Source organism: Hemitrygon akajei, chromosome 11 (assembly GCF_048418815.1).
Source record: "Hemitrygon akajei chromosome 11, sHemAka1.3, whole genome shotgun sequence".
NCBI classification, from domain to species: Eukaryota; Metazoa; Chordata; class Chondrichthyes; order Myliobatiformes; family Dasyatidae; genus Hemitrygon; species Hemitrygon akajei.
Genome location: NC_133134.1, coordinates 130,617,558 through 130,686,554, shown reverse-complemented (window position 1 = coordinate 130,686,554; position 68,997 = coordinate 130,617,558). Strand labels below are relative to the sequence as shown.

Below are 68,997 nucleotides of genomic sequence, written 5' to 3'. Positions count from 1 at the left end.
ATAAAAAGTATTCACCTCCCTCCCCCAAAGAAGTTTTCATGTTTTATTGATTTACAACATTGAATCACTGTGGATTTAATTTGGCTTTTTTTTACACTGATCAACAAAAAAAGACTCCTGTCAAAGTGAAAATAGATCTCTACAAAGTGATGTCAAGTACAGGTAATTACAAATATAAAACACAAAATAATTGATTACAGGAGTGTTCACCCCCTTCTACTTAGTATATAGTAGATGCATCTTTGGTAGCAATTACAGCCTTGAGCCTGTGTGGATAGGTCTCTATCAGCTTTGCATTTCTGGACCCTACAAATTTCCCCCATTATTCTTTACAAAACTGCTCTGTCAGATTGCATTGGGATCGTGAGTGAACATCCCTTTTTACATCCAGACACAAATTCTGAATTTTATTGAGGTCTGGACTCTGACTTGGCCATTCCAGGACATTAACCTCATTGTATTTAAGCCATTCCTGTGTAGTTTTTGCTTTATGCTTGGAGTCATTGTCTTGCTAAAAACAAATCTTCTCCCAAGTCACAGTTCACTTTCTTACTGCATCAGATTTTCCCTGTATTTTGCTGAATTCATATTACCCGCTACTTTCACAAGCCTTCCAGGGCCTGCTGCAGTGAAGCATCCCCACAGCATGATGCAGCCACAGTGGAGATGTGTTTTTGATGATCTGCAATGTTTGGCTTATGCCAAACAGCATTTAGTCTAATAAAAAGCTTAATTTTGGTTTCATCAGACCAGAGAACCTTATTCCAGTTGACTTCAGAGTCTGCCACATGCCTTTTGACAAATTCTAGCCGAAATATCATGAGTTTTTCTTCAACAATGGCTTTTTCTTTGCCATTCTCCATAAAGCTGCAACTGGTGAAGCACCTGGACAACAGTTGTTGTATGTGCAATCTCTCCCATCGCACCCAGTGAAGCTTGTAACTCCTCAGGAGCTGCTATAGGTCTCTTGGTGGCCTCCCTCACTAGCCCCCTTTGTCAGTTTTTGAGGACTGCCTGCTCCAGGCATATTTACGGCTGTGCCATATTCTTTCCATTTCTCGATGAATTAATCAAGGGAGATTCAGTGACTTGGAAATTTTCTTGTATCGATCTCCTGACTTGTGCTTTTCAATAACCTTTTCACAGAGTTACCTGGAGTGTAGTTTTGTCTTTGTGGTGTAGTTTTTGCCACCAGCTGTTGGACCTCTCTCTCTCTCTCCGTCTTGTTTTACGGCAGTTGGCACCCAGCTTAATGGTGCATTACCGCCTCCTTCTGTTCCAGAGTATGCGATGGACTCACATTCTAAATCCCTTCACCCAATCGCACACATACACATACCCTAACCTACACTTTATCCTCCTCATCCTAGTACCCTATTTCTGTTTATCCATCATATCCTATAAAAAACCCCTGTACCCCTTAAAAAAGCTAAAAATACCTTGACCTGTGTTCTCTCACCCATGCCCAGCAACCCTTTTAATGTGAATTCCTGCACCCCCAATTCCCTTAGATTAATTCTCATCATCTCTCTCTGTATCCTATACTTCCTGCAACTCAGAACTACATGTTCTACTGACTCCTCTTCCTGACATTCCGCATACAATCCTGTCTGGTGTTTCCCTATCAATTTCAGTGTTTGGTTTAGTGCACAGTGCTCCAGCCTTAACCTAATCCACACAATTTCCTCTCTTCTGTATCTACTTCCTACCCTAGTAACTGCAACACTTTTTTGTATTTGATATAAATGCCTCCCTTTCCCCTCCCTGTCCCATTTTTCTTGCCACATTTGGTTAATTTTTTCCCAGATTACACACTTAACCTCTGCTTTACTGATTCTAATGTGTATTTCTATATTTTCTTTCTTTATTGCCCTCTTTGCCAACTCATCCACCCTTTCATTGCCTTTCACCCCTACATGAGCTGGAACCCATAGAAATTTAACCTGACCTCCCTGATTTGCAACTCTTGTGACTGACTGAAGGACTTCATGAAGTACATCTTGCTGGCTGTTTGAGTGAGAAGACATTAAACTTGCTAGTACTGAAGATGAATCTGAGCATATCAATGCTTTGACTAGTTTAGTTTTCTCCACCCAACACAAAGCAACCAACACTGCCATCATCCCACTGTATACACCGCTAACTTATCAGATGTTCTTCTGCTGATTGCAATTGCTTTTGCTGGTATAGCCACCCCAAACCCTGTCACTCCTGTCTCAGGTTCCTTAGCACCATCTGTATAGACCTGAGTATAATCACTATACTTTTCCATCACATGACAGTTAAATGCACTTACCAAATCTGTTTTATATTTTCCTTTCCTTTTTGCCTCCAACAAATGCCAGTCTACGTCAGGCCATACCAGCTTCCATGGAGCTACAACCGGATAAACTACTGAAGGACTTATCCTTAGATCAAACACTCCACATGATCTAGCAATATCATTCCCTACCCGACTAAAGTTTTCCCTCTGAAACCTTCCATTTTCCCAGGACTCCTGCAACACTCCTTTATCAGGGTGAGAATCATTGTGTCCCTGCAAATTAACCCAGTAGTTTGCCATCAATTGCATCCTTCTTAATTCCAAAGGCATTATTCCCATTTCTACCTGCAGGGCTGATACTGGTGATGTTTTAAAAGCCCCACTGCACACTCTCAAAACCTGAGCCTGAATCACATCCAGTTTCCTTATAAGAGACCTAGCTGCTGATCCATATGCTACACTTCCACAATCCAACACAGATCTTACTAAAGCCACATACATTCTCTTTAATGCTGAACAACTTGCTCCCCATTCCCTACCAGTCAAACATCTCATCACGTTTATTACTTTTTTACATTTCTCCTCAACTTTCCTGATATGGTCTGCCCATGTTAATCGTGAATCAAATATAACTCCCAGAAATTTATATGATCCAACCCTTTCTAAATCAATCCCATACATCCTTAACTTCTTCCCTACTTCAATTCTTTTCCTAGTAAAAAAAATACAGTTTGAGTTTTTTCCACTGAAAATCTACATACCCAATCATAACCCCACTCTACCACTTCATCAATTGCTCCTTGTAGTTTCCTGATTATATGCTCCGTGTTCCTGCCTCTTTTCCACAAGGCCCCATCATCCGCAAACAGTGACCTACCTATATCCACTGGTATCTTTGTGAAGACATCATTGATCATAATGATGAAAAGTAAGGGACTAATCACACTACCCTGAGGTGTGCCATTTCCCACTATGTACTGTTTTGATAATTCTGATCCAATCCAAACTTGAATTTTTCTACCAAACAAAAAATCTTTAATCCAATTAAAAACTCTAACCCCAACCCTCATCTTGTGCAGTTTAATTAATAATCCTTCCTTCCACATCATATCATAGGCTTTTTCAATGTCAAAAAACACTGCAGCTACTGATTCTTTATTTGCCTGGGCCTTTCTTATTTCAGTCTCTAACCTTATCACTGAGTCCATGGAATTCCTTCCCTTCCTAAAACCACTCTGATAACTTGCCAGCATTCCTCTCTTCTCAAGATCATACGATAACCTTTCAGTTATCATCCTTTCCATTGCCTTACATATATTTGATGTTAGTGCTATTGGCCTGTAGCTAGTGGGTTTTGACGGATCCTTGCCAGGTTTCCTTATTGGAATTACTACTGCTTCTTTCCATGCACTTGGTAATCTTCCCTCCTCCCACACTCTGTTATAAAAATGCAGTAACTTCAAGAGCACTCCTTCTCTTAGATTTTTGAGCATAACATAGCATATTAGATCTTTCCCTGGGGAGGTTGGTCTTGATCTCTTTATTGCTCTCACCATTTCTGCCAAAGTAAATGGATCCTCAATTATAACATATGTTTCTTTCCTCCTGTTTAACACACCTGGGTATTGACTCATTGTTCTTTTCCTTCTCCTTCTCCCTTCTTCAGACAAATTTTCTGAACTATGTATCTTTACAAATGACTTGTCCATGATCTCAGCCTTATCCCTGCTGGAGACTGCTGTTTCCTCCTCAGATATCATTACTGGATACTCCCAATCCCTTCTATCTCCCCCCATCCTCTTAATCATCCCCCACACCTCTCCCACAGGTGTTGTTCTTCCTATTTTGTTGCAAAAACTCCTCCAACTTGCCCTTTTAGCTTGACGTATCGTTCTTGTCACCACTGCCTGTGCCTTCTTATACTGAATCAAATGCTGCATATTATGGGTTCTTTTAACTAGCCTGAATGCTCTATTTCTGTTTTTTACAGCCTGACAACATTCCTCTGTCCACCATGGCACTATTTTTCTATTCATCCTATTTTTACTCCTGAGTATAGATCCTTCTGCTGCCATAATAATTGCTGAAGTCACCTGACTGTTTAATTCATCTATATTTCCAGAAATGTCAATCTTTGTCAATGCTTCTTCACTTAACTTCTGGAACTTACCCCAATCTGCTTTTCCAAACACCCACTTTGGGACTCCCCCACCCGGTCTTAATTCACCTCTTTCACCCACTGAACATAAAACTGGGTAGTGATCACTGCCTACTGTTGAAGCAGTCCAAAATCCCCAGTTACTAATGCCAGCCAAGACATGAGACACTAACGTGATATCTAATACCGATTCAGTTCCTGTTGTTATGTTTATCCTTGTTCCTCTACCATCACTCATACATACCAAATCCCTTTCTTTCATCGAATCTTCAATTACCATTCCATTTGAATCTGTAATCGGATCCCCCCCATATTGTGCTGTGAGCATTGAAATCTGCACACCACACTACTTTATGCCTATTTTGTCCTTGTATCCTTAGTAGGCTGTCCAAATCCAACCTTTTACATGGATTGTAGTAGTTAATTATAACCACTCCCTCCCCTCTCTCCCATATTTCCACCGCTATGTATTCCTGATCGTCTCCTTTTTCCAGTACTCTATACGGTATACCTTGCTTGATTAATATAGCACAACCACCTCCTCCCCCTAGATTTCTATCTTTCCTTATCATTGTATACCCATGTACCACAAAGTCTAAAGCCGGTTTCAACCAAGTTTCCTGAATACACACAACATCCGGTTTTACAACCATTTCCTTAACAAAGTCCTTAAATTCCTGGCCATTGGCCAGTAAACTCCTTGCATTCCATTGCAAAAGAATCACCATAATGAGTACTAACTAACCCATGACACTTCCTGGCTTGACTGAGTAGTGAGGTTCTCCCTCACTTCTTCCCATGTCAGTCCTACTAACCCTAAATGGTTTACTGCTGCTTTGACCAGCAGCTGAACTTTGTTACTTTTTGACTTTATCTCTGCCGTACTATTAATGACTCCTGCAATGAATGTTACTAGAGCTTTTTTTCCCACATAAATCCTGTAATTTACTCTTCGCTGCATCTCTTGCATCCCTATTGCTCTCTGGTCATTAGGAGCATTATTCTGTTCTCGTGACATTCTTACAGTTTCTGCATAAGTGATCTTTCTTTTCACTCTTATTTCTTGAATTTTATTCTCCCGTCTCATCACCTCACACCCACTATACGCCACATTATGAGCTCCTCCACAATTACAGCATTTTGGTTGCACTCCTGTTCCGCACTTTCCATATTCATGATCATCCCCACATCTAGCACATCTCCTCTGCCTTTTACAGTTTTTAGCTATGTGTCCAAACCTTTGACAATTATAGCACCCCAATGGCTTTGGCACATATACCCTTACTGGGTAACTCATGAAACCCAGGAACACTTTCCTTGGAACTCTTTCTTCTTCAAATTCAATCAATACTGTTTCACTTTCCTTTTTCATTCCCTCCTTTGTTGTTTTCAGTCTTAGAACATTAATTACTTTCCCCTCTTTGATATTCCTCTTCAACTCCTCCATGTTTATACTCATTGGTACACCCGTGATCACTCCTTTACAACCACCATTTCGTGCTCCCATCCTCCCTGTATATTCCACCTTGCATTTTCCTATCTCTTTTAGCTTGAGTGCTTTCTCAAGTTGTTCCTCATTCGCACATCTTACCAATAGATTGCCATCATTAAGGACTTTTGCAAATACTATTTCCACTGTCATTTCTTATTCTTTTATTCCCTTTGTCTCAGTTTTCATTCATCCATCCCCTCAGTATCTCCTTATTCCCTTTATTTCTCCCTTCACAATAATCCATTTCTCCCCAGCTGCCTACCTCTGATCCCAAATCCCTATCCCGCTCCTTCTCCACTCCTCTCGCCTTGTCTGCCATTACCAGACCCAGGCAACCCCCTCCCAGCAATTCCCACTCCTTCCCCACTTCCTTTCCCTCAACAAGTTCCAAACCACTTTCACACATGCACCAACTGAGTTCAGAGTCCAGTTCCAACTCCAGGCCAACCCCCCCTCCCCCCCTTCACTGGCCAGGCTGTTGGATCTTTCGGATACAGGTATATTTTTACTACAATCAATTGAAACACCTTGGCTGCACACAGGTGATCTCCATTTAACTAATTATGTGACTTTGGCTCTTCATGAATAATCACAGAACAGATGAGGTTCTCAGATGATTATCTCATTTACATATATTTTCAAAAGTGTCATTTCTAGTAAGCTTTGTATTGGTTAGATCATTTTATTATAATTACAATATACAAGTATATTTAAGCAAATTTAACCTATTTGCTAGATCAGTTTATACTTTTGTTGTCACTGATACATCTGGCTTTCACTCCAGCAGATGGCAATATTTGAACATTATTTTCAGCTGGAAATAATAAAGCATCTATAGAAACATGATCAACAAATAACAGTCTGAAATATGGATGTTACAATTTGTTGGAAAATCTTATTTTAAAGAAATTAAATATTTGGAGGATAATTAGCAAGATCTACTATTTCAGATAACTTCAACCGGAATTTAGAGGACATTAACACTGAATAATTATCAGTCATTAAGGTCTTTGGTTCTGGATTTCAGTTGAAAAACAATTTTCCTTTCAGCAACCTTTCTTAAGTTAATGAAAGCACCACACACATATCTTTGAAAATATCATGCTCCTGAAACAAGTACATAATGAAACAGTATACCGGTACTCAGAATTCAAAATGAGGCAAAGTATTTGTACTGAAACTTTTGCAGAAAGTATTTTCAAATGACACATTAATTTACATAAGTTTGTGTTATCTTTTTGATCCTGTCTGTTTTCCCAGCTTCCCTAACACATTTCTTAGCTCAATCCATGTGATAAATCATTTTTGTTTTTAATTAAGCTATGACTTTATTATTAATTAAGTCAGTCCCCAAATGTGTATGTGGAAGTTGATATACCTTTTGTACTGTTACAAATTTTAAACTGCAAGATGAATTCCTAGTTTTCATTTTCTTAAATTCTGTTACTCTAAATACACTAACTCCTGGGCTTCCAGTGGGTACAGGTATTGATTTTAACCAATGTTTTGATGACAGACTTTGCCATCTTCATCACAGCTGATGCCTGGGCACATCTAGTCCAGTGGTATACTGAACTCCCATCATCCGTCCCACTGATTGGTTGAGGACTAACCAATCCAGTTTCTGCTTGTCCCAACTTGTTTAAAATCATACTCCAGCACTTGGAGCAAGACTTTTGGCTTTGTTAAAATACTTATTCTCTAGCCTTATTTCACAGGATTGCCTTTTTGATAGCACAAAACTACTGTGCTGCGCCAATGGCTCTGAGTAATAACTGGAATACAATTTTAAACAAGGTGGGACAGTGGAAACCTGATTGGTGAGTTCCCCCCACCCTCGAAGTTTTCATGTTTTATTGTTTTACAATATTGAATCACAGTGGATTCAATTTTTTTGACACTGAACAACAGAAAAAACTTACTTATTAAAGTAAATACAACAGGATCTAAATAATTACAAATATAAAATACAAAATGATTGCATAAGTATTCACACTTTTTAATATGACGCACTATATCATCACTGGTGCAGCCAATGGGCTTTAGAAATCACATAGTTAGTTAAATGGAGATCACCTGGTTGCATTCCAGGTTCCTGTGGGAGAGGTATGGGGAATGATTAAGAGGATGGGAGGAGATAGAAGGGAATGGGAATATCTAGTAATGATATCTGAGGAGGAAACAGCAGTCACCAGCAGGGATAAAACTGAGATAATGGCCATGTTGTTTGTAAAGATACATAGTTCAGAAAATTTGACTGAAAAATGGAGAAGGAGAAGGGAAAGAACAATGAGTCAACATCTAGGTGTGTTAAACAGGAGGGAAGAAACTGATGATATAATTGATGATCTGTTTACTTTGGCAGAAATGGTGAGAGCAATAAAGAGATCGAGACCAACCTCCCCAGGGAAAGATCTGATGTGCTATGTTATGCTAAAAAATCTAGGAGAAGGAGCGCTCTTGAAGTTGTTGCATCTTTACAACAGAGTGTGGAAGGAGGGAAGATTACCAAGTGCATGGAAAGAAGCAGTAGTAATTCCAAAAAGGAAACCTGGCAAGGATCGGTCAAAACCCACTAGCTACAGGCCGAGAGCATTAACATGAAATATATGCAAGATAATAGAAAGGATGATAACAGAAAGGTTATCAATGAGCTTGAGAAGAGGGGAATGCTGGCAAGTTATCAGAGTGGTTTAGGAAGGGAAGGAATTCCGTGGAGTCAGTGATAAGGTTAGACACTGAAATAAGAAAGGCCCAGGCAAACCACTGCAAGAGTCAGTAGTTGCAGTGTTTTTTTGACAAAGAAAAAGCCTATGACATGATGTGGAAGGAAGGATTGTTAATTAAACTGCACAAGATGGGGGTTTGTGGGAGAGTTTTTAATTGGATAAAAGATTTTTTGTTTGGTAGGAAAATTCAAGTTTGGATTGGTTCAGAGTTATCAAATCATTACATAGTGGGGAATGGCACACCTCAGGGTAGTGTGATTAGTCCCTTACTTTTCATCATTATGATCAATGATGTCTTCACAAAGATACCAGTGGATATAGGTAGGTCACTGTTTGCGGATGATGGGGCCTTGTGGAAAAGAGGCAGGAACATGGAGCATATAATCAGGAAGCTACAAGGAGCAATTGATGAAGTGGAGGAGTGGGGTTATGATTGGGGATGTAGGTTTTTAGTAGAAAAAAACTCAAACTGTATGTTTGACCAGGAAAAGAATTGAAGTAGGGAAGAAGTTAAGGATGTATGGGATAGATTTAGAAAGGGTTGGATCATATAAATTTCTGGGAGTTATATTTGATTCACGGTTAACATTGGCTGACCATATCAGGGAAGTTGAGAAATGTAAGAAAGTAATAAATGTGATGAGATGTTTGACTGGTAGGGAATGGGGAACAAGTTGTTCAACATTGAAGAGAATGCATGTGGCCTTAGTAAGATCTGTGTTGGATTATGGAAGTGTAGCATAAGAATCAGCAGTTAGGTCTCTTGTAAGGAAACTGGATGTGATTCAGGCTCAGGCTTTGAGAATGTGCAGTGGGGCTTTTAAAGCATCACCAATATCAGCCCTAAGGGTAGAATTGGGAGTAATGCCTTTGGAACTAAGAAGGATGCAATTAATGGCAAACTACTGGGCTAATTTGCAGGGGCACAATGATTCTCACCCCGCAAAAAGGAGTATTTCAGGAGTGCTGGGAGAATGGGAGGTTTCAGAGGGATAAATTTAATCGGGTAGGGAATGATATTGCTAAAGAATGTGGAGTGTTTGATCTAAGGATAAGTCCTTCAGTAGTTTATCTGGTTGTAGCTCCATGGAAGCTGGTATGGCCTGACACAGACTGGCATTTGTTAGAGGTAAAAAGAAAAGGAAAATATAAAGCTGATTTGGTAAGTGCATTTAACTATTGTGATGGAAAAGTATAGTGATTATACTCAGATTTAGATGGATGGTACTAAGGAACCTGAAACAGGAGTGACAGGGTTTGGGGTGGCTATACCAGCAAAAGAGATTGGAATCAGCAGAAGAACATCTAATAAGTTAGGGGTGTATACTGTGGAGATGCTGGCAGTGTTGGTTGCGTTGTGATGGGTGGAGGAAACTAGACAAGTCAAAGTGTTGGTATGCTCAGATTCATCATCAGTTCTAGCAAGTTTAAGGTCTTTTCACTCAAACAGCTGGCAAGATGTACTTTATGAAGTCCTTCAGTCAGTCACAAGAGTTGCATATGAGGGAGGTCAGGTTAAATTTCTATGGGTTCCAGCTCATGTAGGGGTGAAGGGGAATGAGAGGGTGGATGAGTTGGCAAAGAGGGCGTTAAAGAAAGAAAATATAGAAATGCACATTAGTATCAGCAAAGCAGAGGCTAACTGTGTAATCTGGGAAAGAAACATCCAAATGTGGCAAGAAAGATGGGACAGCGAGGGGAAAGGGAGGCATTTATATCAAATACAAAGGAGTGTTACAGATACAAGGGTAGGCAGTGGATACAGAAGAGAGGAAATTGTGTGGATTAGGTTAAGGCTGGGGCACTGTGCACTAAACAAAACATTGAAAATGATAGGGAAACACCAGACAGGACTGTGTGAGGAATGTCAGGAAGAGGAGTCAGTAGAACATGTAATTCTGAGTTGCAGGAAGTATGGGATACAGAAAGAGATGATGAGAATTAATCTAAGGGAATTGGGGGTGCAGGAATTCACATTAAAAGGGTTGCTGGGCATGGGTTAGAGAACACAGGTCAGGGTATTTTTAGCTTTTTTTAGGGATACAGGGTTTTTTATATATAGAATATGTTGGATAAGCAGGAATAGGGTACTAGGATGGCCAAAGAAGGAAGGATAAAGTGTAAATTAGGGTGTGTGTGTGTGAATGGGTGAAGGGATTTAGAATGTAAGTCTATCATCTGATCCACACTCTGGAGCAGAAAATGGCAGTAATGCACCATTAAGCTGGGTGCTAACTGCCATAAAACAAGCAGAGGAAGCATCCAGGGTGTTTCAATTAAAAATACACCTGTATCTGGAAGATCCAGCTGCTGGTGAGTCAGTATCCTGGTTAAAACTACACCATGAAGACAAAAGAACATTCCAAGCAACTCCTTGAAAAAGTTATTGAAAAGCACAGGTCAGGAGATGGATAAAGGAAAATTTCCAAGTCACTGAATGTCCCTTGGAGTGCAGTTATGTCAATCATTAAGCAATGGAAAGAATATGGCGCAGCTGTAAATGTGCATACAGTAGGTTGTTCTCAAAAACTGAGTGACTACAAGAAGAGGTCTAGCGAGGGAGGCCATCAACAGACCTATGACAACTCTGGAAGAGTTACAAGCTTCAATAGCCGAGATGGGAGAGACTGTGGCCAGAATAATTGTTGCACAGATGCTTCACCAGTCACAGCTTTCCCACTTTTTATGGGAAAGTGGCAAAGAAAAAGCCACAGTTGGGGGAGGAAAATAACATACATGAAATCTGAGCTAAAGTTTGCCAGAAGGCGTGTGTGAGATTCTGAAGTCATCAGGGCAAAGGTTCTATGGTCTGACGAAACCAAAAATGAGCTTTTTGTCCATCCGACCAAATACCATGTTTGGCATAAGCCCAACACCATGCCTAATCAAAAACACACCATTCCTGCCATGAAGCGTGGTGGTGGCTGCATAGTGCTGGGGGGTTGCTTCACCGCAGCAGGCCCTAGATGGCTTGCGAAGGTCAAGGGTAACTGGACTGCAGCAAAATACTGGGAAATGCTGATGCAGTCTGCAAGAGAACTGCAACTTGGAAGAATTGTTTTCCAGCAATACAGTAAACCACCCCCCCCCCCAAGTATTCACCCAAAGCTACACAAGAATAGCTTAAAATCAACAAAAATTATGTCCCTGATTGGCCAAGTTCAAACCTCAATCCAACTGAGAATTTGTGGCTGGACTTGGATCATGCAAACTCCCAGAACTTGAACAATTTTGTAAAGAATAATGTTGAAAAATTGTAGTGTCCAGATGTGCAAAGCTGATAGACTTATCCATGCAGACTCAAGGCTGTAATTGCTGCCAAAGTTGCATCTACTAAATGCTGACTTAGTGGGGTGAGTATTTATACAGTAAATTATTTTATGTTTAATAATTTTAATAAATTTAGACCAATTTTTAGAAATTTATTTTCTCTTTGACATGAAAGAGACTTCTGTAGATCTGTGTCAAAAAAAAAGCCAAATTAAATCGACTATGATTCAATGTACTGTGAGGTAAGATTGCCTTATAATTTCTGGCATTTGGGAAAAAGAAACAATTCATTGGCGCAGACAAGATTCTGGACTGCATTAAGACTGAGAAGATGATTCGTTTGCTGGAGAGTCTAGAACAGGAGAATGCAGTGTTAGGATCCGTGAAGTAAGGAAAGCATTCTTGTAGTGCTAAATATCCATTGGTATATTTTGTGGCATGTTGTCAAAAACTTAAGAAAATTAATTAAGTTACGTTTTTACTTGACACTTACCTTCCGGCTCTATCCCCATCCTTTATTGAATTTGATATAGTTGGTATGGTTTAATAATTTTACCTTACCCTCTTAATTGTTTGAATACACTCCGAGGTTCTGTAGCTTTCCTCCTCACTCTCAACTGCAGTATATGTATATGATATATGTCATCTTTTACTCCAGTATTTCCTTTATGTATTCCAACTTACAGTTCTATTATTTCCTTTTATTTGTTTTCTTTTAGCTGAATATAGCTTCCTTGACTTAAATTGTTTCAACTGTTTCCTTGATTTGCTTTGCTTCACATTACATTCTTCTCTGTTCAAACTTGATATTCAAAAGAAAATTAATGAAATGTGTAGACATTCAGATAAACAATTTACCATCACATAACACTGCTGAATCTTCATCATAGCTGACAGTCCATTTCGTCATTCATACTGGATGTGCACAATGTTTCAGTGTTCCAGGTGATACAAGATATATATTTGTTTCACACTTAAGTGAGATCGTTGATCTGCTTGGTGGGCAATACATTTATTGATACTTCAACATTATCGATTGACGATGCTATGCTTCCAGTTAGCATCACCAGTGTAGTTACTTTGGTGGTCCTGTGTACTTGACTATCATCACTTGAAATAAGAAGATCAGCTTTGGAAGTCGATCCTGCTGAACCTTGAGATTTTGTATTGTTACTGAAATATTCAAATGTGTCTGTGCATGTATTGCAGGCATCATATCCATGTGCAAATCTATTTGGATCTCTGAAGGAATTCAACGTGATTGAATCACAAGCTGTTTGTAAAGTAAGGTCCACTTCATTGTTCCAATGTCCACACTGTTTCCTGCAGAGACTGAGTAGATGTGCCCAGTCTTTCCTTAGAAAATTCCGAAAATTTGGTTTAAATATAAGGTGGACAAAGGGGTTATATAGTGTTGAAGACTTTGCAAATAAAGCAGACAGAGCAAATGCTAATGGTGGAACCTTCTCAGCGTTGCCAAGTGCTGCCCACATGGCTGTTATTGCATATGGTGTCCATGCTGCTGAGAATCCAATGCACACAGAAACACTCAACTATAGAATAAGAAGAGAATGATAACATTGTTAGTTAACAGATTTTTGAAAATCTATGACTAGCATGTTTCTTTACTTCAGTCACAGTGGACAAGCAGTCTCATTTGTGTTTTTGTGCAGATGTTAAAAGAATAATGCAATTTTTTTAAATGAATGCATCTGATTGGTTCTGATAGCATTTTGGCAGCTATTTATCAGCAATGAAGGAGAGCTACCGTAGTTAAGAGTGGTGGCTTTCAGTTAATTCAAAGAAAAGAAGCTAGTATGTAACAGAGTTCTCATCTAATAGAACTATCTAAAACATTGGGAGGACTGGAGATGACACTGGACTCAGGTTTTAGATGGAATGTCAGAGTGTTGGCTTTATCTAGACAGCATGAGGAAAGAAAAATGCAAAGGACAAAAGAATTTGCCTGAATTTTCCTTCATTAGATTTAGTAATTCTGTTAATAATTACAACTTAGTTCTTCCACTAAATCTAAAAATTTAGTAACCATGTGCAGCAATCTCTGCTGGATTTTCTTTTCTACATTCTTATCAGGTTATGTTTAACACCTAAGGCAAATATTGGAAATGCTTCCTATTGAATATCAGCAAAAATTGATCAAATCTCACTGCCCAGAATCACAGCCCATAGCTTTCCTGTGCCGATATTTTACTAGATTGATTGAACGGTGTTTACTTGCCTTGCTGAGCCAGTGTGGTGAAGTACTCGGAGTGACCAGAGTTTCCTGTGGCTTTCTGTTAAAGCCCTATCCCCCAAAATACCTCAAAGGCTTTGACAGGCAGCAAAGACCATTGCCATCTTTTCCAGTTGTAAGGGGTTTAAATGCTTTTTAAATGTTTTAGAGAGAGTCATATAAGAAATCTTAATCAATCAAGTAAATAATTAAAACTATTGAACATTAAATTGACTTAAACATTCAACTTGGGGAATTAAGACTTAAATTGAAAAGAGGAAGTTGCATTCCTATTCCCATGACGAGGAATGAAAACCCAATAAAGCTGTAAAGAAGGTAAACACTGGGTATAACTGAGGCCCAGTTAGGGAACCCAGATTATTTTCTTCTCATAAATGAAATGTGCATAAAATCTATTCTCTGAATAATGCATCAGAAAATGGAAGGATTGTGTGTCAGTCAACACATACTGTTGCCCACTTAACAACGTAATTCACTCCTTGATGCACTACGTAGAGTTCTCACCTCAGGGTTTGTTAAGCTTTATGTGTACTTCAGTCAGATATTGTTTACGATGTTGTCAAAAAGGAGGAACAAGAGCAAAGAATCCAGTTTGTCAAATAGTTAGTTGGTTAATTCCATTTTACCCTTTGTGCATGAGACTTTAAGCTTGATGCCAGCAGTAGTAGAAATGTGCACTCAAGGCCCAGCTTGCTGTTAGGTTGGGTAAAGAACGAGACTGAACATAGGAATTCATAAACAGCACCCTATTTTCAGACTCAGCAGCCTATAATTTCCTGGATTACGTTTAGTGCCTTTTTTTAAACTGCGGAGCAGCATTGGCTGTCCTCCAATTCTCTGGTACCTCTCCTGTCACTAAGGATGTTTTAAACATCTCTGCCGGGGCCCAAGTAAATTTTGCACTTGCCTCCTGTAGAGTCATTGAGTACAGCTTGTCAAGCCCTGGGGTTGCAAAGACCTAAGGTAGCAAAACATCTCCTCCTGTAACCCGAACAGGATTCATGAAGTTGATGCTGCTTTGCCTTACTTCTATATACTCTGTGTCCATCTCTTGAGTAAATACAGATGCAAAGAACTCGTTTCAAATATCCCCCATCTGTTTTGGCTCTGATGCACCATCAATAACTCTTGGAGACGTGAGGCGAGATACAGGCTTTTATTGGCTGGAAGAAAGAACAAGCAGCAATTGACCACCACACTGCATCCTGGAGACTGAGGCCGGGGCGGAGTCCCCAATTGCCTTTATACCGGGGTCCGTGGGAGGAGCCAGGTCAGTGGGAGGAGCCACAGGAGCAGTCAGTGGGGGGGGGGGGGGGGGCGTGTCCAGACAGGTATATGTAGTTCACTACAGGCTCCACTACCATTCTCATCTTCCAGAGAACCAATGTCCCTTGTCATCTTTTTGCTCTTAACACAACAGTAAAATCCCATAGGATTCTCCTTCACCTTGTCTGCTAGAGCAACTTTGTGCTTTCTTTGTGATTTCCTTAAGTGCTCTCCTGCTTTTCCTGTTTTCCATAGGCTCCTCATTTGTTCCATATCTGCCAAGCACCATTTTTTTTTTGCTTAACCAGGTCCTCAATATCTCCTGAAAATCAAGTTTCCCTGCACTTATTATCTTTACCTTTTTATTCTGACAGGCACATACGAGCTTTGTATTCTCAAAATTTCATTTTTGAAGGCCTCCCCCTTTCCAAGTACACCTCTGCCAGAAAGTAGCCCATCCCAATCCACAGTTGTCGGATCTTTCTGATGCCATCAAAATTGGCCTTTCTCCAACTTAGAATCTGAACCCGTGGAGCAGACCTATCTTTTTGCATATTTACTTTGAAACGAATGGCATTGTGATTATTGGATGACAAGTGTTCCCCTACACAAACTTCTGTTGCTTGCTCTGTCTCATTTCCCTAATAGCAGATCTCTCATTGGAACCTCTATGTATTGATGAAGGAAACTGTCTTGAACATATTTAACCAGATTCTATCCCATCTACTCATTTTAGAGTAGTGGATTCCCTGTCAAAATGTGGAAAGTTAAAATGACCTGCTATAACAACTTTGTTTCTTGCAACAATCTGCAATCTCCTTACAAATGTGTTGTTCTACATCCCTAAGACTTTTGGATGGTCTGTAATATAGCTCCATTAACATGGTCAGACCCCAGGATATTGAGCTGCCAGACCTGCCCCTCCTGCAACTGGCTCACTAATGACTACAACGTCATACTTCCAGGTGTTGATCCATGCCCTGAGCTCATCTGCCTTTCCTATGATACTTGGATTGAAATATACACAGCTCAGGACACTAGTCACACCATACTCAATCTTTTGATTCCTAACTTTGTCTGAGATCTTACCAACATCTTCCTCTACAACCTCTCCATTAACTGTTCTGGCACTCTCATTCCCAGCCCCCTGCACTTCTAGTTTAAACCCCACCGTGCAGCATTAACAAACCTTCCCACTAGGATATTAGTCCTTCTCCAGTTCAGGTACAAACTATCCCTTCTCTATAGGTCCCTTCTTCCCTGGAAGAGAACCCAACGATCCAAAAATCTTCTGCCCTCCCTCCTGCATTAATTCCTTAGTCACATGTTAAACTGTATAATCTTCCTAGTTCTGGCCTCACTAGCACATGGCACGCGTAGCAATCCTGAGATCACAATCCAGGAGGTCCTTCCCTTAAACTTATCACCTAATTCCATGAACTCTTTATGCAAAACCTCATCACTTCTCCTACTATCTCATTGGTACCCACATGGACCATGACCTCTGGCTGTTCACCTTCCACTTGAAGAATGCTGAGGACTCGATCGGAGAGGTCCCGGACCCTATCACCTGGGAGGCAACATACCTTCCAGGAATTTCATTCTTGCCCATGGAATCTCCTGTGCATTCCCCTAACTAACAAATCCCCTGTCACCACAGTTCACCTCTTTATCACCTTCCCTTCCCTTCTGAGTCATAGAGCCAGACTCAGTGCCAGGGACCCTACTGCTGTGACTTTCTTCTGTTAGGCCATTCCCCTCAAAAGTATCCAAAGTGATAGACCTGTTGTTGAGGGGGATGGCCAAAGGGGTACACTGCACTGGCTGTTTAACACCTTTCCCCTTCCGGACAGTCACCCAACTTCCAGTGCCCTGCATCTCTCTACATTCTAACTATCACCCTTCAGCCTCCCAAATGATTGGAAGTTCATCCAGTTCCAGCTTCAATTGCTTAACTCGGATTGTTAGAAGCTGCAGCTGGATTCACTTCTCACAGTTGTCATCAGGGGCACTGAGGTCTCCAAGCTGAGCAGATAGAAAGAATGGAAGGAAAAAAAATTACCAAGAGCTATTCTTCATTTTTTTTTGCTTTCTCTGACTGAAGCCTCAAAGAGCTAAAGCCTGAAGATCATCACGCAGACAATGGCCGCTGCACTTAATCTGGCTTTGCTTTAATTTGCTCTTTCTAATCAATCCCAAACGCTGGTTGACGGTCAAAGATCAATTATGCCGCTGCAATCCAACGCAGCCTTTTTCTACTTGGTCAGTGGACCTGATTGAAATACCTTCAATCTCAAACCTTCTGATGTCCGGGTTGATCGCTGATCCTTATAACACAGGAAAGATGGTACTTGTGAAGCAAAACCGATCATAGATACTTGATAGCTGGCAATTTCTGGCAGGGCTGAAACTCAAATATAGAACTGTAGGTTGATGGTTAATTAGATGGTATTTAAAGAAAAATCTGTCCTCACTCTTGCTGTAGTACATAACAGCATGCTGTAGCCATGAAAGGCGAACTATGAGTGAAGCAAGAGCTGTCTGACTGAAGCAGTTGTTAGGAAGCTGATCAACTTTAATTAATTCCAACACCCCTTGATAGGTGGGAAGGGCTTTAAACCACATGTTTATTGCAATTTACTGATTGACGTTTCCAGACTTACCTTTACAATTAACTTGTGGGCATTGTTTAAGTTTCTTTGTGGGGACATGTGCCGTTGTACTGCTCTTCTTGAACCATTTACCGTTAGCAGGATGAGCGTGTACGATGTCATGATTATACCACTGGGGACAATGTAGCAAAAGACAAAGAGTACAATGATGTAGGACATTGCCTGAGCGTCTGAATTTGGTGCTTTCCAATCTATACAGCAAGCAGTCCCGTAAGGCTCTGGTCCATAATGGCCCCATTCTACTAGAGGAGAAATGGCAAATATTGAAGCATATGCCCAAGCAGAGGTAGTCAGGAGGCAAGCAAATTCTGATGTAATTCTGTTCCCTGTTACAGAATAAAATAAAAAGGAACACTTAATTAGATTCATAATGTTCAGGACATTCAAGATTTAGCGGCAGAATTAGGCCATTCAGCCCACTGAGTCTACTCACGGTTGATTTATTCCAGTCTCTGCCATCTCCCCATAACCTTTGATGCCCTGATTAATCAACCTATCAACATCTGTCTTAAATATACTGAATGGTTTGGCCTGCACAGCTGTCTCTGGCAATGATTCACCACCCTCCGACTAAAGAAATTTATCCTCATCTGTTTTTAATGGATGTCCCTCTATTCTGAGGCTGTACCCTCTGGTCCTAGACTCCTTCACTGTAGGAAACACTTCTGATTTTTGAATTTTCTCCTCATTTAGAAAATGGTCCACACCTATAGTCCTTAAAACAGGTGGACATTGAATGGTCCATAAACATCCAGCCTTTTTATGCAGCCCATGCAATCGATCCTATTATAAATTGCTACCATTTCTTTGGGGAATGTACTACATAACTATTCCACAAGTGATAAAGTTCAAAATACCAAAACAAAAACAAAACCATTGGCTTCATGTAATAAACAGGCTTACCATAGCTAACAGAATACATTTGATTCTTAGCCTCAAGAGTCAATGGACAATGGGTACTGATGCAAAACCTACAAACTGCTGGAGGAACTCACCAAGTCGGGCAGTATCTTTGGAAATGAATGAACAGACAACATTTTGAGTGAAATCTTTCCTCTGGACTGGAAAGGAAGGGGGAAGAAGCCAGGGGGAGGGGAAAGAGTGAAGCCATGTGGATGGGAATGGTAAAACGCCGGAGAGGATGAAATCTGATAGCAGGGAGAGTGGACCATGGGAGAATGGGAAGGAGGAGGGCACCATGGAGAGCTGATAGGCTGGGGAGAAGTCGTAAGATGCCAGAGCAGGAAATGAGTACTGACCATATAATTGACTAGGTAGTGATGGATCTAACTGTTTAATTGTTATTTCTTTAGCAGTTTGAACAGGGCATGACTGCGCAAGTGTGTGGAGGTCAGCCAGTGAGAACAGCGGGAAGACAGATTTACAGAGCGGGCGACAGAGTAGTGGGAGACAGAGTAGGAAGGCTTTGGCTCAATGGGGCTTCGGCGATAAAGGGTCGAGGTGAGGTAGGTTATCTGTTTAAAATAAAGACAGAAAGTATGTGTGTGAGGCTGGTTTCCTATGCTCAGTGTCAAGTGTGGGAGGTCCTGGAGACTCCCAGCCTCCCGGACGACCACAACTGCACCAGGTGCGTTGAGCTGCAGCTCCTTAGGGACCATGTTAAGGAACTGGAGATGTAGCTCGATGACCTTCATTTGGTGAGGGAGAGTGAGGAGGTGATAGAGAGGAGCTATAAGCAGGTAGTCACCACAGGAGACAGAGAAGTGGGTAACAGTCAGGAGAGGAAAGGGCAAGAAGCAGGTACTGGAGAGCACCCCAGTGACTGTCCCCCTTAACAATAAGTATTCCTGCTTGAGTATTGTTGGGTGGGATGGCCTACCTGGGGGAAGCAACAGTGGTCGCACCTCTGGCACAGAGTCTGACCCTATGGCTCAGAAGGGTAGGGAAAGGAAGAGGATGGCGGCAGTAATAGGGACTCTATAGTTAGGGGGTCAGATAGGCAATTCTGTCAATGCAGGAAAGAAGCGCAGATGGTAGTTTGCCTCCCAGGTGCCAGGGTCCAAAATATTTCTGATCGTGTCCACAATATCTTCAAGTGGGAAGGAGAACAGCCAGTGGTCGTGGTACATATTGGTACCAACATAGGTAGGAAAAGGGAGGAGGTCCTGAAAACAGACTACAGGGAGTTAGGAAGGAACTTGAGAAGCTGGACCTCAAAGGTAGTAATCTCGGGATTACTGCCTGTGCCACATGACAGTGAGTATAGGAATAGAATGAGGTGGAGGACAAATGTGTGGCTGAGGGATTGGAGCAGGGGGCAGGGATTCAGATTTCTGGATCATTGCGACCTCTTCTGGGGCAGGTGTGACCTGTACAAAAAGGATGGGTTGCAGTTGAATCCGAGGGGGACCAATATCCTGAAGGAAGGTTTGCTAAGGCTGCTGGGGAGAGTTTAAACTAGAATTGCTGGGGGTTGGGAACCGAACTGAAGTGACGGAGGAAAGGGAGGTTGGCTCACAAATAGAGGAAGTTTGGAGACAGCGCGAGAGAGAGGATAGGCAGGTGATAGAGAATGGACGCACTCAGTCTGACGGTTTGAGATGTGTCTATTTTATTGCGAGGCGTATCATGAGTAAAGCAGATGAGCTTAGAGCATGGATCAGCACTTGGAGCTATGATGTTGTGGCCATTACAGAGGCTTGGATGGCTCAAGGGCAGGAATGGTTACTTCAAGTGCCAGGCTTTAGATGTTTCAAAAAGAATAGGGAGGGAGGCAAAAGAGGTGGGGGCATGTCACTGTTGATCAGAGATAGTGTCACGGCTGCAGAGAAGGAGGAAGTCATAGAGGGGTTGTCTACTGAATCTCTGTTAGGAATAGGAAGGGGTCAATAACTCTACTGGGTGTTCTTTATAGACCACTCAATAGTAACAGGGACATTGAGGAGCAGATAGGGAGATAGATTCTTGAAAGGAGTAATAATTACAGGGTAGTTGTGATGGGAGATTTTAATTTCCCAAATATTCCAGTAAACATCAAACATGCAATGTGCGAGAAAAAGAACAAATTGCACAATTTCTGTCTTGTATGTTGGGGGAGGGGGGTGCTGGGTGGGCTACTGCACAGGACCGAAAGAAGCTGAAGTGGGTTGTAAATTTAGTCGACTTCATCTTGGGTACTAGCTTACAAAGCACCCAGGACATCTTCAGGGAGCAGTGGCTCAGAAAGGCAGCGAACATTATTAAGGACCTCCAGCACCCAGGGCATGCACTTTTCTCACTGTTACCATCAGGTAGGAGGTATAGAAGCCTGAAGGCACACACTCAGTGGTTCAGGAACAGCTTCTTCCCCTCTGCCATCCTATTCCTAAATGGACATTGAACCCTTGGAATCTGCCTCACATTTTTAACATATGTCTGTTTTTTGCACAATTTTTTATCTATTCAATATTCATACACTAATTAATTTACTTATTATTTTTATTTTATTTTCTATATTATTTATTGCAATGAACTACTGCTGCTAAGTTAACAAATTTCACGACACATGCCAGCGATAATAAGCCTGATTCTGGAAAAAAAATGACTATCTGAAGAAGAAGAATCTCAGTTGTTTACTTTGATAATAAATGAATCTTTGAAAGACCATCAAGCTGGACAGTCGTAATGGAACAGCAACAAACCTGGACCCTAAGCTCAATTCTTAAAATGAATGTCAAGCAACAGCTCTTAAAGGAGTAAGACTGTAAATTTTCATTCCGAATCATGAATGTTTCAAAATCCATCCTATTCCCATTTTGACCTCTCTGTCCTTGGTCTCCTGCTGTTGCAAAGAAGTTCCACAGAAGCTTGAGGCACAGCATAGTCGCCATTTGTTCAGCAAATTTTGGCCTTCTGGTCTTTAAAAAAAAAGGATTGGAATAATTTCAGGTTATATAGTAAATCAATTTTAAAGGCAATGGCTGTTGGCGAAGATTGTCCTCTGGCCACTTGTATTTCCTCCAGACGCCTCGTTGGCTTTTCACTCTTTCATTATCCCATCTGATACTTCATTATTTTGTCTATAAGAGATTTTTCTTTCACTTCTTAATCATTTGCTTTTCTCTGTTAAAATTTGTTAAGTCTCTAGTTTTTTTTAATTTTAAGGCTGCCCAGGCTACTGAGAATTTCAGTGTTTTTTTTTAAATCCAGTCTTGTAGAATTTTGCTTTAGTGTCTAACTTTTAGGTTGATTGACGCATTAAAGATCAAGACATTAACAGTGACGTGAATTGCTAGTTTTACAATTATAATGGCATATATCTTGCAATCTCATGACAAACAATGAAAGCTCATGACAGTATATTACATTTTTAATACAAAATCAAGGCATTGCAGATGCTATCAATCTGAAATAAAACAGAAAAGTGCTGGAAATAGTCAGCAGATCAAGTATAGCATCCATGGAAAAAGAAACCACACTAATGTTTCATCATTATTGTCAATCCATTGGATTGCAAAATCCTCTTCAGTACATGGCAATTTAGAAATGCTGTATTATTACAGGCTCATTGTATTTGAAATTTCATATGTTTAATAATTAATGCATATGTTGCTGGGGATATGTAAAAATAAAATCAGTATCTGTAAAGAAAAAAGGGAAACTTTTACTACTTGTCTGATAACTTTGTGAACTGTAGCCATTACAAAACTTGGCTTTTTAAAAAATTCTTTGTATTATACAATTGTAGAATGTATGCAAATTAAAAACAATTTTCCAAACAATATTGGCAACTATTAAACATAATCACACTTGAGCTAGTAAAATTTTGTGTAAGCTATCAATATAATATTTTTTTATTAACATGACATAGTTCAGAAAAAAAATCAGCCACTATAAACATGAGTTAGAACTTACCATATAGAGGGTAACAGACCTTCATACAGCAGATAATGCTCAACATTGTCAGATTAGTAAGGCTGCAGACACCGAATAACAGACCGCAGAAGGCATAAAAATTGCACCACCTTTGACTAAACAACCATCTGGAAGAGAGATCACTTTGTTAGTCACCTTTTATGGGTACGTAGACAATATGTTAATGACAATATGTTAAAATATGTTAATGTGTTAGTGTATCATTAAACAAATAGGACTCAAGTGATTTATATATTTCAACAGATTAAGACAGCCCTTGATGCAAACGTTTGTGCTGGAGGATATTTCGTACAGAAAGCCACAATATAGCCATAAAATTTTCTAGTGTGCCAATTCCTTGCATCTTCCTCCAACATTTCTGTAACTTCAATAATTAGCCATGCTGCCTTGTCACTTATTTATTTCTATATTTCTCATTCATGGATTTTTATGTTTATCCACTTCTCTCTACTCCTGATTCATCTTTCTCCCTTCATCTCCATCTACCCTTCACACACATACTCCCCCTAATGCTTCTAAACCAACCACCTCTCCATACGTCACCTTCCTTTCCTTTCATATTGCATCATATTCAGTTCTTTGTCATTTCCATCTATCACCTGACAGTTTCTGACATCTTTCCTACCTGGATCTAGCCATCACCTATCAACTCTTGCTCTACCTCTTTTCACTCCCTCCCTTTATTTTTTTACTAGCTACCTCCACTTTTTAAGTCCAAGTGAAGGATCGCAATTTGGAACATCAATTGTCCATTTCCCTCCATTGATGCTGCTTGACATGTTGAGTTCCTCCAGCATTTTGTGTGTTGCCTCAATTCCAACATTTGCAGTCTTTTATCTCTCTCTCTGAAAATTATAAAATAGGATTACTTGACTGGGATAAGATACAGATGAATGAAATACCGCAGTGCATGATGAGACAGTGTAGTTCAGAAAGCATAGGGTTGTGTGTGAATGGATCATGGGAAAAGTTAAGAATTAGGGAGTGGATTTTTAATATTATTTCTGGGAAGTGGATAACTCTAACATTTTTTAACTTTTCATGAAACCAGATTCAGTCATATTGTAAACACAAAATACACTGCAGATGCTGTGGTCAAATCAACACGTACAAAAGCTGGATGAACTCAGCAGGTCAGGCAGCATCCGTTGACGAAGGGTCTCGGCCCGAAACGTTGACTGCTCATTTCAACGGATGCTGCCTGACCTGCTGAGTACATCCGCTTTCAAACGTGTTGATTCAGTCACATTGATTCTTTGGAATCATATACTGGCCAGATCAGTAAGGAGAGCAGGTTTCCATCCCTGAAAGAAGCAATTGAAACTGATGGGTTTTACATCAAATTTAAGGCTTTATGGTCACTATCATTGAAACTATCTTCCAGATTTATTTAGTTACTTGAAATGATAAAGAACAAAGTGTTTCAGAGCAGATTTGACTGATTTTGCCTGACTTTCTTTGTTAAGGTGCTCTCCTTGAGGAAGGTATCCCTTTTTGACTCATTTCAATAGTTTCTTGTATTAGCTCTTCTACAAATTTATTCATGAACACAGAACTATGATGAATGTTTCTAAGATTCTTGATGGAATGTAGGTGCTTGTCTAATTTTATCTCTTATTTTTGCAAGGTATCACATTCATGACACATTTCACCATCATTTCAGTTCTGATTATCATGGCTGTTAAATTGCCTCTAGTGATGGTAACAGAAAATCATGATCATATTAATTAAGCTGTTTTTTCATAACTTTAATTACAATTTCATTTCTATTCCAACATCACTTTTCCATTTTCCCTTCAAGAACTGTGTGAACTAAACTTGTGTTAGAGTGGAAACTTCATGCATTTGATCGTGTACTTCGCAGTTTTCAGTATAACCTGATGTATCTGAACAGACAACTTGACACTGTGCTTCAACTAGATCTTCGCACCAAGCCTTTTAAGACCATGAGACATAGGAGCAGAATTAGGCCATTCAGCCCATCAAGTCTGATCCAACCTCCAATCATGGCTATTCGTTTTTCCCCTCCTCAGCCTCACTCCCCAGCCTTCTGCCCATAGCCTTTGATGCTGTGTCCAATCAAGAACCTATCAGGCTCTGCCTTAAATACACCCAATGACCTGGCCTCCACAGCTGACCTGTGGTAATAAATTCCACACATTCACCACACTCTGGCTAAAGAAATTTCTCTGCTGCTCTGTTTTAAATGGACACCCCTCTATCCTGAGACTGTGCTCTCCTGTCCTAGACTTCCCACCCCCACCCCCCACCATGGGAAATATCCTTTCCACATCTACTTTCTCTAGGCCTTTCAACATTCGAAAGGTTTCAATGAGATCCCCCCTCATCCTTTTAAATTCCAACGAGTACAGACCCACAGCTATCAAACATTCCTCGTATGATAACACTTGCATTTCCGGAATCATCCTTGTGAACCCAATGTCAGCATATCTTTTCTTAGATGAGGAGTCCAAAACTGTACACAATACTCAAGGTGAGGTTTACCAGTGCCTTTAAAGCCTCAGCATCACATCCCTACTCTTGTATTCTAGACCTTTTGAAATAAATGCTGACATTGCATTTGCCTTCCTCACCACCGACTCAACCTGCAAGTTAACCAGTAGGGTGTTCTGCACAAGGACGCACAAGACCCTTTGCACCTCATGTTTTTGGATTTTCTCACTGTTTAGAAAATAGTCTGCACATTTATTTCTTTTATCAAAGTGCACGACTATGCATCTTCTAACATTGTATTTCATTTGCCACTTTCTTGCCCATTCTCCTAACCTGTTTAAGTCCTTCTGCATCCTACCTGTTTCCTCAACACTACCTGCTTCTCCACCAATCTTCATATCATCTGCCAACTTGGCAACAAAGCCATCTATTCCATCAGCTAAATTATTGATTTACAGCATAAAAAGAAGTGGTCCAAACACCAACCCCTGTGAACACCAATCGTCACTGGCAGCCAAGCAGAAAAGGATCCTTTTATTCCCACTTGCTGCCTCCTACTAATCAGCCAATGCTCTAACCATGCCAGTAACATTCCTGTAATATCATGGGCTCTTAACTTGCTAATCAGCCTTATGTGTAGATAGATAGATAGATAGATAGATAGATACTTTATTCATCCCCATGGGGAAATTCAACTTTTTTTTCCAATGTCCCATACACTTCTTGTAGCAAAACTAATTACATACAATACTTAACTCAGTAAAAAAATATGATATTCATCTAAAACACTATCTCAAAAAGCATTAATAATAATTTTTAAAAAGTTCTTAAGTCCTGGCGGTTGAATTGTAAAGCCTAATGGCATTGGGGAGTATTGACCTCTTCATCCTGTCTGTAGCACCTTGTCAAAGGCCCTTCTGAAGCTCCAAATATACAACATCCACTGCATCCCCTTTATGTATCCTACTTGTAATCTCCTCAAAGAATTTCAACAGGTTCATCAGGGAAGATATTTCCTGAAGGAAACCATGCTGACTTTGTCCTATCTTGTCCTGTGTAACCAAGTACTCCATAACCTCATACTTAACAATTGACTCCAGCATCTTCACAACCACTGAGGTCAGGCTAACTGGTCCATAATTTCCTGGCTAACTGGTCTATAATTTCCTTTCTGCTGCCTTCATCCTTCCTTAAAGAGTGGAGTGACAGTTTTATCTTGTATCTGCACACTTATGGACTCCAAGCGGTGATGCAGTGTCTAATGGTCCAATTTTATGTCTGCCTCAGTACCCAATACCTACACATTGGCAGATGCTCAGTCTCCTGCCTTCTGCTTACTGCCAGCATGGCTGTCCATTACAAGGTGGTTTTCAGAGTGGTACAGAGGTGTGAACAATTGTTTCTCCAACAATACTGGAAGTTTAAAGCATTCTTCTAAGACATGTCTCTCTTCATTTATTCCATCTATCTTTACCACACTGCCAGCAATCCTGATAGTGTCTTTGCCAAGCTGTAGGGCTTCAACACAAAACATCAGCAAATTTCTCTGCCCCACAAACACTCTCATCAATGGGTGACCCTAGTTCATTGTGATTTTGATAACTGTCAGATAACTGCCTCTGATTGGCATGGGTTCCTATGCATATGGTCATACATAAGAGCAATAACGATAGAGCAGAGTTGTTTTGAATTCTATTGAAGGAAACCGTAAAACATACAATTTCTGGCCAGCAACATGGGTACAGTTGATAACAGCCTGGGCAAGCTTGCAATCTTAGTGAAGCCATGTGCTTTCTTATTTCCTCTTGTCTATCAAGGGAAAATGAAATGTGATCAGTTCCTCTTGAAAGGGGATCCTTGTGATATACTATTATAGCAAATACATCCAGGGACAAAGTGATTCATTATTTGACTCTGTGGCCAAACAACAGTAATGTTGAAGAATTTTAAATTCTATGTGTGGAAGTGAGGCTTGGATTAAACTTGCATTAAATCGGATTGAATGTTCACTACCATTTTTTCCTTTCCAAATATGCTAATTCCTCATTAAATTTTGCATAACTATTTACATAACTATAGAATAGTCACATGGAATTAGTATCAAAGTTAAATGAGTACATTTACCTGTGTGCAAACAATGATGGAATGGCCAGTGGTAATAGAGTTATGATCATTGAAAGGTCACTGATGGCTAAGTTTACAATGAAATATTCAGCCGGTTTAAGCATGTGTCTTTTCCTGAGTGCAATAAACAAAAGAATACTGTTTCCAATCAGAGATAAGATACCTGTAAAAACAAAATTGTGTTTTCTACAATTAATGTACACAATAGATTGTGATAGGAATATTTGTTCTTCAGACAAAAATGATTCCAAGTAAATACAAAATGTTAAACTCTTTAAAATATATTATTACCTGTAGATCAATTTTAGCAAGTGTAAATTTCAAACAATTAATAGCATAAAGACAACAATTTAAAGGGCAGAAATCTGATAGTATTTAACAGTTATTTTTAGAAAGTGCATATTATGCTTGTGTGGCCATTTGAGGAATACAACTTCAAAATTTCAATTTATAATACAGATTATTACTGAGTAAAACTGACAGCAGCCTCAGGCACTATTAAACACAAAATAAAAACTACAAGATGATCTCAAAGATTTCCTATACTTCCACACTATTTCAATCATTGCTGATGGAATCATCTATTAGCAATGAAATTAGACTAATTATACCCACCATTCATTTTGTTCATTCAGGAATAAAAAGAACATTTTATTTATTATTCTCCTTTGTAATTACTAATTAATATAACAACCTCTTTGGTCCTGAAAATGTAGTTTCATTATGCCATAAGAAAATAAAGGCAAAGTAAATATTTAAACTAATTATAGGCATCCATTAGTCTCGTGAGACCATGGATTTGCACCTTGGAATGTTTCCAGGGTGCAGGCCTGGGCAGGGTTGTATGGGAGACTGGCAGGTACCCAAGCTGCAAGCCTTCCCCTCTCCATGCCACTGATGTTGTCCAAGAGAAGGGCACTAGGACCCAAGCAGCCTGGCACCAGTGTCGTCGCAGAGCAATGTGTTGTTAAGTGTCTTGCTCAAGGACACAAACATGCTGCCTCAGCTGAGGCTTGAACCAGTGACCTTCAGATCACTAGACCGATGCCTTATCCATTAGGCCATGCGCCAACACAATAAACTAATAAAAATCTTGTTTTAATTTGTTTACTTTTTTCCTTATATTCCTCAAATTGCACAGCCCTGTCTTATTTTACTTCGCTCTTGATACAAGGATCGTAATGTAATTTCTATTTCCCCCATTTTACTTTTTCTGTTGTAGTCTGTAACAATTCTCAAATCTAATTTCTTGAGCAATCTCTCAATTTGCCTCAAATCCTCTGAAGAATGTGTTGAATTCAACTGACATCTGGAAAAAAAAGTGAGCTTCTTTTGAAGTGAGTGACAGTTGACAGTTCTCTATCATCAACTGCAAACCCAGGCCCATGTAATGCAAAGCTTTTCCTTACAGGAGTAATGTGAGGACACGGCAGGAAAAGAATCATGGAACATCACCATGGTTCATCCATGTTCAGCAGTTATGCTCATAAAATAGAAAGAAATGTATTTGCGCCCATTAATCTTCTGGTGCTGTGCTTTCTGAAAACATTTCCCACCAGAATGGAGGGTTAATCGCCATCTATGTATAGAGCTGACAGCTTTGATCAAGTATATCCCTGGTGAAGTCTCACTTCCAATGGCCCTGTATGAACAGGCTACATTCCATTTCCATTAAGAATTGTGGAACTTCTGATCTTAACCTCAGGTCTACATTCCTACCCTATCCCTGTAGCCTTAAAACACTTAAAGGGCAAATCATTTATGTTGATTTTGAATATGTTAATGTTTCAATTTCTACAGCTCTCTGAAATAAAGAATTCCAAAGTAACCCTCAGAGAAGAAATTCTTCAACCATAAAAAGTGACCTCTCAACTCTGAAGCTACAGTTGAAGTCAGAAGTTTACATACACTTAGGCTGAAGTAACTAAAACTCATTGTCTAACCACTGCACAGATTTCATATTAGCAAACTAAAGTTCTGGCAAGATGTTGAGGACATCTACTTTGTGCATGACATGAGTAATTTTTCCAACAATTGTTTACAAACAGATTATTTCACTTTTAATTGACTATATCACAGTTCCAGTGGGTCAGAAGTTTACAAATAAAAGCAAAAGAAATCAGCCAAGACCTCAGAAAAAAAAATTGTGGACCTCCACAAGTCTGGTTCATCCTTGAGAGCAATTTCCAAATTCCTGAAGGTACCACATTCATCTGTACAAACAATAGTACGCAAGTATAAACACCATTGGACCACGCAGCCAGTATACCACTTAGGAAGGAGATGCATTCTGTCTCCTAGAGATGAACGTACTTTGTTTGGTGTGATAAGTGCAAATCAATCCCAGAACAACAGAAAAGGACCTTGTGAAGATGCTGGAGGAAACAGATAGACAAGTATCTATATCCACAGTAAAACGAGTCCTATATCGACATAACCTGAAAGGCTGCTCAGCAAGGAAGAAGCCACTGCTCCAAAACCACCATAAAAGAGTCAGACTACGGTTTGCAAGTGCACATGGGGACAAAGATCTTACTTTCTGGAGAAATGTTCTCTGGTCTGATGAAAGAAAAATTGAACTGTTTGGCCATAATGACCATCATTATGTTTGGAGGGAAAAGGGTGAGGCTTGCCAGCTGAAGAACACCATCCCAACCGTGAAGCATGGGGGTGGCAGCATCATGTTGTGGGGGTGCTTTGCTGCAGGAGAGACTGGTGCACTTCTCAAAATAGATGGCATCATGAGGAAGGAAAATTATGTGGATTTATTGAAGCAACATCTCAAGACATCAGCCAGGAAGTTAAAGCTCTGTCGCAAATGGGTCTTTTAAATGGACAATGACCCCAAGCATACCTCCAAAGTTGTGGAAAAATTGCTTAAGGACAACAAGGTCAAGGTATTGGAGTGGCCATCACAAAGCCCTGACCTCAATCCGATAGAAAATTTGTGGGCAGAACTGAAAAAGCGTGTGCAAACAAGGAGGCCTGATAACCTGAATCAGTTACACTAGTTCTGTCTGGAGGAATGGAACAAAATTCCAGCAACTTATTGTGAGAAGCTTGTGGAAGGCTACCGAAAACGTTTGACCCAAATTAACCAATTTAAAGGCAATGCTACCAAATACTAACTGTTATGATACCAGCCCCCTCTTTTGTGAGAATCGCAAGAGCCCTTGTGAAGGGGGGGGGGGGGGTCAATGACCCGAGAGAGAGAGACGTGCTGAATAGACACAGGAAATGGGAGAGAGAGAGACCTGCTGAATACCGCGTTCCACCAGGATGCAGAATAAGGCGACCTTGACTACTGTCTCATGAAGACCACGTGTAAAGCCCTCGGGCAAAGTGGGCTGGTTGAGAGAGAGATTGACACCTGCAACCTGATTGACACCTGCGATCCCGTGAGGAAGTATAAAGGAGGGTCTGGGGGGGGGGACGACCCCTTTAGACGCACCAAGGAGACACGATAGCGATCCCGTCGAAGCGGGAAGCCATTCTGAAGGAAGCCACGTGCGTTAGATTCCAAATCTGGAGTCTGTGGCTGGAATCACGGAAAACCACTTTTAACTAACAACAGGGAAGCCTGCTCCCCTGATTCCACGGCTTTGCTTCGTAAGGACCCGGGCAAGTGTTCCTTTTCTCACCAATCTCTCTCTCTCTCTAACACGGGAAACCCAGCGGTTCCCAAAAGGCTGAAGCCTGCAGACTTCTGAATGACTTTTATATTTCCAAATGGACAATATATAATCCCCTAGACAACGATAGAGCTTATTTCTGATTGATTATTACTATACCTGCACTTTAGATTGAATATTGACGACGTATGTTATCTGAATGTTTGTATTAACCTTACTTTTGTGCCCCTTTATAAATAAAAACGTTTGAAAATGGTACCATCAGACTTCAGCGGACCTCTCTATCTTTGCTGGTAAGTGATCCAGTTATGGGATACGTAACACTAACAAAGTGCATGTAAACTTCTAACCCACTGGGAATGTGATGAAAGAAGTAAAAGCTGAAATAAATCATTCTCTCTACCATTATTCAGACATTTCACATTCTTAAAATAAAGTAGTGATCCTAACTGACCTAAGACAGGGAATGTTTTCTAGGATTAAATGTCAGGAATTGTGTAAAACTGAGCTTAACTGTATTTGGCTAAGGTGTATGTTATCTTCTGACTTCAACTGTATGTCCCCCAGTTCTAGATTTCCTCAAGCAGCGAAGCAATTTTCTCAACATCGTCCTTTTCAAGGTCAAGAACAACTACTAACATTCACCAGTTCAGTTCTTGAACCAAGCTGCTCAACCCTCAGTATAGAAACTCTATAACTATTTTGAACTACAATTGCCATTTGCTTTTCATCTAGTTGTGTTATTTCCTGTATAATTTTATATTTTCTTGTGAATTATCTCTCTAAGTGCCTGTGATGCTATTGCAGGTAAGTTTCTCATGGCATCTGTGCACACATACACTTGTGTATATCAAACTAAACTCATCTTGACTTGTCAGATAGTGCTTTATCTTTAGCAATTCTACCTGTTTTATCTCGCTTCATATGTAAATTTATATGTAAAATTAAACAATTGATTATAGGAAAATAACTATATGAGAAAATGCAAAGATGGTAAGTGTTAGGTGCAGAATTAGAGCTTTTGGCCCGTCGAGTCTGCTCTGCCATTTCATCACAGCTTCTCCATTTTCCCCTCAACCCCACTCTCCTGCCTTCTTCACATAACCCTTCATGCTCTGACTAATCAAGAATCTATCTACCTCCACCTTAAATATACCCAATGACCTGGTCTGCACTGCTGCCTGAGGCAACAAATTTCACAGATTCTAAAGAAATCCTCCTCAACTCCGTTCTGTTCTGAGGCTGTGCTCTCTGGTTCTAGACTTTCCCACTGCAGGAAACACCTCTCCACCTCCACTCTTTCTAATCCTTTCAGCACTCAATATGTCTCATTAAGATTCCATCTTATTCTTCTAAATTCCTGCAAGTACAGGCCCAGAGACTTCAAATCCTCTTCACATGATAACCCTTAATTCCCAGTATCTTTCTTGTGCACCGCCTTTGAATGCTTCCAATGTCAGCACATCCCTCCTTATATAAGAGGCCAAAAACTGCTCACAATACTCCAAGTGAGGCCTTACCATCCTCTTATATAGCTTCAGCATTACATCCTTGCTTTTATAATCTAGTCCACTTGAAATAATGCTAACATCACATTTGCCTTCCTCGCCACCGACTCAACCTGCAAGTTAACCTTTAGGGAATTTTGCATAAGGATTCTTAAGTCTCCTTGCATCTTGGATTTTGGATTTTCTGTCTGTTAAGAAAAGTGTATATGCTTTTTTTCCTTCTACCAAAATGCATGACCATACTTCACAACACTGTACTCCATTTGCTATTTCTTTGTCCATTCTCCTAATCTGCCCAAGTCAATCTTCAGCTCCCTGCTTCCCCAACACTACCTGCCTTTCCACCTATCTTTGAATCATTTGCAAATTTGGCAACAAAGCCATCAATTCCATCATCCAAGTTATTGACATATAATGTGAAAAGAAGAGGTCCCAACATTGATCCCTGCAGGCTACTACTTCTCTCCAGCAGCCAACCAGAAAAGACTCCCTTTATTCCCACTCTTTGCCTCTTGCCAATCAGCCAAAGCTCTATCCATGCTAGTATTTTTCCTGTAATACCATGGGCTCTTTTCTTGCTAAGCAGCCGCATGTGTGGCACCATATCAAAGGCCTTCTGAAAATCCAAGTGCACAGCGTTCACTGATTCTCCTTCATCTATCCTGTTTTCCATTTTCTCAAAGAATTCCAACATATTTGGCAAGTAAGATTTTCCCTTAAGGAAACCATGCTGACTTTGATCTATTTTCTCACGTGCCTCCAAGTACCCATAGACTTTATCCTTAACAATTGACTCCAACGTCTTCCCAACCTTAGTGGTCAAGCTAACTGGCCTATAATTTCCTTTCTTCTGCCTCTCTTGAAGAGTGGAGTGGCATTTACAAATTAGCAGTCATTTGGAATCAAGCCAGAATCTAGTGATTCTTGAAAGATTATTACTAATGCCTCCACGATCTCTTCAGCCACCTCTTTCAGAACCCTGGGATATTCCATCTGAATTACCTACCTTCAGACATTTCAGCTTTCCAAGCTCCTTCAGCCTATTATAGCAATGCACTTACATATGCCTCCTGATGCTCTTGACTTCACACATACTTCTAGTATCTTCCACAGTGAAGACAGATGCAAAATACTTATTCAGTTCAGCCACAATTTCCTTGCCCCCTTGGTACATCTCCAGTGGTCCACTATCTACTCTCACCGCTCTTTTACTCTGTACAAATATGAAAAAGAACTTTTGTTTTCCTTTGACATTATTGCCTAGCTAATCTTCATATTTCATCTTTTCCCTTCTTCTGGATTTTTTAGTTAACTTCTGTTGGTTTCTACAAACTTCCCAATCACTAACCTCTCACTATTTTTTGTTCTATTATATGCCCACACTTTAGCTTTTCTGTTGTTTTTGGTTTCCCTTGTTAGCCACAGTTTCAAGATCCTGTCTTTAAAATACTTCTTCTTTGAAATATATCTATCCTGTGCTTCCCCTAATTTCTTCCATATACCCCAGCCATTGCTGTTTACTATCATCCCTGCTGGTTTCCTCTCCCAATCAATATTGGCCACCTCCTTTTTCATGCCTCTATAATTCCCTATACTTCACTGTAATACTGATACATTTGATTTCAGCTTCTCCCTTTCAAATTTCAGGGTGAGGTCTGACATATTACGATCACTCTCTCCTAAGAATTCCTTTACCTGAAGCTCGCTAATCAAATGCAGTTCATTATAGAACCCACCATCCAGACTAGACTTGCCCCTGTGGACTCAACCACAAACTGCTCGAAAAATCCATCTCATATGCATTCTACAAATTCCTTCTCTAGGGATCCAGCACCAACCTAATTTTCTCTATCTATCTACACATTGAAATCTCCCTTGACAATCGTAACATTGCCCTTTTAACATTTGATTTCTATCTCCCATTGTAATTTGTAGCCCACATCCTAGCTACTGTTCTTTTTAACCTTGTGGTTTCTTAATTCTACCCACAAGGACTCTACATCTTCCATTCCTATGCCACCTCTTGTTAAGAATTTGATTTAATTTTTTTACCCACCACCTCTGACTACCTGTCTGCTTTTGGAACAATGTGTATCCTTCGATATTAAGCTTCCAACTATGATCTTCTTTCAGCCACAATTCAGTGATGCCCACAACATTTTATCACAAATCTCTAAATGTGCTACAAGATCATTTGCGTATCTCCCTAAATTCTCTCTACAGGACCTCTTCCCTTTTCCTACCTATGTCATTGGTGCCAACATGTACCAAGACTTTTGGCTGCTCCTTCAGCTCCTTTCAAATGCTATAGACTTGTTCTGAAACCTTCCTGGCCGTGGTATCTGGGAGGCAACATACCATCCCAGTGTCTATTTCACGTCCACAGGATCTCATCTCTACCCCTCTAACCATGGATTCCCCTGTCACTGCTGTAGTCCTCTTCTCTCAGCTTCCCTTCTGAGCCACAGCAACAGTGAGACAGTCACTGTGGCTCCCCCCCCCCCCCCCCCGGGGCCCGTTAGGTTGTCCCCTAACCGTGTCCAAAGTGGTATACTTATTAGTGAGGGGAATGGCCACAGGGGTGCTCCGCATTGCCCTTTCCTGACAGTTACACAGGTACCTGCGACCTGCAAACAAGGGGTGACTACCTCTCTGTAGCTCCTATCTATTACCCCCTCAGTTTCACATCTGAGGCGAAGGTCTTTGAGCTGCAGTTCAGTGCACCTGGTGTAGATGTGGTATTGGGAAGGCTGGAGGTCCTCCAGAATTCACACATCATTTAATAAATTAAGATGGAGCTCATGACTACCAGACAATCTGTAAAATATATACAAGACTAAATAATTGTGAAATAATCAGTAATATATAAGCACTAATCTTGTTTGTCACTCTAAGAACCACTGATGCTTCAGTTAAAGTGTAACAAGCCACTGACCAGCATCTTCACAGCTCTCTCTTGTATTAGGCACTTTATCAAAATAATTGGCACAAGCTGTTTCGACATAGTTCATCTGAGATACACATTGTTAGGCATGGCTTCGTTTGCTTTTTATTAACCACTGAGGAATATCATGTTAACACCACTGGCCTTTGTAATCATTTCTTCTAAGCAAGAATGCTACTGATATTTCAATGTACATATTTTGCATCTAAAGGAGAAGAACCTTCTTTGAGTACACAATAGATTGTACAATGTTTATATCATGTCCTGGGTGGACTGATTAAGATTTCATTTTGAAGCACACGGTGGAAATGTAACCATCTCCATGCTCTCTTTATTTGCCCTTGAAACAGCAATATCTTTTCACAAGTAAGATCTCATTAAAAACCATGAAGGAAGCTTCCGCCTTGGGTGATTTTGAGAAGGCGTTTAGCTTTATATTATATATATATATATATACACACACACACGCATTGCATGGACAGTAGAGCTTACAACCACACAAATGATCTAATTAGACAACTAATCAAATTGTCCGTAATGCTGTAATGCCTTGTATGTGGCAAATGCATTGCAATACATTAATATCTGTTATGTAAAATTAATAAGATTAATAATATTTAGTATGAAAAAATTTTGAGGCAGATAAGGTGAATATATTTTCAAAATTGTGTAAAAGTAAATTGATCATTGTGTCAATGTTATTGTGTCTTGAGTTTGAAGCGTTCTAAAGTGCTGGTCATAAAATCACTACCTACATTTTACTTCACAAAACACTCAAAAAGTTTATTTCTTCTTATTCATTGGTCATAAAAATAATGTGGAACAGTATTTTGAAGATTAAGTTGATTAAAAAAGTTGGGCTGCGAAGAGGAAGTTAATCTCAAAATCATGATATGTCAGTGAGTCATTATTTTCCCTTTCACCACCTTGTATGATTTATGTAAAACTTATATTCCATGCATTGTCTGAACTACCAGTATGTGCCTCTGGTGCTGTTGTGATCTGCACCTGTCCGTGCTTGCGCATATGATAGCAAACTTGCCTTGAATATATTTAATATATTTTAAAAATCTGGTAAATATTGCTGAACCTGAAAGTTCAATTGGCAGTAAGGTTGCATCATCTTTATGAGCACAGTCATTAGTGATTTAACAAGTAAAATCATATTTAGTGATATCTGCAATTAATCACAGCATCAGAAAGATGCTGTACAATTTGCCTTGTTATTCTTCCCTCTCTCTGATTCTGTCACACCCTGCACCCCTCACCCCCTCCTCTCCTCTTCCTTCCCTAATGTATTTTACTTTTCTACACTAGTAGTTCATACTTTATTCATATCTATTATCAGTCATGTATTTCACTTTCCCAGTTCCCCCTCCCCCCCCCCCCTTACGGTCCTCTCTACTTCCATCTCTTTTTCTCTTAATAGCTTCTAACTTTATCTCTCTCATGTTAGATCACTGTGCTTTTGGTGATCTTTCTTTCAGATAATTACCGGGATACTCTTGCTTTCCAGAAGTGAATAGGACAGTGTCAGGCCTGCCTTGCCAAATGCGTGTGATGACAGTGAGCATTGAGGAGTTGACCTCCACGCTCTTGCAGGAGGTTTTGTCGAGTAAGGAAAGCAAGATTTCTGCTCTTCTTCACAAGGACCTGGTGTCAACTGCAGTGGAAGTGCAGGCACTGCTCTCAATGGGCACAAGATTGCCACTAAACAGCATCCAGGAGTGGAGGAAGATTACATGAACAGTGAAATGCTGCATGTCAGCAGAGAGCTCTCCTGCATGTGTACAGACAGGAAAGGCATTTGGGGACTTCTCTGCAGCATCAGAAACATATCTCTCATTCTCCATATTTGAAAAGTCCTGCTCACAATGTCCAGAACTTTGGCTCAAGGCTGCTAAATAAAGGTACAAGGGGCCTAGAATAGATTGCATCTTTTTCACATGGTGGGAGTATCAACAACAAGAAACCATAGGTATAAAGTGAGAGAAAAAAACTTAAATGGGATTCGAGGAAAAGATCTTTTACACAGAAAGAGGTTGATATCTAATTGTCAGAGGTGGTGATGTCATCAGATATAATTGCTATGTTTAAGAGACAGGTGACTAGATACTTACAACACATCCAAAATGCTGGTGGAGTGCAGCAGGCCAGGCAGGACCTATAGGAAGAAGTACAGTCGACGTTTCGGGCCAAGACCCTTCGTCACGACAGGTCCTGACGAAGGGTCTCAGCCCGAAACATCGACTGTACTTCTTCCTATAGGTGATGCCTGGCCAGCTGCACTCCACCAGCATTTTGTGTGTGTTGTCTGAATTTCCAGCGTCTGCAGATTTCTTTGTGTTTTCATAATTAGATTCTTAAATAGGAAAGGCATAGAATGAAGGGACCTATTGTGGGCAAACAGGTAAAAAGATCAACGTTGATCTGGTAGGTCAAAGGGCCTGCACAGCTCCATGACACCTCTGAGAGGGAGACTCCAACAAAAGGCAGATAAATCTGACAGAGAGCTTATTTTGATGTAACCTGGCCTTGGCCCAGCACGTAAGTGCAATTACAAAGAAAACATAGCCGCACTTCTAATTCCTTAAGAGCTTGTGAAGATTCATTATGGCATCTAAAACTTTGACTTACCTCTACAGATGTGTAGTGGAGAATATACTGATTGACTGCACCACAGCCTGGTATGGAAACACCAATAGCAATGAACACAAAATGCTCCAAAAAGGAGTGGATACAGCCAATCCCACCATTGAGCACATTCATCATCGGGGACCCCCACCACACAGGTCATGTGTTGCTGCCATCAGGGAGAAGGATTCACACCACCAGGTTCAGAAACAGTTATTACCCCTCAACCATCAGGTTCTTGAACCAAAGGGGATCACTTAACTTAACTTGCCTTATCGCTGAACTGTTCCCACAACCTTTGGACTCGCTTTCAAAAACTCTTCATCTCATGTCCTAAATGTTTATTGCTTATTTATTATTATTTTCCTTTTTTAAATTTATTTTTGTATTTGCAGCTTTTTGCCATTTCAGCGCTGGTTGTCTACCCTGTTGGTGCAAACTTTCACTGATTCCATTATTGATTTATTGAGTATGCCTGCAAGAAAATGAATCGCAGGGTTGTATATGGTGACATGTATGTATGCACAATCGCAGGGTTGTATATGGTGACATGTATGTATGCACTTTGATAATAAATTTACTTTGAACTTTGCTCCATGATGCCCCTTAACTGGGGTGCCCTGATGCTTTTCAAGTTGGCATGTTGGGTCAAAATCATGGAATTCCCTCCCTAACAGCACTGTGGGTGTACCTGCACCTCAGGGACTGCAGCCATTCAAGAAGACAGCACATCATCACCTTCTCAAGGGCAACAAGGGATGGACAATAAATGCTGGCTCAGCTGGAGACACCGTCACCCCATAAATTAATAAATAAATTTCGAACAGGACAGTCAGCAAGGGTTTGACTGGACACACATAAACAGCACAGGCAGAAATAGAAAGGAAATTTAAATCACATTTAAATCATTGTATATAATGAACTCCAATTAAGGAAGAAGCTGAAATATCATAACCATACATTAGAAATGTAAATTTTGCATGGACTTCATCAAGGCATTTATAGCCTAAATCAGGATATAAATTATAATTTCTCAATTAATGTAAAATCATAAACTGAAAGCCAGAGCAAACAAAAGAGAAGAAAAATAGGATTAAAAGGAAAGAAATACGACGGGAAGAGCAATAGATAAATTGTACTTTTCTGAGCATTCAATCCTGATTCTAAAGGAATATGATTCTACACTAACAATTATGTTATTTTGACAGTATTGCTAACCAAGTTATTACAAAGTCACTTACAGTATAAACAGATGAAGATTAAATTTTATTGATATGTTCATACTGTTGCTTGTATGTGAATTTTCAGTTTACGGTCAAGTATTAATTGTGGAGGAGTAGCACAGATCAGACACAACTCCTTATAATCCTTGTTAAACAGTAATGTGTGGCCAAGTGGCTAAGGCGTTGGTCTAGTGATCTGAAGGTCGCTAGTTTGAGCCTCAGCTGAGGCATCGTGTTGTGTCCTTGAGCAAGGCACTTAACCACACATTGCTCTGTGACAACACTGGTGACAAGCTGTATTAGCCTAGTGCCCTTCCCTTGGACAACATTGGTGGCGTGGAGAGGGGAGACTTGCAGCATGGGCAACTGCTGGTCTTCCATCCAACCTTGCCCAGGCCTCAGTCAACATCAAAATCGATGGACAGCCAAAGAAGAAACAGTAATGCGTAAATGGTGGGACTTACACCTGATTTACTCTTTAGTAATTGTGAATGCCAATCCTCTCATTATTATTTTTAATCCCAAAATACAAGCCACTGCTTATTACCTTAAAAAATTAATAGTCATGCTAAAGTCACAAAAACATATCAAGATTATCTATATCATAATGAGAAAAAAGATGTACAAGATATTTTAAGTTCCCTAGTTTTCCAACAGTTATAAGGTGCTGTAAAATGCAAATTGAACTGAGTTAATAATGTTTGCATTCAAATATATAAACTCCTTATAATAATATTCCTTTGGAATAATATACACTTGTTACCAGCAGTACATTATTATAAATAAATGATTAAGCACTGTACAAAAATTACAGATAATGAGAGGAAATACGATCTTTGTAAGTGTTTGCTGAAAGGTCATTTAGCATTCAGCTATACAGTCAATCAATGAGGTCTTTTCATTTCCTAATTATAATTGCAGCATTTACTTTATACTTCAAAATGGCCAGTGTAGCATACTTTGATAACAAACTCTTACCATATATAGAATAAATTATTCCAAAGAAAATATCTTCCTCCACAGATATGGTTGACAGGAAGATGTTGGTTTCATCACTGCTGTTACTCATCTGCAAAAAATGTTGCATATTTTAAAAGTAAATAGTTATTTTACTGCACCGTTTAACCCCCCCCCCCCCCAAAAAAAGAAAAAAACTTCTGGTATTTATCTGATGTTTTTTTCAATCTCAGGATGTTCCATTGTGCTTTAGTTTTAACGTGTAATTACAACATTAATATTATAGCATAGGGAACATGGCAGCCAATTTAGGGAACAGTAAACTTCAGTAAGTGAAATAAGATAATCACCAGACTAATATATTATATTGGGCACAAGAGATTACATATGCTGTAATCTGGAGCAACAAATGAGATGCTGGAGGAACGTAGTGTGTTAGGGAAATGGACAGCCGATATTTCAGGACAAGGCCTTGCATCTCGACTGAAAGATAAAAGGGAGCTAGCCACTATAAAGAAAGGAGGGGTGGGTGGAGCAAAAGCTGATATATGATAGGTGGATCCAGCTGAGAAGGGGTGATAGGTGATAGGCGGATGAAAGGTGGTGTGGAAATGGGAATAGAGTCTACAGAGGAACTGAGTAGATCAGGAGGACAGAGAAAACAGACAGAGGAAGAGGAGTTTACTTGGAACTGGAGATAAGATTCCACTAAGGAAGATTTTACTCTTCCTTCTGCCTATCACCCAACATTGGCATTAAGGTATATTAACTGGATGGAGACATTAGACTGCACATTTCTGGCCTCCCTGTTTGCTCTCAATTCTGCATGAAGGAAGTAAGCACTGCCTATATGCAAATAAGTGAAAAGTTCTGCATTATGGGACCTTGTCCAACCCATACTCCTTGCAGCTATTTTGCATTTGTAAAGGCTAAAGGAGAACACAAACATAAATCAAGTGAAAGTAATCTCGGACAATGGCTCAAACCCAAAAATTAAAAAATTGGCACTCTAATTTATGACCTGCCCAAATGTCACTGCAAATGGAATTTAAAATAAGATGCAATTTCCTATTTCGCAATTTGACACTAATCCCAAAATGAATTTCACTCTACAGGAAGTACTCACAACATTCTCTTATTCTTTTACCATTAATTTCATTGTGTGGTTCAAGACATGAAATATTTGTAGTGATGATACTTCTCTGAATTTGAAGTGGATTGATAGCCCAGTTACATTGCTTTATTTCTATAATGTACATACTTTGATAATATATCTACTTTGAACTTTGGTGTGAGAATGTGATGAAGATGGACATCCTAATTATAAAGATTACTTTTTATTTTCTTGGATATACAGTAGTTAACTTATTTGTTGCTGACTATTTATGGGAATAATATCACTCTTCACTTATTATTGTTGATTATGGCTGAAATTAGAAGTTTTTGCTAAATTTTGAAGTAGGGCATACACCAGAATCATTACCATACAATTGGACCACTGCTCCATTTACTGTACAATTTGAAACAATAACAAGGGGTGATAAAGCGATTCTACTATGTGACCTAAGCAAATTGTAAAAATCTAAGATTCCATCTCTTTGATATTACTTCAAATCATATTGCAGTCAGGTAAGATTTATATACCCAAGAGCTTTACTATGTTATTTATAGTTTTTTATAGAATGTTACTGCACTTGTAAAATCTTTGAAATATTATTGTTAATTATTTGCATCAGCAACGTGTTTCTTTAAAGCATATTAAGTGTAATGAGCTGAAATAGAACATTTTATCTTTGTGACTAAAATGTATATTTTCTAATTATACTAATTATACTAGAGATATGATAATCTCTACATAATGAATGCTATTAGTTTATATAAATGTTTTTATTCAGCTACATTAACCCATATAACATGGTTAAAATTGTGACAGCTTTTAATCACTGATATTTTTTATGATTTGACATTCTGTATTTTTAGCCTTTCTGAGTTACAGTGCGTGATAGAGCCCAAGATCAAACCAACACAGATAATTCAAAGTCAACAACTGCCTAATGTAAAACAGCCATGAAATTTACATTGGTCTGTAAACTTGGTTTCTCTTAATATATTTACCTGAAGTATGTTTCTTACAGTTGTTTCCACAATTAAAATGCATTATAATTCTCTGTCACATTAAAAAAGAATATGATTTATGTCAAACTAGAGGATTTTGTGGATTTAAAAAAATTATGCTAAGAGTTCCAAACAAAATTCCTTTATTCAGTTGCATGTTGTCTCACTATATATTCTATCAGTGAGCTATAACATTAGACTATCAAAACCACAACAAAAAATGCTAACAAAGTCATACATTATCTTTTTTTCAAACATTCCTAAGTCAATTTTGTTCATAAATCGCTTGATATGGTAAGCACAGTATTGTAATGAATGGCATCAAAGCATATAAAACTGGAAAGAAAGAATGCTTGCTCAAAGTAGAAAGAGAGAGGAGTATATAGTTCTGCCATTTGCAGCTACATTGGACTTTCTATTATTATAGAAATATAATATTTATATTATTAGCAGTTTGTAACCAGGGGATGGCCCGTACTCCAGTTCACTAAAGCATGGTATGCTGAACAAGGTAGGCCTGCAGACTTACTTGCAATTCCATGCAGAAGCTGTTGCATCCACAAGATAAATTAATGTCAAGCTCTCCACAAATGTGACCAAACTTCGGTGTCGCGAGAAACTGTGAATCATGGCAGTCACTTATTGCATTGAGGTCTTGTGGGGAACAGCATAAGGAAAGTGAACATGTTTTATCTGCAGTGCCACAAGTGATGGGAACTGGTGGTTCTGTTCGTATCAGGAGTGGTAATCCAGCCACATGAATACAGCACAGGAGGAAGAGCGATATTGTGTACAACCAGTGTCAGACATCATCAGAGAAGCAGTACCACTCTCTCCTTCCCCAATGGACCTGAATGCCCCTTCCAGTTAGATAGGCCTTGTGATAAGCAGTGCTTCATTGATCAGCTGGGTTCATGTTTCCCAAGACTGAAGCTTGAAGCACAGCAGCACATTACAAACAATAAGCAATGGTCAAATTTATCAGTTCACTAGACTTCAGAAGACCAGTCCCAGTAAGAGTGAAGAAGGATATGTGCAGTATATCAACAGCATGAAAGGACACAGTGGCATCAAACCCAAGAGTCAGTCAAATTGACACTGAAGTGAATTCTGCCCTCACCTGATTTGAAGATGCATTTGGGAATGCAATACCTACTGCTTTCATATACAGTGGATTCTGCTTAATTGGGACATATCAGGACCATTGCATTTTGGCCCACTTAATTGGCTGCCCCAATTAGCCAAAGTTTCATGGAAATAGTTAAATAGGTATAAAAAGGACAAACTGAGTAACAAATCAAGCATTTAGATGAAATATGAACAAATTAGAACACTGTCCTCAATGTTACTACAGTACTATATAACTGTGTATTAGTTCCTATTTAGTTATTGACACCATTTAAAAATTGTCCACTCTAAGCATGGTGTGGTGTCTAATGACCCATAAATTCACAAGATTGATGCTAGTTAGAAACTGTTCGGCCACACTGTCCTGCCCCAATTAAGCTACGTTGTGTCCCAAATAAACAAAAGATACTTTGGCTATTTTCTTGATTAGTTTTTTGTTCTTTTTGAGTTGTTCCAAATAAGTAGCTATACAAATTAACTAATGGCCTAATTAACCAGAATCCACTGTATTTCAAAGGTTCATTTATTATCAAAGAATACAACTCGGAAATTCTTCTTCTCCAGATAGCCATGAAACCAAGGAAGAAAAGAACAGCAGCACAATCATCAACTTCAAATCCCCCCTTCCCACACGAAAGCAGAACAGTCACATCAACCCCAAAATTCTGCTCTACCACACACAAAAAAAACAAGAAAGATCGGGTGAAAAACACAGAGTAAATAAAATTATAATGCTGAAAAAAAGTCCATAGTCCAAGACAACATCCAAAATGTAGAAAACTTGGGTAACATTCTCCAGCAGGCCACACGGGCTTCCCTCTCTGACAGCAGAGCAATCCCTCCAGCAATCAAAAGGCAGTGTCCCTCTCTGGTAGCAGCGTGATTTGATGTTTCAATCTCTGTTGTTGCTTTAATCAGCAAACGATGGAAGCTTTAATCAACAAAATGGAGTCGTACATTGGCTCACACCCCATCCCGCAGTCTTCGCTCCATGAGGTTCAGGCACGCTGCCTCTGCTTTCCAGAATCCTTTCAGAGACTGCAGAGTGCTGAAACACCCAAACGATGTCCAAACTGCAAAACACTGGCTCCGGAATCACATTTGAAATGAAAAACAAATGTAAAGACATAAAAATAGTGAAATATATGGTTTCATGGTCTATCCAGAAGATGTCGGCCATGGAAGTGTTGTATGCAGTGACCACCATGACTGCGGTATATATCGTGGATTTCCTTACAACTTGGAAGGAGACCAATCAGCCATCTCATTCTATACAGATAATCGCATCAGTGCCATACTCCCACTTATTTCCCACACGTGCCCATCTGGTTTATCCTGATTCTTCTGCCACTCACACACAATATTGGCAAATAACAGGAGCCAATTAATTTACCGATTTTCACACCTTTGGAATGTGAGCAGGGTGGTTGGGCTGGGGGGAAACCCAAGCTCCTGAAGGAATCGTCATGGTCACAGGCAGGAAATGCAAAACCCACATAGGCAGCACTAGAGATCAGGATCAACCCAGGCACGTTGGAGCTATGAGTCACAGTCACGATCCTTCTGATAACAAAGGATCAAAAGAGTCTAGGCCACCCATGTCTGGAAATAAATTATGTCAGAAAAGCTTTCAAATCAACATAAAATGCTCTGGCAATGACCAAACCACAGCTGAAGATGAAAGCAGTGATAAGAAAGCTTTAGAAGTAAGCTGAAATTAATTCATGATATCTTGAAATCAGGCCCTTCAGCTTCAGTCAACCAAATTGCCTATATGCACTAAATCCATTTGCCTGCATCTGGCCCATGTACCTCTAAATCTTTTCTATTGATGTACATGCCTTTTAAATGGCATCATCGTATCTGCCTCTTCCACTTCCTCATTCCATAGCCAAACCACTCTGTGTCAAATATTGCCTCTCAGTTCCCCTTCAAATTTTGCTCCTCGCATCTTAGATCCATGCTCTCCAATTACAAACTCCCCTACTCTGAGAAAAGGACAGAGAAAACAGCCTGAGCATGTCTAAACTCTTTATAAATCAAACTTGGCACGTGAAAGCTCAAAATGGAGGATGAACAGCCAGAATGGAAATAAGAAACTCTCTTTGTCGGGAGAATAAGGAAGGAGCACACCGGTTCCCATGTATCCCCTTCACTGTGCTTTGCAAAGACCTTCCACTCTATTGTGGAGGAGTAAAGTAATCCCTCTGAGTCACTTCAAAAACTACATAGGGTACAAGAATGGAAGCAAATGAGCCTTGACCCTAAGGGACAACAAAAGGAAAAAAAAGGGAAGTATAATGTGATTTGAAGCACATCTGAAGTTAATAAAACATGTATTTGTTATCTCTAAATCATCCCTGAAGCTGATACAATAAAATATGTCTGATGTGGAACCATATTGTCACGATATGAAATGGACACGTTACATGGCTTCGACAGCCCTCTCATTTTCCTATTTCTACAACATTTGCAACAAGTTGAAGTCCTGAAAGCTATCAACTGCATCACCGTGTATAGAGAGTCACAACCTATAGACTGCTTTTTAAACTGATCATCAATACTTAATGGCATGCGAATATTCTGCACTCATTCCTAAATGATGTATTTGTAGCTCTGACCTAGATGACAATACGTGAGATACAATCCACGGTATTATTTGTTTGTTGATTGCTGAAAATTACAACCAGATGTTAGCTATCTAAAGACAGTGATATTTTACAATCACAACATAAAAGTGGGTACTTTGTCATAATCATAATGTCACAGAACACTCTGGCACAGAAACGAGTCGTTTGGCCCATCTAGTACATGTTGAACTATTATTCTGCCTACTCCCATCGACCTACAACTAAATAAAAAGGGGGTTAGTTAGCTCATTGGAGCAGAATACATAATAACAGTTTTGACACATGAAAGCTCAATATGGAGGAGGAACAGCCCTTCATGCGGGAATTTTAACTTACTCCAAGATCAATCCCACCCATATAGTCCACCGTTTTTCTTTAATACAGTGCCTATCTAAGAGTCTCTTAAATGTCCTTAATGTTTCTGGCTCTATCACCAACCATGGAAGCACATTCTACACACTTCCCATACTCTGTGTAAAAAAAACTCTGACATCCACCCTATACTTCATTCTCAACACCTTAAAGTTATGCCCCTCGTATTAGTTATATCTGCCCTGTGAAATGTCTCTGATTGTTTCCTCAATCCATGCCTCTTATCATCTTCTACTCCTCTATCAAGTTACCCCTGTCTTCCTTCTCTCCAAAAAGAAAAGCCATAGCTTGGTCAACTTATTCTCTTAAGACACGCTTTCTAATGCAGGCATCATCCTGGTAAATCTACCTCTACATCTTGTGTCAGGAATCCTTCCTGGACACAGCTAACAAATGATGCCTCATTTAAACCTTTTACACTGAGGAGATTCCAATCAGTATTAGGGAAGTTGAAATCATCATGACAACAACACTATTATTCTGCAGTTTTCCGAATCAGCTTCCTGATCTGCACCTCAGTGTGTCCGTTGCTATTGGAGCTGGTGGGGAGAGAGACAATACCATACTCCAGGTGGAGTGACTGCTCCCTTTCTGGTTCTGGCTTCCACTCGCACTGACCAAATAGATGATTCCTCTGTGATGTCCCCACTTTCTGCAGCTTTGATAATATCCCTAATTAGCAATGCCACTCCCCCACCTCTTTTACCTCCCTTCATGTCCCTTTTGAAACATCTAAGGCCCAGAACGTCCAGTAGCCCTTCCTGCCTTTGTGACAGCCAAGTCTCTGTATTGGCCACAACATCTTAGTTCCATGTACTGGCCCATGCTCTATGTTCATCTGCCATGTTCCTGATATGCATCACATTAAAATAGACACATTTCAACCCAGTGTCCTTTTCACTGCCTATCCTTCCTCATACTCTTTACAGACTGCATCTACCTTCACACCAACTGCTCCATCCTCTGATTTATCACTCTGGTTCCCATATCCCTGCCAAACTTGTTTAAATCCTCGCCAACAGCTGCAAACCTGCATGCAAACATATTGATTTCCCTCAGGTTCGGGAGTAACCCCTCACTTTTTGTACCACTCATAACTTTTCCCAAAGTGATTCAAATGATCCACAAATCTAAAACCCTACCCCTACACCAATTCATCTGCTATACATTCATTTGACAAATCATCCTTTTCTTACCCTAACTGGGGTGTGGCACAGGTAGCAATCCAGAGATTACATTCTTGTGTCATCAACAGAATCTCCTGTCAGTTCTCTTTATTATTAAATCACCTATCTCCACTGCTCTCTTCTCCGCTCTTCCCTTCTCAGCCACGGAGCCTAGCTCAGTGCCAGAGACCTAACCACTGTGAATTTCCTCTGCTGGGTTATCCTCCCCCCCACCCCCAACAGTATTCAAAGTGGTATAATTGCTATTGAGGGGAATGGCCACAGGAGTTCCCTGCACTGACTCCTTATCTGCTTCCCCTCTCTTGAAGGTCATCCAGTTACCAGTGGGTAACTTAGGTGTAACTACCTCCCTGTATCTCCTGTAAAACAACCCCTTATCCTCACAAATGATCCAGAATTTATCCAGCTCTATCTCCAGTCCCAAATGTGAAACTGCAGCTGGATATACTTCTAACAGATATAGTTGTCAGGGACACTGGAGGTATCCTTGTCATCCCACATGAGGAGCATTTCACTGGCATTCTCACTGCTCTAACTGTGCAATAAGAAAGGTGGAAAGAAAGAAACTTAACAGAAATTTACCTTAATCTCCGCCTCTTCTCACTGAAACCTCTTGAGCCAAAGCCTCAAGCTCCCCACTCTAACCTTGTCCCACTCACACAATGGCTGCTCCACTTAAACCTAACTTCTCTTTATTGGCCCCTGCCAAATGCCGAAGGCTGCAAAATGTCCCTACAGGCCTCGCTCAATTTTTAAAACTCACAGTCACTTGAGCTGGTCTGAATCAGATTAAAAGTCTTGTTAAGTCTGAATTGGAATAGTTTGAAACTAACACTACTGTTCTGCTCTCCTCTAATGCCTCCATATTATGCTCCACTTCAATTAATTAATGAGACTGTCTCATCTGTTGCAAAACGTTATAGACTTAACTGATGTATGCTCTTTGAAACATCCTCTTCTAATTCAACCATTATTTACTGCTTTGAATATGAAAGAACTAACAGCCAGGCATCTCCATGTATAGATGAAACACAGTTCCAGTCCCAAGGTGTATTACAAAATGAAGTCAGGAGGTGATCCACACGTTCTGAATGCCATGTACACCAAAAGAGTCTGCTGCTAAATAAATAAGAAAGCTGTCCGTTTCACTGGTACACAGTTGGTGAATTGCAGCACAGGAAGAAACTTAGAAAACACACAAATCACAAGGGTGAGACCACTGAGGACCCTGTCTTGAGGACTTTCAAGAGTTGCCATTGAGGTTGAACATCAGATATAACTTTATTTGTCACATATACAGTGAAACATACAATGAAATGCATAGTCAATAACCATAAGTTTCACTATGATTCTGGTGCCAACATAGCATGCCCACAACTTACTAACCTCGACTCACTATACGTCTTTGGAATGTGGGAGGAAACTGGAGCATCTGGAGGAAATCTATGCATTCACAGGGAGCATATACAAACTCCTTGCAAGCAGTAGTGGGAATTGAACTCCTATCACTGGCAGTGTAAAGCATTGTACTAGTTACTATGCTAGCATGCCATCCATTCAGAACTAAGCCATGTCTGATTTTTTTCAACCCCATAATCCTATCTTCTCCCTATAACCTTTAAGCCCCTTACCAATCAAGAACTCATTAATCTCTGCCTTAAATCCCCACTGACTTTGGCACAGACCTCCATGGCAACGAATTCCACAGCTTTACCATTATTTTGGCTGAAGAAGCTCCTGTTCTTCTCAGTTTTAATGGACATCCCCTTGATAGGAAGCTGTGTGCTCTGAACCAAGAACCTCCTACTAATGGAAGCTCTCCATGTCCACTCTGTTCATGTCTTTCAGTATCTGATAAGTTTCAATGAGATCTCACTTTATCCTTCTAAACTCCATTAAGTACAGACCCAGAGACATCAATTTTTCCTCCTAGGTTTAGCCATTCATTCCTGGGATTACTTCTGTGAACTTCCTCTTGACTCTCTCCAGAGTCAGCACATCTTTCCTTAGATCAGGGGTTCCAAAACTCTTCAATGAAATGAAACCTTGCCATTAACTGAGGGGTCCACAGATACAGAGCACAAAATTGCTCCAATATTCTATATATAGTCTGACCAATGCCTTGCATAATTCTTCTTTTTATTTTCTAATCCTTTCAAAATGAAAACTAACATTGTATTCTTTGCTATTGACCTAATCTGCAAATTAACCTTTAGGGAATCCAAAGTCCTTTTGCAATTCTGATTTCTGAATTATCTCCCCATTGAGAAAATAGACTGCACGTTTATTCTTCCTCCCAAAGTGCACAACCCCACACTTCCTTGTGCTGTATTCTATCTGCCACATCCTTACCCATTCTCCCAACCTGTCCAAGTCCTCCTGGAGACTCCCTGACTCTGTGACACTCTGTCCTTCCACCTAGCTTGGCATTATCTGCAAACTTGGCCACAATGCCATCAGATCTTTCATCCAGATCATTAATGTACGAAGTGAAAAGGTGTGGTCCCAACACAGAGCACTGTGAAACACCACAAGTCACAATGGATCCTTATGAGAATGTATGAGGGAAAAATAATCACATGTTTGCGGCAGCTAGGAATCCTTCTGGTTTAACATCCAGGAAAATAAGAACTTTTCTTTCTACTTTGCTGGCAGTCTGGTGATTTCAGTTAATATTTCGTTATGACACAGGAGGAGACAATGCAGCTGGTTAAGTCTATGTGCAATTTCATCAACGTCCCACACTTACTTTTCTCTCACGTTTATTAACTCGACCCTGATTTTCTCATCAGTCACCTACGCAAGGGCTTATTTACAGTTTCTATGTAATTAATAATGAGCACATAATATTGAGTAAGTTTGCTGATGACACAAAGGTTGGGGATGTTGTGGATAGTGTGGAGGGCTGTCAGAGGTTACAGCAGGACATTGATAGGATACAAAACTGGACTGAGAAGTGGCAGATGAAGTTCAACCCAGGTAGGTGTGAAGTGGTTCATTTTGGTAGGTTAAATATGATGGCAGAATATAGTATTAATGGTAAGACTCTTAGCAGTGTGGAGGATCAGAGGGATCTTGGGGTCCGAGTCCATAGGACTCTCAAAGCAGCTGCGCAGGTTGAATCTGTGGTTAAGAAGGCATATGATGCATTGGCCTTCATCAATTGTGGGATTGAGTTTAGGAGCTGAGAGGTAATGTTGCAGCTATATAGGACCCTGGTCAGACCCCACTTGGAGTACTGTGCTCAGTTCTGGTTGCCTCACTACAGGAAGGATGTGGAAACCACAGAAAGGGTGCAGAGGAGATTTACAAGGATGTTGCCTGGATTAGGGAGCATGCTTTATGAGAATAGGTTGAGTGAATTCAGCCATTTTTCCTTGAAGCGATGGAGGATGAGAGGTGACCTGATAGAGGTGTATAAGATGATGAGAGGTATTGATCATGTGGGTAGTCAGAGGCTTTTTCCCAGGCCTGAAATGGTTGTCAGAAGAGGAGACAGGTTTAAGGTGCTGGAGAGTAGGTACAGAGGAGATGTCAGGGGTAAGTTTTTTACTCAGAGAGTCGTGAATGCGTGGAATGGGCTGTCGGCAACGGTGGTGGAGATGGATACAATAGGGTCTTTTAAGAAACTTATAGATAGGGCTATATAAAATAGAGGGCTATAGGTAAGCCTAATAATTTCTAAGGTAGGGACATGTTTGGCACAGCTTTGTGACCCGAAGGGCCTGCATTGTACTGTAGGTTTTCTATGTTTCTATGCTTTGAGATGTGGCTGGAAACCTGGGCAATGAGAAACCTTAAACATTGGAGGGAGAATGTGCAAAATTCTGACAGGCGGCACAGGTCAGAATTGAACCTGGTCACTGAGGCAGTGAGACAGGTGTACGATTGACAGCTATCATTGTGCCTCACTTGATGTTCACTCCAATCTGTTATATACTAATTTCATAAAATGGCATAAATATATTGTACCCTAGGATATTAATTGGATTTCAGAGGACTGCCCATTGATTGATACAGGTTGGGCTAAAGAATATGCTCTGCTGCGTCATATTAAATTCTTCAGCTCCTGATTTTCAACTGAATTAAATGTATTGGATTAAAAAATACATCCATTAGTTAGTGCCATCAATGAATTCTTGACATAATATTCACTGTGATTACTTCTTGAATCACATTACCAGAACAAAGTTAATAACATAGAGACAGCAGATTTGAGTCACATGCTATAGAAACGTAGAAACATAGAAACCCTACAGCACAATACAGGCCCTTCGGCCCACAAAGTTGTGACGAACATGTCCCTACCTTAGAAATTACTAGGCTTACCTACAGCCCTCTATTTTTCTAAGTTCCATGTACCTATCCAAAATTCTCTTAAAAGACCCTATCGTATCCACCTCCCCCACCATTGCCCCTTCCACACACTCACTTTTCTGATTTCTGCCTTCATATTTGACCTACCAAACTGAATCACTTCACACTTATCTAGGTTGAACTCCATGTGCCACTTCTCAGCCCAGTTTTGCATCCTATCAATGTCCTGTTGTAGTCTCTAACAGCCCTCCACACTATCCACAACACCTCCAACCTTTGTGTCATCAGCAAACTTACTAACCCATCCCTCCACTTCCTCATCTAGGTCATTTATAGAAATCACAAAGAGTAAGAATCCCAGAACAGATCCCTGAGGCACTCCACTGGTAACTGACCTCCATGCAGAATATGACCCATCTACAATCACTCTTTGCCTTCTTGGGCAAGCCAGTTCTGGATCCACAAAGCAATGTCCCCTTGGATCCCATGCCTCCTTACTTTCTCAATAAGCCTTGCATGGGGTACCTTATCAAATGCCTTGCTGAAATCCATATACACTACATCTACTGCTCTTCCTTCATCAATGTATTTAGTCACATCCTCAAAAAATTCAATCAGGCTTGAAAGACACAACTTGCCCTTGACAAGGCCATGCTGACTATCCCTAATCATATTATACCTCTCCAAATGTGCATAAATCCTGCCTCTCAGGATCTTCTCCATTAACTTACCAACCACTGAGGTAAGACTCACTGGTCTATAATTTCCTGATCTACCTCTACAAAGAGAATACCTCTGTTATTCCCTTTCTTGAATAAAGGAACAACATCCACAACTTTCCAATCCTTGTGAACCTCTCCTGTCTCCATTCATGATGCAAAGATCATCGTCAGAGGCTCAGCAATCTCCTCCCTCACCATCCACAGTAGCTTGGGTATATCTCATTCAGTCCTGGCGACTTATCCAACTTGATGCTTTCCAAACACTCCAGCACATCCTCTTTCTTAATATCTACATGCTTTTTTTTCTTTCTCTCTCTCTGCCCATCGCTCTGCCTGTTCTCCATCTCCCTCTGGTGCTCCCCTCCACCTTTCTTTCTCCCTAGGCCTCCCATCCCATGATCCTTTCCCTTCTCCAGCTCTGTATCACTTTCGCCAATCACCTTTCCAGCTCTTAGCTGCATCCCACCCCCTCCGGTCTTCTCCTATCATTTTGCATTTTCCCCTCCCCCTCCTACTTTCAAATCTCTTACTATCTTTCCTTTCAGTTAGTCCTGACGAAGGGTCTCGGCCTGAAATGTCCACAGTGCTTCTCCTTATAGATGCTGCCTGGCCTGCTGTGTTCCACCAGCATTTTGTGTGTGTTGCTTGAATTTCCAGCATCTGCAGATTTCCTCGTGTTTGTCATTCTTACGTTATCTTCACCTGTAATTACAACATTGAAAGAGGCCAAAGATCCAATGACCCATGCTTGCTCAATGGGTAGCAATCTCATTATTCACACCCTCCCTTTGCTTATATTCCTTCATCATGGCAAGTTATTCTTATTCACACATGCCCTACAATTCTCCTTTGCAGGATCATTTTCAATACTTAATTAACAAACCAATATGTCTTTAGTATGTGGGAAGAAGCCAGAACACCCATGGGAAACTCACTCAGTCACAGGGAGAGCGTGCAAATTTCACACAGATAGCACCCGAGGTTAGGATCAAACCTGTCCCCTGGAGCAATGAGGCAGCAGCACAAAGTGCTGTGTCACCGTGTCATTTTTCATTCTGTGGTACACATCATAAAATCCTCATTGGAATCTCTTGCTGCACATCCTGTGTCTGGACTCCACGTTCAACAATCAGGCCCTTGTCCTATTCTCACCCTCTTCATTGCCTGCCTCTTTGCCATCCTCTAGGTTATGTTCATATTTCATAATTCATACTTTTCTATCTGTTACATAAGGCCACTCAGCCCACTGAGGCTATACTAGCTCTCAGAAAAATCATATCAATGCCCCTGCCTCTCTTAGTTTCCTATGCCCATACTCCTTCACTTCCCCATGAAAAGCCCACTTTGGAATTTGCCACAGTCACCCACAGGGGCAGTTTCCAGTAGCCGATTAACCCACCTATCAAAGTGTCATTGAGCTGCAGCAGTGTCAGTAAATGAGCCAGTGCAAATGCAAAGTTTAGAAACAGTTTGCAAATGACCTCTTGCTGTTCTGGGGCATCTGAAAAGAAAATGATTTGAGTTACGGGGATAAGAGAGAAAGTAACAAATGCGCATTTATACATTAAGGCAAAGAGTTTGCAGGATGAGACAGAAGCAAGTGTGAAGTATAAAATTAAGGGTGAAGATGCTACTCTTTCTATTGTTTCAGACCCAGTTCCCATGGTCTCAGCAAATGAAAGTCTATTTCTGGCTGACAATGTCTCTTGTCTGTGGGAGTAGGACTGCAGATGTGCTGGACATATCCAGTTTGATTCTGTTACCTCCAAGCAGGAAACACCCTAAAGTGTGTCGGTAAATGTGGCAAGGAATATCTAAAGCTGGTCGTGATTCCAGATCCCTGGGCTGAAAACCAGCTATTAACCTTTAGGACTACCTACTCCCATTATCGTCAAATATACCTCAAGCTTCCAGTCTGCGGACATCCGGCTCATCCATCTGGTACGTTCAAAAACTTGGAGTCCCTTCTTGCTCCTGCTGGCTGTTCCGCTGGTCCGATTCTCTTCCTGCCTGGTTTCCAACAGCACACCAGTGACACTTAGTCCCTATTTAAGAGGGGCAGACTAGTATTACCAGGTACTGGGCCCTTGGAATCATGCTCTCCTTCTGAGCAACCTGGTTAGCTCTGCCAGACCAGGATGCTGAAATCATTCAATTGAGTAAATGACATGAAGCTGGCATGTTGCCTACATTGCAATCAAAGATCTGCTATATCTGTTGTTCTGTATGTGTAAAATTAGCATTAATGTAATTTATTTATGCTGTAAATTACACATAATTTACTTCAATCTCTCAGTCTGTTTTAATGGGAGCAATCTTGTTGGTGGCTGAAGATTATTGCAAGAGCATAGTACAAGAAGATTGATTTGACAGGACAAAAATTATTCTGGGTTTTATATAACTGATCTTTGAATAATGTTAGACAAATCTGTGTCACATAACCAAAATAATGCAAGTGAAAAGCAAACATAGCATGCTAATTTATAAGAACCAAAGCTAAAGAAACCATCAGCTAAAGAAACCATCAGCAGTACTAAATATCCTTTATCGTTCCTACATTCAGCAAGCTATTAGATCAGTTCCTCATTCAGCAATACATAATACAGCAATAAAGGTTGGTTTTACTATCCAGTAAACTTTTAAAATCTTCTCTTTACTATCCATTATGGCAACTTCCTTTGAAACTTCTATTTACTATAAAAATTGATGGGACTGGAAAGGCAAGTCATAGAGAAGTACAGCACAGAAACAAGCCCTTCAGCCCATCTAGTCTATGCTGAAGCCATTTAAACTGCCTACTCACAGCAACCTGCATGGGACTATAGCCCTCCATATCCCTACTATCCATGCACCTAATAGTGAAATTGAGCTCACAAGCACCACTTGTGCTGGGAGATCATTCCACACTGTCACGGCCCTCTGAGTGAAGAACTTTCTCCCTTGTTCCCCCTAAACTTCTCACCTTTCACCCTTAAACTATGATCTGCTTACCCGCCCAACCTCAGTGGAAAAAGCCTGCTTGCATTTACCCTAGCTATAGCTCTCATAATTTTTATACCTCGATCAAATCTCTTCACAATCTTCTAAATTCCTAACTTACTCAATCTTTCCTTTTGACCCAGGTCTTCCAGACCCAGCAACATCCTTGTACATTTTCTCTGTACTCTTTCAACCTTATTTATATCTTTCCAGTAGGTAGGTGACCAAAACTGCACACAATATTCCAAATTAGGCCCCAACAATGTCTTGTACAACTTCAACATAACATCCTATCTTCTGTACTCAGTACATCAGTTTGTGAAGGCAATGTGCTGAAAGCTTTTTGTACAACCCTATCTTTTAATGAATTATGGATCTGTATTCCCAGATCCCTTGGTTCTACCACTCTCCTCAGCACCCTACTGTTCACTGTGTAAGGCCTACACTTGTTTGCATTAAATTCCATCTGCCATTTTTCAGCCCATTCTTTTTCAGCTGATGCAGATCCCTCTGCAAACATGATAGCCTTCCTCACTGTCCACTACATCCCCAAACTTGGTGTCATCTGCAAATTTACTGATCCAGTTAACCACATTATCATCCAGCTCACTGATATAGATGACAAACAACAGAGGACCCAGCTCCAATCCCTGCGGTACACACTACTCACAGGTCTCCAGTCAGAGAAGCAACCAACTACTAACAATCTCTGGCTTCTCCCACAAAGCCACTCTCTAATCCAGTTTACTAGCTCATCCTGAACGCCAGACAGCTGAATCTTCTTGGCCAGCTTCCCATGCAGGACATCGTCAAATGCCTTACTAAAGTCCATGTATATAACATCCATTTTCCTGATAGCTTGCTCAAAAAACTCTATAAGATTGGTTAGACATGACCTACCATGCACAAAGCCAAGCAACTATCCTTAATCAGTCCATGTCTATGCAAATACTAATATATATAGTCCCTTAGAATACATTCCAATAACTTTCCCACAACTGATGTCAGACTCTCCAGCCTATAGCTTCCTGGTTTATGTTTAGAGTATTTTATAAACAGTGGAACAACATTGGCGATCATCCAATCTTCCGGTATGTCTCCAATCGTTAAGGATGTTTTATGTATCTCTGCTTGAGCCCCAACAATTTCTGCATGTGCTTCCCTCAGGGTCCAAGGGAACACCTTGTCAGGCCCTGGGGATTTCTCCACCCAGATGTGCCTCCTCCACTGTAATCTGTATCAGGTCCATGAAGTTGATGCTGCTCTGTGCACTTCAAGAGACTCTGTATCCATCCCCCAAGTAAATACAGATGAAAGAATACATTTAAGATCTCCCTCATCTGTTTTGGCTCCACACATGGATTACCATTCTGGTCTTCCAGGTGACCAACATTGTCTCCTGCAATCCTTCTGTTCTTAACATACATACAGAATTCCTTAGGATTCTCCTTCGTCTTGTTTGCTAGAGCTACTTCATGCCTTCTTTTAGCCTTCTTGATTTCTTTCTTAAGTGTTCTCTTATATTTCTTGTACTCCATAAGCACCTCATTTGTTTCTACTTGCCTATACTTGCTATGCACCTCCTTTTTTCAATATCTCAATATCTCTTGATAACCAAGGTTGCCTACACCTGTTATCTTTACCTTTTATTTTGACAGGCACATAGAAGCTTTGTACTCTCAAAATTTCATTTTTGAAGGCCTCCCACTTTCCAAATACACCTTTGCCAGGAAACAGCCTGTCCCAATCCTACTTGATGGATCATTTCTGATACCATCAAAATTGCCCTTTCTCCAATTTAGAATCTTACCCTGCAAACCAGATGCATTTTATTGCATATTTACTTTGACACTAATGGCATTGTGGTCACTCAATGCAAAGTATTCCCCTACCCAAACTACTGTCACCTACCCTGACTCATTCCCTGAAAGAAGATCCAGTATTGCACACTCTTCATTGGGACTTCAATGAACTGATGAAGAAAACTTTCATGAACACACTTGACAGATTCTATTGCATCTAGTTATTTTAGTGTATTGGATTCCCAGTCAATATGTGAAAAATTAAAGTGACCTACTATAACAACCTTATGTTTCTTGCAACAGTCTGTGATGTCTTTACAAATTTGTTCCTCTAAATCTCTAGAACTATTGGGTGGTCTGTAATATAGCCCCATTTATATGTCATACATTTCTTATTTCTCAGTTCCACCCACAACACCTCACTAGTCGAGTTCTTCAGTCTGTCCTGATGGAGCACTGCTTTGATATTTTCCCTGACTTGTAACAACACCATTCCTCCTTTAATCCCTCCCGTTCTGTCATGTCTAAAACAGGGGAAACCCAGGATAATAAGGTGCCAGTCCTGCCTCTACTGCAACTATGTCTCACTAATGGCTACAATGCCATCATTCCAGGTGTTGATCAATGGCCTGAGCTCGTCCGTCTTTCCTACAACTTGCATTGAAATATACACAGCTCAGGGCATGACTCGTATCAAGCTCAACCTTTCGATTCCTGACTTCATCTGAAGTCTTACCAACACCTGCCTCCATAACTTCTCCACTAACTGTTCTGGCACTCTGGTTCCCATCCCCCTGCATCTCTACTTTAAATCCCACGGTACAGATTAACAATCCTCCCTGCTAGGATAATAGTCTCCCTGCAGTTCAGGTGCGAACTGTCCCTTCTGTACAGGTCTCACCTTCAGGAAGTCCAATGATCCAAAAATCTTATGCCTTCCCTCCTACACCAACTCCTTAGCCACATATTAACCTGTGTAATCTTCCAATTTCTGGCCTGACTAGCAGGTGGCATGGGTAGCAATCCTGAGATCACAACCTAAGAGGTCCTGCCCTTTAACTTAGCACTTAACTCCTTGAACTTCCTATGCAGAACCTCTTCACTCGTCTCATTGGAACCTACATGGTACCTTGGTCTGTTCACCCTACCACTTAAAGAATGCTGAGGACTTGGTCTGAGATGTACTGTGCCCTGGCACTCTGGAGGCAACATACCATCTGGGAATCTCGTTCTTGCCCACAGAACCTCCTGTCCGTTCCCCTAACAAATCCCCTATCACCACAGCATGCCTCTTCTCTCCCTTTCCTTTCTGTGTCACAGATCCAGACTCCATGCCAGAGACCAACCACTGTGACTTTCCTCTGTTAGGTCAACCCCTAACAGAGGAAACAGACTTTCCTCTGTTAGGTTAACTCAACAGTATCCAAAGTGATATATTTGTTGTTGAGGGGGATGGCCACAGGGTACTCTGCACTGGCTCCTTAACCCCTTTCCCCTTCCTGACTGTCATCCAATTTCCTGTGTCCTGCACCTTGGGTGTAACTACCTCTCTATATATCCTATCTATCATCCCTTCAGCTTCCCGAATGATCCAGCTCCAATTGCTTAACACAGATTGTTAGAAGCTGCAGCTCGCAGTTGTAGTGGTGAGGGACACTGAGGTCTCCTTGCTTTCCCACATCCAGCAAGAGAAGCATTCGATTATCCTGCCTGGCATCTCTATTGTCCTAGCTGAGCAGATATAAAGAAGGGATACAGAAAAAAAAAGACCTAACCTAGAGTTTTTCTTTTCTTTCTCTGACTGAAGCCTCTCTTTGCTAAAGTTTCAATAAGCTAAAGCCTCAAGATCACCAGTTTGACTCTGTCCACTCCTATGATGGCTGCTGTACTTTCTCCTGCCTTCTTTTAATTTTCTCTTGCTAATCAATCGCAAATGTGGATTCATCTCTGTTCAGAGTTCATTTATGCTACTAAAACCTGCTGCTGCCTTTTATTTCTTGGGCAATGGACTGGAGTGAAATCCTCTTCTCTCAAACTTCTGATATCTGTATTGGTCGCTGGTCAAAGCTCTATTACACTGCCATGACCCACTACAACCTTCCTCTATCTGGGCAGTGGACTTGAGTGAAAATCCCTTCCTCTCAGTCTCCTGCTATCCATTACAGAAGTTCACTTTCAGCAGGGGAATCCATCTAACCGAATTGGATAACAATAGAATCTTCATTTTGCTGCCCCGAAGAATGACAGTAAACAATCTTGAACCTTGAACTGAATCTTCTGAGGACTTGCCAATTGAATCAGTTAACATTCCATTTCTGAGCTATTACAGAAAGGATATCATTGAAGAAGTAGCTGAGGGTGATGGAATAACAACCCTGACCTGGAAAAGCTCTCATTTATGTCAAGGGATAAATGATCTCTGACAACAATATACCATCTTTTTTTTCTGTAGTAATGGCAAAGGAGTAGAGAAATTGGGATTAATAGTTTTGACTTTTTTGATTATAGCATTGCATTTATGGTCCATATTAGTATCCATGCTGTGGATAAACATTAGCAAGGAAGGTCACATCCACATTCCATTGATGGAAGCTGGGAAAAAAAACAGATGCTAGAAATCTGAATGAAAACCAGGGAAGTCCATAAACACTTGGTAGAAAAGGCAGTAGTTGCAAAACAGGAAACTAAGGTAATGTCTTGGGTCTTTGAATGGCTGAATTACTGAGTGTTTCTAGAATTTTCTTTTGAGAGTTCATTTATAAGTAAAAGTTATTTCATTTCACTTGTTCTTTTGTATTGAAGTTCTCGTATGTCCTGCTTGGTATCAAAATGAAATTCAGCAGCTCATTGTCAGATAGTTCATTCACATAGTGAAGTGCGCATGTCATTTATTATTCTATTAGGAAAATGTTATCATAACTGGCTCAATGACAAACTCCTTACTTCACATTATTCTAGTGCAACTAAACAAACCTATAAAAACCGGCTGTATGCCAAAATGTTTACACTCTATATCTTGAATAATATTTATTAAAATTGTCACTGAAAATGATGTCAGAAAGTAAGAAATAAATGTTTGTGATGCTACTGGAGAGGTTATCATTATCTAGATATTTTGAATGTGTGTATTTTATTTTCATAGGTCAAAATATAACCTTATTGTTCAAGGCAAGCTGGAATACAAGTGCACATTGCTAGAAAGACCTGTATTTGTAAACCACCTTTCACAGCTCTATCAGGATATTCCAAAGAGCTTTATAGCCAATAAGTCAAGTCAAGTCACTTTTTATTGTCATTTCAACCATAACTGCTGGTACAATACGCAGTAAAAACGAGACAACGTTTTTCAGGATCATGGTGCTACATGAAACAGTACGAAAACTACACTGAACTACCTAAAAACTACACTAGACTACAGACCTACCCAGGACTGCCTAAAGTGCACAAAACAGTGCAGGCTTTACAATAAATAATAAACAAGACAATAGGCAGTAGAGGACCATAAGCTGGTGTCAGTCCAAGCTCTGGGTATTGAGGAGTCTGATGGTTTGGGGGAAGAAACTGTTGAATAGTCTGGTTGTGAGAGCCCGAATGCTTTGGTGCCTTTTCCCAGACGGCAGGAGGGAGAAGAGTCTGTACGAGGGGTGCGTGGGGTCCTTCAGAATGCTGTTTGCTTTGCGGATGCTGCGTGTAGTGTAAATGTCCGCAATGGCGGGAAGAGAGACCATAAGATACGTTTTATAGGTGGAATTACTATTGCCATGTGCATTTGGAGTAATAAGGAAATAAAATGTGAAGTGTATACCAAGTAATACCTGCCAGAGTCTTTCTTTGGTATACAGATCAGCAATCATGAAAACTTTAAAATGTTTCACACATGGAGCTTTTTACATTAAAGGGTAAAACATAATTACTCAATTGTTTGATACGGAAAAAGAATGCTTGAAATCAAAGTTCAAAAACTTCAAAGTGAGATTTATTGACAAAGTACATATATGTTGCCATATGCAACTCTAAGATTCGCATGGACTCATGATATTATTCAAGAACTTCATGGTAACATTCAGTTCTCCTCTCCGCTGTCCCGGGCGCCCCTACACGGAGATCTCTGAGCTGAGTCCGGCAGCGTTAACAGCGGCTGGGAAACAGCGGGCGGCAGGAACAACCGTGGACCAAGGGCAGGAGGATCAATCAGTTTACTGTCAGTCTGCTACTGAGTACGAACTGAATGGAGATCCCCCGACCCCGACAAGTGACACAGGACACCCCCGAGGGAAATGTCACAGTTGTTATCAATAGTGAACTCGAGTTAATGCCCTTTAATATCCTAAAGAACATTTAAGAGGACACGTTGGTTTTGTCTTGCACCAGTTCATACTCAGATAGGAAGCGTCCCACCGTGAATCCAGAACGTGAGACAATGTATCATCGGTCAGATAATATTGACATTCTCGATAGATTTCAACGAAAAATGAACGGAGGCTAAATCAGGTACAGAATAAATTCATTTTCGTTTTATACGAACGTCAGCAAGGTGACATGAATATTACTGAAGGGCAAAAGGGGGGTAGTAGCTCCAGTAATCCAGGTTCCTCAAGAGGTGCTCAGTATTAAATTGACAAGCCGGTTTACCTGTTCTCCTGTACACTTGGAACATAAACCATAGGTTTCACAACTGTTGACGGTCACAGTTGCTGCCTGTTTATCTTCTATAATAATGCTCCACAATAGACAATAGGTGCAGAAGTAGACCATTCGGCCCTTCGAGCCTGCACTTAATATTATAAATGATAGAACTATGGTAGAATCCCACCTTGCAGTGGGGACAATTCAAAGAATTAAGCAAACAAACGCAAAACAAATCTAAAGGAAAACAGTCTTCAAAAATAAGAAAACGAGCTATAAATTAATCTGAAATTTACCTTCACAGTGAGGTTTTTGCCTCCCAGCTGCAAAAACAAAACTTGTATTTGACGACAAAATTGAGCTGTTGCTCAAATGTTCCTGAAGGCGATTGCGGTCATCGATATGGAGAGAAACGGTCTGACTGCCGATCAGTATTTCCCGAAGAGACTGTCGTTCGGTGCGATCAACGGGATCCACGCCCGGCGCAGTTTTACAAGTGCTCCGCACAAACGCCACTTCTGTTCTTTTCCTAATGACGTCGGGACACATTGAAAATGATGAGAGATCTTTCTCATTGACTTCAGCTCCTCGTTGATAAAATGCCGTACTGTCGTTCCTAGCATTAAAGTTTAGGAAAGATTTTGTAAGAGTTTTCCTAGTATCAGAATTTTAAGTGGAAAAGAGGGAATACAGGAAGCTTTGAGGATTGCAAGACAATGAAGCACATGACAAAATTGACCCAGGTAAACTCTTTGCTCATGAGTTCTTTCGAAAGCTCCTGAACCTGCAATGGTATTTCTTTTCTCTCTCGTTTCACGCTGAGTTTTGGTGCTTTTATATTGAAAAAGAAAGTGAATCAGATGACAGATCATTGACCTGTGGCGTAAACTCTATTTCCATTTCCAAGGGCGCTGTCTTCTTCCAGCTCTTTATATGTTCAGCTTTCAATCATCAGCAGCTGCCTGTTCTCATTTTCAGCAGTATTTTAGCTTTGTTTCCTAGTTTTATTTTCTTGTTCTTTTTACATATCTGGTAGAATTCTTGTGGAGCATTTTTAATAATCCTGCTATAAATATGGGATCATGATATGTTATGACCCTTCTACATGCACCATAATATGGAACTTCAGCTGTAGTTCTGTTGCAGGGGAATCCAATATTCAGATATTTAATCTGCTGGGAAGAGTGTAAGTCAGTGGAAAATCTTGCAGATTAAATCGTTCTCCTGTATTTTATGGAAGAGACACTGGCTCCAACCTACAGTACAATACCTGCTGCGGCCTTGCAACCATCCAAAGTGACAAGATGAAAAGGTCATTTGCCGACTGAAAACAAAACACAAAGTGTTGGAGCTGAGAGCATCCCTGCAGAAGTTCTAAAACTGGGCTGAGTTCGTAAAATACAAACTTTACAATCTCTTTCCCCATGTCCTCCCAAAGAAAGACATACCAGGAGAGACCATAGCTATCAGCAAATCAAGAAAAGGAGACAGATCTGCTCATCGTGACTGGCAAGTGTCTCCCTACTGTCTGCTACAGGAAAGAGATCTTTAGGGTTCTTCTCACAGCATCCTTGCAGTGGCCTGCGAAGCTTGCTGAATCACAGTATAGATTTTGCACATGATCATCATACATCAATTCCAAGAGAAATATAAGGTGCAACATCAATGACTATATGGTCCTTTTTAACCCCATCAAATCCTTTGACTGTCAATCATAAAGGACTGGAGCATCTCAAATTGGGCTGTCCACAAAAATTCATCTCTTTCGTGCACCTTGAGAAAGTATAACACCCACATTCGTTTTTGGGAATTCTTGGAGAAAGCACATTTAGGTTTACATTGAGAGCATTGAACCCTGCATAATAGATGAAAAGACCGTAAGACTTAGGAGCAGAATTAGGCCATCTGGTCCATCGAGTCTGCTCCGCCATTCAATCAAGGCTGATCTTTCTTTTCTATCTCCTCCTCAACCCCAGTTCCTCACCTTCTCCCCGTAACCTTTGATTCCATATCCAATCAAGAACCTATCAATCTCTGCCTTAAATACACCCAATGACCTGGCCTCCACAGCTGCATGTGGCAACAAATTCCACAAATTCACCATTCTTTGGCTGAAGAAATTTCTCAGCATCTCTGTTTTGAAAGGGCACCCGTCTATTCTGAGGCTATGCTCTCTTGTCCTAGACTCGCCCATCATGGGAAACATCCTTTCCACATCCACAATTTCTAGGCCTTTCAACATTTGAAAGATTTCAATGAGATTCCCACTCATCCTTCTGACTTCCACCGAGTACAGACCTAGAGCCATCAACCATTCCTCATATGATATCCCTTGTATAATGAGCACAACATTACTGGCAGAAAGAATGCACAACCTCCTAGTTATTTCAACGTGTACAAACAAGCTGGATGAACTCAGCAGGCCGGGCAGAATCCGTTAAAAGGAATGCTCCTTTCAACGGATGCTGCCCAACCTGCTGAGTTCATCTAGCTTGTTTGTATGTGTTGATTTGACCGCAGCATCTGCAGTGTACTTTGTGTCTCCTAAATTATTTACTTTCCAACCCAACAAGGTACATCTGTGGCAGCCTTTGCTTCAACATTGGCTTCATCAGCCTCTTTAAAACTCTGAAAAATGGGTTGGAAAGAAGTTATCTTTGCCCCCACTGATCTGCCTGAGGAGAAGTAGTAGAAGATAAAGCCATCTTAGAGAGGTTCAGTGAAACCCTCTTGCACTGCTCTCCCTCTGTGATCTCTCTTCCCTCCTCTTATCCATGCTCTCATCCATGCCAAGTGTTCACTATTCCCTCCGATGTTTCCTTCTCTGAGGCAGAATATCCTATCCACAGTAAGGGCCTGCCTTTAATTTCTTCTCACCTGCCTATCACTTCCCCCTGGGTCACCTCCTCCTTCCCTTTGTCCACTCCCCTCTCCTATCAGATTCTTTTCTCTCTAGCCCTTGACCTTTCCCACGCAGCTGGCTTCACCTATCACCTTCCAGCTTGCCTCTTTCACCTCCCCCCATTCCCTCTCACCCCTTTTTCTCCAGTCCCGAAGAAGTGTCTCAGCCCGAAAGCTAACTGCACTCTTTTCCATAGACGCTTGCTGATCTGCTGAACTCCTCCAGCATTTTGAGTGTTTCTTTGGATTTCCAGCATCTGCAGACTTACTCGTGTTTGTGACTTGGAAAGGAATGGCAGTGAAGTAAAATCCTTTCCCAGTGGCTGATGTTTGTTGTGCATTCTGAACATTTTTTTCAGACTTCAATCATTCACAATATTTCTTTTTGTCCATCCTTTCGCATTGAACTTCCAGCGGGTTTATTTATTTTGAGACTATCTAAGGGTGTTTAAAATTACAATTTTGGTTATTATGCCAACCAATCAGCCATATCTTCATTACAGCAACGATAAGCTGAAGCAACTGAGAGCATAATTTTACATATAAATTGAATTAATATAGATCATTTGTATTTATACTAAAATTTCTTTTTTTTAAATTTTCAACTTCAATTTTATTTGTTTTAAAATAGTATTTTTTCATAATTCTTATTATTCTCCTTTTTAATATTTTAAAACTTTTATGCCTGGATTCATATATTTTCCATCACCATTATGTATACGAGAGGCACAACCAAAATTTTAGAAAATACGAGCTGGAAATCCTCTTTAAAAATGATTTCATGATCATAAAATAAAATATTGTGTATGACAAAAATAATATATTCCAACAGTAAATGCTAGAAATGCCCAATATATCAAAATTACTGTGGACTGATAGAGTGGAGGAATGAATTTAATGTTCAGTCATTACTGTATATCACACGTCATGCATACAATTACATATAGGAATGGTGTTATATTTAAATGCACAGTAAACAAAACAAGGTAGATGAGCTTATAGGGCATTCATTAATTGGCAGATATGATGTTATACGCATCACAGAGTAGAGGCTGAAAGAAATTTGCAGCTAGCTACTAAGCATCCAAGAATACACATCTAATTGAAAAGACAGGCAGGTGGACAGAAGGGCTGGCTCTGTTGATAAGAAGTGAAAACAAATTTTTAAGAAAATGTGACATAGGATCAGATTCCTTGTGGGTAGAGTTAAGGATAAAAAGATAAAAAGGATAAGGGTATAAAGACCCTGATGGGAGTTAGCTACTGACCTCTGAAGAGTAGCCAGGAAGTGGGGTACAACTATAAAAGAAGATAGAAAGGTAATGTAGCAGTGCAGATAGACTGGGAAAATCAGTTTGGCTCCGGATCCCAAGAGAAGGGATATGCATAATACATACAAGATGGTCATACAAGTAACTTATGGTTGAGACAACTAGAGAAAAGGCAATTCTAGACTTGGTATTGTGAGTGAAGTAGATTTAGTTCGGGAGCTTAAGGTAAAGGGACCTTTAGGAGCCATTGGTTATAACATATCCTGCAGTTTGAGAGAAAGAAGCTAAAATTGAATGTATCAGTATACAGTTAAGTAAATATAACTACAGAGGCACGAAAGAAGAGTTGGAGGAAGTTGATTGGAAGGGTGCCCTAGCAGAGATGACGGTGGAGCAGTAAAGTCTGGGGTTCTGGGAGTAATACAGAAAATACAGGAGCAATACATCCCAAAGAAAAAGAAGCATTTTAAAGGGATAATGAGGCACTGTGGCGAACAAAGGAAGTCAAAGACATCATAAAAGCAGAAGCGAGGGCATACAATACAACGGGAAGTTTTTAAAAACAGAAGGCAACTAAAAAAGCAGTAACAGGCAAAAAAAAATCAAGGTAATCTAGCTAATAATATAAAAGAGGATACCAAAAGTTTTCTTTCAGATATATGAAATGTAAAAGGGATGCAACTATGGACATCAGGCTATTGGGAAAATGATACTGGAGATTTAATAATGGGTAACAATTGAATAAGTCAACTAAACCTTGCTGCTTGTGCATGGGAAGGGGAGCTGGGGGGCTTTGGGGTTCTAACATTTTAACAGGCGTTCATTCTTTGGGGCACTCCTCTATTTTTGTGGATGTTTGCAAAGAAAATGAATTTGGGAAGCATATTGTATACATTCCTCTGACATTAAATGTACCTATTGAAACCTATTAAATCACATGGATTGCACCGTGTTCTGAAACAGTAGCTGAAGAGATTAATAGGGGCATTAGCAGTGATCTTTCAAGAATTACTACAATCGGGAATGGTTCCAGAGGGCTAGAAAATTGCAAATGTTACTCCACTCATTAGGAAGAGAGGGAGTCAAAAGACAAGAAATTGTAGATGTGTTAGCCTTACTTCAGTGTTTGCTACAACTTTAGAGTCCATTGTTAAAGATGAGGTTTCGGGTACATGATAGCACATGATACATTAGGCCAAAGTCAGGATGGCTTCCTTAAGGGGAGATCATGCCAGACAAACCTCCTGGGATTCTTTGAAGAAGTAAAAAACAGGATAGACAGAGACTCAGGGGATGCTATTTATTTGGATTTCAGAAGGACTTTGACAAGGTGCTGAACATGAGACTACTAAACAAGATGGAAGCCCATGGCATTACAGCAATGATACTAGCACTGATAGAAGATTGACTGACTGGCAGGAGGCAAACAGTGAGAATAAGGTTTTTTTTTTTCTCTTGTTGGCTGCTGGTGACTAGTGGGATTCCACAAGGGTTAATATTGGGTACAATTCTTTTCACATTATATCTCAATGATTTGGGTTATGGAACTGTTGGATTTGTAACCAAGTTTGTGAATGATACAAAGATAGTTAGAGAGGCAAGTAGTGTTGAGGAAGTCAGAAGTCTGCAGGAGCTGGCCACGTTGGGAGAAAAGGCAAAGTGGCAGATGGAATACAGTATAAGTAATGTATGGTCATGCACCTTGTTGAAAGGTGAAAGGCATAGACTACTTTCTAAACAGGGAGATAATTCAGAAATTGGAGGTATGAAGGGACTTGAGAGTCCTAGGACAGGATTCCCTAAAAATTAACTTGCAGGTTGAGTCAGTAGTAAAGAAGGCAAATGTAATGTTAACATTCTATTTAAGAGGAGTAGAATATACAGGTGTCCCTGCTTTACGAATGTTCGCTTTACGCCACTTCGCTTTTACAAAAGACTACATTAGTAACCTGTTTTCACATTACAAAGAGGATTTTCGCTTTTAAGAAAATTTTTTCCCATATAAATTAATAGTTCTTTGCTTTACGCCATTTCGGCTTAAGAAAGGTTTCATTGGAGCACTCTACCTTTGCAAAAGGGGGAGCACCTGTATAAGCAAGGATGTAATACAGAGGCTTTATAGGACATTTATCAATCCTCATTTGAAGTACTGTGAACAGATTTGGGCTCCATATCTAAGGTAGGATGTGATGGCACTGGAGACAGCCCAGAGGAGGTTTACAAGAATTCAGAGCAAGAAGGCTGCAAGAGAACGGCAGATTTTTTGGGGCAAAAGGAATTTTTTACTACTCTGGGTAAAAGAGAGGCGAGACTGCGCAGGTGCGAAACATCAGCCAGTAGAGTGCAAAAGGCTTAAAAAGAAGACTGCCCTATCCAGAGGGCAGCGTTCGGAGCGGGCAGCGGAGTGAGAGGCAGCAGAGTGATAGGGCTTTGGCTCAACAGGCTGAGGCGGTAACGGGACGAGGCGAGGTAGGAAGTATGTGTGTGAGGCC

At 40.3% G+C, this 68,997-nt stretch overlaps 1 protein-coding gene across 1 annotated transcript; it reads right to left on the bottom strand.

Moving 5' to 3' along the window:
• Positions 1-12,886: 12,886 nt before the first annotated feature.
• Positions 12,887-63,650, bottom strand: LOC140736382 (opsin-5-like). The gene is made up of 7 exons (XM_073062364.1): positions 63,604-63,650; positions 62,650-62,949; positions 27,558-27,743; positions 22,959-23,086; positions 18,979-18,984; positions 18,096-18,430; positions 12,887-13,465 (listed from the first exon to the last, which is right to left on the bottom strand). Exons 1-7 carry the CDS (start codon positions 63,648-63,650, stop codon positions 12,887-12,889), a joined length of 1,581 nt encoding a protein of 526 aa, XP_072918465.1.
• Positions 63,651-68,997: the final 5,347 nt, after the last annotated feature.

Bases quoted from the DNA above. Each gene is read 5' to 3' on its own strand.
- LOC140736382 (XM_073062364.1), bottom strand. From the start codon at position 63,650: ATGACCTTTTCATCTTGTCACTTTGGATGGTTGCAAGGCCGCAGCAG. The intron at 62,950-63,603 runs GTATTGTACTGT...CTTTAATGCTAG, and splicing joins TGGTTGCAAGGCCGCAGCAG to GAACGACAGTACGGCATTTT. The intron at 13,466-18,095 runs GTAAGTCTGGAA...CTTATTCTATAG, and splicing joins CCCACAAGTTAATTGTAAAG to TTGAGTGTTTCTGTGTGCAT.